The following is a 72,089-nucleotide window of genomic DNA, read 5'->3' as shown; positions in this document are numbered from 1 at the left end:
CACTTTTTAAAGATGCCCATCTGTTTGTTAGCACTTGTAATGAGTGCCAGCGAACAGGCAACATCTCGGCTCGGAATGCTATGCCCCTCAACAACATAGTTGTATGCGAAATTTTTGACATCTGGGGCATAGATTTTATGGGACCATTCCCTACATCCTTAGGAAATAAATACATCTTAGTGGTTGTAGATTATGTGAGCAAGTGGGTCGAAGCAATGGCTAGTCCCACCAATGACGCCCGTGTGGTAGTAAAATTCCTGAAAAGGCTGTTTGCCAGATTCGGTGTCCCACGAGCAATCATTAGTGACCAAGGAACCCACTTTTGCAATGCCAAATTCGAGAAGCTGATGGGAAAGCTTGGAGTCTCTCACAGAATTACCACACCTTACCATCCACAAACAAGTGGACAGGTAGAGATTTCCAATCATGAAATCAAAAGAATTTTAGAGAAAACTGTTGGCAATTCTAGGAGAGACTGGGCGAACAAGCTTGACGATGCTCTTTGGGCATATAGGACTGCCTATAAAACACCAATTGGAATGTCTCCGTTTAGATTATTATACGGAAAATCTTGTCACCTTCCTGTTGAAATGGAACACAGGGCCTTCTGGGCATTAACTTTCTTAAATTTTGAGCAACAGGCTGTTGGAGATCAGAGAAGACTTCAACTCTGTGACATGGAAGAATTCAGGTTGTTCTCATATGAGAATGCTGTGAATTACAAAAACAAGACTAAGCTGTGGCATAATAGAAAACTCGAGACAAAAACGTTCGAAGAAGGTCAGAGAGTCCTCCTGTACAACTCAAGACTCAGGTTGTTTCCTGGGAAGCTAAAGTCAAGATGGACGGGACCTTATATGGTGCACAAGGTGTTTAGTCATGGAGCAGTTGAGATTGGCAGGGAAGGTCAGGAACCTTTCAAAGTGAACGGGCAGAGATTAAAGCCATATTTAGAGAACGATCACACAAGGAAGATCGATACCGTTCATTTCCAGGACCCCCCGAGTCAGTAAAAGCACGAGAACAGGGTGTCCGCTACAAACACCAATTGTAGCACAAGTAACTTTGCATTTTAATTATGTTTTTTTTTAATTTTGTTAAAAAGTGTCAAATGTGTTGAATTTTGATTCTTGATGAGTATCTTCTGGCCAGGCACAATTGTAAAACCCAAAACTCCTTCCAAAGGGTGTGGTAGTACAATTGTACCTGTTTAGTAGGGAAGGATTTATCGTGGAAATTAGGGCGGTAGAAAAAAATTAAAAATCATTAAAAGTGGAAACGTCCACTCCTATACCCATAGGCACTCATACCGCCTGTTTTTCCTCGATAAGATTGAATGGCTAGGGGGAAATAAATTCTAAATTCAAATCATGACCGTTCATCGCCCCTCATTCCAATTTGAATATACGCACCTTTCTGCCAATCTGTCCAGGTGGCATACTCTGATTTGACCTAATAATGACAGATTGGCGAGAAGATGTATCTTCTCCCCTACTTAAAGAAGCTCTATCTCATGACGGTTCGTCATTCACCATACTTCCTTCTTTTCTTTGATATTTCTTTTCACAAAAGCAGTTCATGCTCTGTGCCCTGTACCACTGGGAAACCTTACTTAAAAAAGAGAACAAAATGAGAACCCGTGGTTCGGGCAAACACGTTAAAATTGAAGGATCCTCCAAGAAAGAAAAAGTGAAAGCAAAGATGGCTGAGCCGAGCACTGTAGCTTTTGTCCCAGACGAAAAGCTGGTCAAGAAACTCGCCCAGTTTAAAGACACAATTGTACAGGCTTACTATGAAGAGTTAGCGAAACTTTAGTTCAGACCCATCCGAACAGTTTGTTGGGAAACCCTAAGGTGACTGAAGCTCGAAGATCGTGTGCGCACTCTAATGAAGGCAGGACACTTTGAATGTTTCTTTGAAATTACGGAACCTGCCTATCGGGAACTGACACTCGAGTTCTTGGCCACTTTTAAGCACAACGTGGAGATCACCGATCCTGAGGAAGAGGGAAAGTTCAGTTTTCGACTCATGGGTCACTCCCAGCGGCCGTCGCTCAACCTATTCAATCAAATGTTAGGTGCTGCAGATGATGACGATCTAGAATCCGAGAGCTATAAAGAGGCATTCACCACAACGCCTAATGTTTTCGACCCTGTGGCTTTCTGGGACTCACTTTCGGGACAGAAACATTACGACGGTAGTTCATCCAAGGCTTCCAATATCGATGATTACGCCGTTCGGTATTTGCACAAGTTGATCTCAGGCACAATATTCGCTCGGGAAAACCAAGCCACCATGCCACATGCAAATCTCACCGCATTGTGGAGTATGGCAGTTGGACCGAGAATGAATTTGGGGTTCTGGTTCGGAGAATACATCAGCGCTTTTTGCAAGAAAAACTCGCCACTCATCTGTTGTGGGAGCATCGTCACCAGAATCGCGGAATCAATCGGGGTCTTTAAACCAGAAGACCACTCTCGTCTCACGATTGTGAATCACCCAGACCCGATTGACCTCAAGAGCCTCTAGAAGATGCTGTTCGGAAAAATGGTGAACGGAAAGTGGGTATGGATGTCTGACTTTGTTACATCTAGGCAGAATGAGAGCCGAAAAAGGAAAAGCGAGCCAACAGTGTCAGTATCCTCTGACTCTGAACAAGTCGAGAAGCCAAAGGACCTGGACTTTTATAAGAAGTGTGCAAAGCTTTCCAGCGAGGATATAATGGATCGATTCAACGCCCTGTTTGCCCAGAGTCTGGCAGACCGCGAGATGATATTCGCCCTGGAGCAAAAATATGCGTCTCAACAAGGCGAGATCGATATGCTCAAGACTATTTGTATTGAGGAGCATGGAAAGGAAAGTCCTTCTGATTTTTTTGAAAAAGTCCGGTAAGAAAAGTGCCTGAAACGCCTGCTAGTGCTCATGTTAATGCTAATGCTGGTACGCCCTCGAAAGAGGATGGCATTCCTGCCACTGTGGATAGAGAGGTTAACTCCTCTCTCTCCCATCACGCCTGATCTGTCAAAATTGTCGCTGTCCTAGCATTTGGTAACCTCTAATACCCTTATTCTATCATGTTTTGCTTTGCATGAATATCTATGCTTTCACTTGTCTACAATCTGCTGCCGTGTTCATAACATTGAGGACAATGTTTGGTTTTCATTTGGGGGTGGGGATTGTATATCACAATTTATGCGGGCATGACATGATAAATGCTTTGAATAATAAATGTTTTAAATTTTGCTTATGTATTTAGTAATTTGATGTAGAACAAATATCCCTTGAGAATCTCTGTTGCATATATCCTCAGTACTTATTGTGATAATTGTGTTCATTTTCTCTTCTGCCTATTTATTCACCTTCTAGTAAATTGTTTTGTGTTCGGCGGGAATCAAAGAACAGAATGTGCATGGTTTGATGTAGTAGTTTAGTATTACTTGCTTGTTTGCATTGTGTGTCCCTAAATCAGGAAGTTCCAAAAATTTTTAATTTTTAATTCCTCTGTCAAAATTAGTAACCATTGCCTTACTGCGTTTCCCTAAAAATAGTGAGAACTTGAGCCTAAGAAAGCATCTATGGTATGCATTCGTTCTTTTTTTTTTGAGTGGGCCAGCGCTCACTATCTTTAGGGAGAATTTGCCTTGGTGCCCTGTTGATATGGTGATTAGTTCTGACTTTCATAGGAGGAAAAATGCATTTAGTTATCCTCTCCGCTACATAAAAGGCACCTGTGCTATGCACTCCAATAATTAGGATAGCCAAGTCGAGCCATGACCTGCTCTTTCTTAAAAAAAAAAACACCACGAATGATAGCCCTCTCCCTTCACTTATAACTCTAAAACACCCTGAGTTCTGTCTTATGCTTCGAAAGGCCAATTGTTTAAAATAAAATCATGTGTTTAAGTCATGCGAAAATAAGCGATTGAGCAAACATTGCTTAGGAAAAGATTGAAAGGACTGGGGAATATAATGTGGGAGGGAGGAACCTGAATTACTGTTCAAAAATGATAAAAAGAGTACTGGGCCATGAGGAAACAGGTTGTGTAGATAAGCTAAATGAGGGAATAAAAGTAATCAATGTAGGCTGTGTAGGCTAAATAAATAGCAAAAAAGCAGAGTTCATACACTGAAATAGCCTTTCACTGTCAAACCTGAACCTAAGCCTTACATTACAACCGTTATAAAGTCCTTTGGACTATGTCTGGAGGAACTTTGACCCTTAGATTCGGGACCGATAGGCAAACTCGCACCCTAAGGGTGTGGTGTCTGAGCTGAGGAGTGAAATCGCATTCTTTTTCCTGTGGTAAGTAAATGCCATGCGAGAGTGAGTGAATTATTCCATTCCTTAGTGAGGCATGTCTGGCAAGTAGGTAGCTCTTTGTGAAGGAGGAAATCTAAATTTTAAGATTTAAGGAAAGTCTTGAGCAAAAAGGACACAATGTTTACAACAAGCGTTAATTCGTCAATGAAATCTGAGCGTGCATCTGTTCATTTCCTTATTACACAAAACAATCTTTGTTTTCCCTTCACTCTCTGAACAAATTTCATTCCTAACTCTTCTTCTGATTCCTTCTTACAATTTGTTGCTTGAGGACAAGCAAAGGTTCAATTTGGGGGTATTTGTTAGGCATGAAATTGACTAAGTTTAACATAGTATTTATAAGGGAATTTGGGTATTTTCTATGTCATTTGGTGAAGAATGAGGGCTAATTATTGTCTTTATGCAGATAAGCAAAGATAAATGCTAAACTCGCTGGAAACAGTTGTTTTGCTAATGCCAAAGAGGAGTGCAGCCTTTCTTGTATCCAGCGGTCAAACGCCGGATTATCCAATGACGGACAGCGACAGATCAGTGGTGGCAGAGGCAGAGGCAGAGCGGTATGTGAAAGTGTGTTGCGATGGGATTTCTAAAAGTAGAAAGATGACATGAAGTATCAACCCCTTGAGTGTTCAAGGGTCAATGGATTTTTAATCATTTCATTTTATTTCGGTTGTAGTGTTTAGTTGACTTATTTTGCTGGAAGGGTACGAAAGTTGTACCGATTTTGTCCCTGTCTTTCTCTTTAAGTAGGTTAAGCAAAGGAAAGATAGGGAGTTGTAGGTGCCGCGGCCTCGCCCGGGAGGACCGGGGGGTGGACACCGTTGACGACAGATGTTGTGATTGACGCCGAAAGCAACCAATCGCGGAATCAAGCTGCTCGGCAGGACCGGAGCCTGGAGTATGGAAGAGTCGCCACCCACGAATGGAAAATGAACATCGATCCCTTACGGGAGACCGGTGAGGATTCGGGAAACTTAGGTACGAACCGAGAAGGCTAGCTCCTTTCTGGAGAAAGGCTACTAGGCACCCCGACATCGCCCGGTTATGAACCACCCGCCTCCTACTTAGCATGTTAGGCTCTAACGGACTAATCGCATATTTCTTTAAGTTTAAAATTCATTTGAAACCTTTTCTTTCTCGCTTTGAAAACCGTTTTGAGCATGTTATTAAAAGCCATTTTAGTAAAGAATCACCCATTTTGCATAAATTTAAAATACATAGGAGAGAGAGGGGGAGAAGAAAGAATTGATTTATTCACAGTGTGATGTTATGCTTTAGGCTATACACTAACTCTAAGCTAATCTCATTCCCAAAAACGAGTTTATTTACATGGTTCGTACCTTAATCGCCGTTGGAACGATTTAGGTATGTTTCAAAACCCCGTTAATTTACATGACATCGACTTGAATCGCCGTTGGAACGACTCGAGCGTTTGAAAACGTGAGATAAGAAGCTTTAACAAAAAACGTGATTAAACATACAAGTTCATTTATTTTTGTACAAAATCATTTAGACAAGAAAACGATTCAAAACTCTATTATTTACAAATAGAAAACGATTTTAATTACAAGGTTCGCTTAATCCGCCATTGGAACGGATTAAGGTTTTAAAACGTGACGTTTTGAAAAACCACTTGGAACCAAAAAGAAGTCAAAAACTCTTATTTACATTTTTGAAAGTCTCCAAATGCCTTTAATTTACACAATTAAATTGAAGTCCTTTTGTAGCTTATTTTTCCCAATTTCACTCTCTTTACTATTCATAATCACCACAATTAACAAATCAAGGCCAAATTCACCCAACCAAATATATTTGAAATATATACATATATACGAAAATAGAGTGAAAATACATATATATATACATTTTTATCTAAAAATAAGGATATATCCATATATAAAAACAAGTAAAAGATACTATACGATATAATGAAGAAAGTGAAAACTACTAAATATAATACATTTTTATTCTAATTCAAAACATAAAAAAAAATGAACAAAGTTCATAAATATGAAGAATAACCTTTAATTCCAAATGATTTTAAGTAATAAATATATGGAAAATAACTTCCACCTTAAATAATAGCTAACATAACTTTAAATGAGCCAAAAACTATATATATATATATATATATATATATATATATATATATATATATATATATATATATATATATATAAATATTATATTTTACAAAACCAAATCAAAATGAATTAAGTTCCAAATATGAAATATATAGACATATAATACGTAATTAATAGTTATAGGACTCAAAAGTAATTTTTAAAAATATATTACATAGTTATATAAATATATATACAAGTAGAAATATCAAAAAGTTGAGAAAAGAGGGTTAAAAGAGGGATTTTCGGATTCCAGCAGATTACCGACAGAAAATTCATCGCTAATCTGCTGTTAGTGACAGAAAAGGCAGAATATCAACAGCAGTCCCTATACTTTCCAGATTTGTTCAAACACTTTAGATTAGATCTATTCTATCATTTTGGACCTCCGAACTACCCAAATTGGATCATAGTCTATAACGGAGACTCCTAAAACGATGTTTTCTTTTAAAACGTTCTTTAGAAATATTTTCCAAAACTTATAATTACAACGTTTTTTAATCCCGAACTACCTTTGAATCGGATCACGGTTCGTATTGGGATTTTAAACGAGGTTTTTATTTCAAAACAAATCCAAACGTTTATTTAATACGTGACGAAAAATTAAATAAATACGGAATGTTAAATAAAACGTAATAAATAAATAACTAGCTAAATAAATAAAACTATCACCTAAATAAATAAAACAAATAAAATGAATAAATAAAGGAAATAAATAAAACGAGTCTAGTCCTCGGATAATACCTCAAGATCGGTATTGACAGCTGAAGTCGGTTGATTCCACGAGTTACGATTTTTGTGTTTTTCGGTGTTTTTAGTAAAATTTTAACTTTTAGGAAGTTCGGATTTTTCAGGAAAAAAAATGTTTTTTCCCAAAAAAATAACTCTCTCTCTAAAAAATGTTTTAGAGTGAGAAGCTCCAAAAATCCCCTCTCCTCTTTGCATGGGGATCCGTGCCTTTTATAGGCATGGATCCCAAAATATTTTGGGCGTAGCCCGACGGGCGTCGGGCTACGCCCAAAAAATTTTGGGCTACGCCCAACATCAGTTGGGCGAACGCCCAACTTTTGTTGGGCATACGCCCAACTTCTGTTGGGCGTTCGCCCAGCGCCGTTGGGCGTCCGCCCAACGGATGTTGGGCATATGCCCAACGTAGGTTGGGCGCGCGTCCAACTGCCGTTGGACGCGCGCCGGCTGCCGCTAGGCGCTCGTCCAACGTCGCTGAGCACTCGCAACCCCTACGGACCCCCTCGTGATTTTTATTTTATTATTATTTTTTTAACTTATCGGAACCAACCGTTTCAACCGTCTTGTTATGGGTTTTCGTCACAGGTCCTCCGACTCGGTGTCTACAGTTGCCCCTACTTTCCTATTTTGATAGTGATGTGTGTGTTTTGAAAACATTTTTTCGCTAACGCAGCACATGCAATGGAAATATATTAAAGTAAGAGACACATATAGAGTATGAGGAAGAATACCTGATCTCTGCACCGCACGCTCCGGCCTTGTCTTCAGCCTTCATCTTTGGCTATCCCGCCCTTGCCTTTAAATCGGCTACCGGTGGATGCTTTCCTTGGGGACCCTCGTCTAAACCAACCGTGGGTAAACGGCTCTTTCTAGCGACCCTAGTCGTCGACCGCGGGTAAAAAAAAATGGCCCTCAATAGCAACCTCGATCATCGACCGTAGGTAAGATGGCTCAAAAGCAACCTCGGTCATCGGCCGTAGGTAAGATGGCTCAAAAGCAACCTCGGTCATCGACCGTAGGTAAGATGGCTCAAAAGCAACGTAGGTAAGATGGCTCAAAAGCAACCCCGGTCATCGACCGTAGGTAAGACGGCTCAAAAGCAACCTCGGTCATCGACCGTAGGTAGGATGGCTCAAAAGCAACCCCGGTCATCGACCGTAGGTAAGATGGCTCAAAAGCAACCTCGGTCATCGACCGTAGGTAAGATGGCTCAAAAGCAACCTCGGTCATCGACCGTAGGCAAGATGGCTCAAAAGCAACCCAGGTCATCGACCGTAGGTAAGATGGCTCAAAAGCAACCTCGGTCATCGACCGTAGGCAAGATGGCTCAAAAGCAACCTCGGTCATCGACCGTAGGCAAGATGGCTCAAAAGCAACCCCGGTCATCGACCGTAGGCAAGATGGCTCAAAAGCAACCTCGGTCATCGACCGTAGGTAAGATGGCTCAAAAGCAACCCCGGTCATCGACCGTGGGCAAGATGGCTCAAGAGCAAAAAGGCTCTCTTTAGCAATTTTGGATTTTAACATCGTTGTCTGTATTTTTACTGGAGCTATCGTCTCGGGTATTTGAGTTGTTGATAGGAACGTCCTTATCTCTTCGTCGGGAACATTTTAGACTAAAAATTATTTTTTCGTTGACTGTTGTATGTATTTTGACTGGCGCCACTATTTTGTAAAATTTCGGCTGTCGTCTAGAGTCATATCCTTAGGGTATTGGTCACTGCCTGGCAGAAACGTAGGCTGAAATGGACTGCAAATCGGAGGTTTGTGCACCTGGTAATTAATTATTTACTTTTTACCTTTATGTCACGTCGTACCTTTTTCGCTATTTACGGGAATGTCATTCCCTTCTTCTATATAAGGTGGTGGGGTTTCATTTCAACCCCACACCTTCTCTCTCTTCTCTCTCTCTAGCACTAAACTTAGAGCATTCTCGTGATGGGTTCGGATAGATACGATGGCACGAAGGGTATGGAGGCGGGTTTTGAAGACTTGACTATAGTGGCTCCTTTTCAGAATCCTGCTTCTCATCTGAGCTGGGCCAACATCAATCCGGTAAGTACCCCCTTATTCTTTATCCTTTGACAAGACTTCTAGGCTTTAGCAGCCCCACTTTGAACGTCATTTGCATGCTAACCTTTAAGTTGCTTAGAAGACTTTTAGTTAGAAAACGCGAATTTTTATGCATGTGAGCAACGCTTTATGCTTTTCGTTTGTTGAAAGAATATAAACTATATGCATGTGAATAGTAAAAATATGAACAACGCATGCCCATAGTAAAAACGTGAATAGTGCACGTGAATAGTAAAAACGTGAATAGTGCATGTGAATAGTAAAAACGTGAATAGTAGAAAACATGAATAATGCATGCTAACCGCAAAAAACGTGAATAGTGCACATGAATAGTAAAAACGTGAATAGTGCACGTGAATAGTAAAAAACGTAAATAATTAAATTAAACGCTTTTAACCCAAGTTAGAATTGGATTAAGTCCCTCGCAAGCACGCGGGAGAGTGGAACACCAAAGAATAATGAATTAATCAAATCCTGTACAAATGATCCTACGAATGAAATCTCAAAGAGTAACGATCCAAATCGAAAGGAACTTCCATGTTAGATTTAAACATAACCGAAAGAATAACTAGGTTAACAAAGTTCTTATTAGACATACGCATAGAAGTGAGGCTCTCGAGGAGTAATGACTTTAGTTTGGCCTCTTGCCTTTACCCGTACTGGTCCTTCCAGGTTATTGGCATTAGCGGGACTACCGTAGATATTCATATTTGGCATGCCATGCTTAGCCCGGCGGCTAAAGCCCGAGTTCGAGAGTTGGGCTTTGAGCCCTTCATCCTGGCGTTGCCTCGCGCCAACGGAGTGTGCGACCGGTTCGGCTTACGCGCCTTATGTGAGAGATGGGTAGACTCGACCCACACCTTCCACTTCTCATTTGGGGAGATGACGATCTCACCCCGCAACTTCTCACTGCTGACCGGATTGCGGGGTAGCGGCACCCCAGTCCCGCTTTGCTTTGACATGGTGCGTCCTCGGTTGACCGTGCCGAGATATCTGATCTGATCGGACCCGGAGTCTACACGGGTGTCAAGGCCACCCCGATGAAGTTTATTACTACCTTCGGGCTATTGAGCCGCAGGGATTTCTGTGACCGAGATGACACCGATCGGGCCACTCGCAGCTTCCTTCTGTATGCTTTAGGCGAGACGATCTTCCGCACCAAGAGCGGAACCATACATGCAGGTCTCATCCATGCTTTCTGTGATTTGGACGCCGTGTCGTCCTACGATTGGGCGGGAGCTGGCTTGGCCTTTCTATACAAGTTCCTGGACTTGACTTGCCGGAAGCGCAAGGATTTCGGTGGTTACACCTTTGCCCTCCTGGTACGTCCTCTATCCTTGGCTTGTCTCTTTATTCTTTTCACGATTTCTGCTTCTGACATCAGTTTCTACGAGCAGGTTTGGGCCTATGAGAGGCGGATTCTTCCGAGCGCCCGCAGGAGTAGGCCGCGCGCGGTTAGGCTTCCACTTATGGCGAGGTGGAGTGACTTTAATCTGCGCGACGAGAAGAGCCGGAGGGTGGCACGACTCCTATCATGGATCGACACGCGGAGCTTGGGACAGGTGAACGTCTCCTAACTATGCTGGATTTTCGTTTGATCTCGTCTGACTTTTCTTTTGTTTTTCAGATGGGACGACTTCGACTTTGGTCCCAATTATGCTTATGTCACCCGCATTCAGGGGCAGTAGTGTGTGCTCACTGGCCCGTGTGTGCGAGCATGGTATTTGGGCGACCGGAGCTTTACCGGGGTTAGCGCCACACATTGGACACCTGGCGAGATTCCTGTGTCCATGTTTACGGTGAGGATCATGTCCCTGCAGGAGATACGTAGTGAGCTGACTCGTCGATTTGCAGCTCGGGACATGTGGGACCACGCGGGGGGTCGTGCCCATTATTTATCAACATTGTTAACTCCGTTGGATCCCCCCGAGGTTGCGATGGACGTGGACCCTGCGGATGACGTGTTCTCGGCGGCGGCCGTTGCTGGAGTCTTTGGATTAGAAGAGGTTCCGGTGAGTGCCTGACTTATTTATTCTTTGTTTGTGAGATAGTTAGGTGTATTCATTTTGCCTTTATTTACAGGAGGGTTCCTTGAGGAGTGCTCGGACGTTGGACTTTTTCGATGGCACCCGAGCCCGGACATCCATGAGCGAGGCTTCTTATCATGCGGGCGAGTCCTCCGGCGCTGCCCGACCAGAGCAGCTCCGCCTTGGCACACCCTTCCCGATCCCAGAGAGAGATTTCTCAACGGTTCATTATAGCGAGGCGGGCGTAGCTTACTCCGGTGTTGAGACAACCCCTTCCGTTTTTACCTCGAGGATGTCGTTCAATCCTCCTGATGCCTTGCATACTTCGAGGGAGACGTGTACCGATTACATGGGATTGTCTGGTTATTTCAGAGAGCAACTCAACCTGCGTTGTGCCGGCCACCTGGTGAGCATTCTTATTCTGTTTTAGTGTAGTGAAATGTATGCGTGTGATGCACATATGTATGTATGACTTCTGTTGTTGTCTGTTTTGATGTTTTTTTTTCTCTTTTTTTTTTTTTTGCAGAGCGCTCTTCATGCGAACAAGCAGCGGTTCAGTGAGTCGCAGCGGGATGCCGATGCTAGGGTCGGGCATGTCTATCGAGAGAGAAATGCTCACTGGTCGGAGATGATGCGAGTGGAGACCGAGGGGCGTCTTGCCGCAGAGGAGATGACGCGAGTGGAGACCGTAGGGCGCCTTGCTGCCGAGGAGGGTCGTCGGGTTACCGAGGAGGCCTTATCTGCGGAGCGGGCTTCTCGTCTGAGGGACTTTGAGGACTTCTAGGATTTTCCTCCTTATTAGGCTCATTATTTGTAGTTCTCTCATTAGTATTACCCCGATGTATAGCTTGTATATAGGGAGAGGGGTGGATAGGACATAGGCTTTTTATGTGAAAGAGGTAGGAAATGTATAACTCATGATTCATAATACAATGCATTCAGTAGATTATAATGATTCCAATCATCCTCTTCAAATATATTCATGCCTTTATTTATTTACAACCAACAGAAATACTTAGCCGCTTATACATTATTTTCATAATTGCTCAAGATATAACCACTGTTACCAGGACCCGCCCTTTTTGGTTTTCAGATCCCAGCGATTTTTCAACTCTCCTTTTATTATCCCGGAATTTTCAAATGAGTGCCCTTTCGGGTTTTCACCCATTGGGATGTCCCTTATTGTTGCATAGGTCGCCCTTTGCGGGTTTTCAACCTATCGGGAATTTTCATTTCTTTCTCTTTTTTCTTTACGAAAAGTATTTCTTAAGCCTATCCAGATTGGTAGTTTCGGAGAACTCCATGCCATCCATAGTAGTTAGCTTCACCGCCCCTTTGCTTAGGATCTTCTTCACGAGGAATGGTCCTTCCCAGTTTGGCCTGAACTTTCCCCTAGGGTCAGTGTGCGTCATTCGGATCTGTTTCAGCACCATGTCCCCTTCTTTGATAGGGCTGGCCTTGACCTTTTTGTTGAAGGCTCGGGCCATCCTTCTCTGATATAACTGCATATGGTAAAGAGCCTCCATCCTTTTCTCATCCACCAATGCTAACTGCTCATATCGCTTCTTCACCCATTCCGTCTCGGGAATCTCTGCTTCTACTGCGATTCTCAACGATCGCTTTTCAATCTCAATCGGGAGAACGGCTTCGGCCCCATATACCAAGGAGAACGGTGTTGCCCCAGTTGACGTTCTAATCGTCGTGCGATAGGGCCATAAAGCGAGCGGAAGCTGCTCGTGCCAATTCCGATGCGATTCCACCGTCTTTACGAGAATCCTCTTAAGGTTTTTATTTGCAGCCTCCACTGCACCGTTAGCTTGCGGGCGATATGGAGAAGATCTATGATGCTCAATACTGTACTCTTGGACGAGACTTTTCATTTCCCCTTGAAACTGGACCCCATTATCCGTGATCATGTGATGAGGCACTCCGAACCTGGTGATCAAGTGCTTTTCAATGAACTTCCTCATCTGCTTAGACCCCAACTTGCTAAATGACTCTGCCTTTACCAACTTGGTGAAGTAATCAATGGCGACTGTGATGAATTTGTGTCCGTTTGACGCATTAGGCCTGACCTCCCCGATGATATCAATGCCCCAAGCTGCAAACGGCCAAATGGGTGCTAACACGTGCAGTTCCACAGCTGGCAAGTGATTATAATCTCCGTGGATTTGACAATCATGGCATTTCTTTGCATATTCGTTACAATCTCTTTCCAGGGTGAGCCAATAGAAGCCTTGCCTTACGATTTTCTTTGCCAATATTGCTCCTCCCATATGGGCTCCACAAATTCTCGAGTGTACTGACTCCATTGCCTCATGGGCTTCTCCCTCATCCAAGCACCTCAATTGTAAACCATCGACGTGTCTTTTGTAAAGCAAGTCATTGTGGATGACAAATTGCTGAGCTAACCTTCTGATCACAGCCTGATCCCTAAGTTCTGATTCTGCCGGGTATGTTCCACTTTTCATGAAGTTTACGATATCGAAATACCAAGGCTTTTCATCTGCTCCCAACAGCATTACGTCTTCATAGCACGGTTTGTGGGACCTCCTCAGTACCAAAGGCTTCGAGGCAAGATTCCGAGGGTTATCCCATACTGACACCAAAGTGGCCAAAGCATCCGCTGCTTGGTTCTATGCTCGAGGAATGTGATAAAAACGACACTCGATGAATCTCTGCGCCAATCCCTCCAACTGGTCTAGGTATGGACGCAACCTTTCTTCCCTTACTTTCCAGTTTCCCTGTGCTTGTTCGATAATCAGTTTTGAGTCGCCCCAAATTTCAACATATGATGCTCCCAGCGATGCTAATGACTCCAACCCGTAGATGCACGCTTCATACTCGGCCATATTATTGGTGAGAGGGAAGGATAACTTCTTTGCCATTGGGACCCTTTCTCCTTCTGGTGAGATAAGTAGCACTCCTACCCCGGCTCCATTTGAGTTAACCGCTCCATTGAAGAACATTTTCCACGGCATAACTTCTATTGCGTTCAAGTGCTCATCGGGGAAATCATAGTTTATCTCTTCCTCTTCCGCATTTAGAGGCTGATTGGCCAGAAATTCCGCTACGGCTCTCCCCTTAATAACCTTTTTCGTTACATATTCAATGTCAAATTCGAACAAGAGCAACAACCATCGGGCTAGCTTCCCTGTTAGAGATGGAGTTCGGTACAGATACTTCACGGGATCCATCCGGGAAATAATGATCACTTTGTAAGATTGAAAATAGTGCCGCAGTTTCTTTGTTAGCCATACTACTGCCACACACGTCTTTTCGATCATGTTATACTTAAGCTCGTATTCCAGGAACTTCTTACTCAGATAATACACCGCGTGCTCCACACCGGTGTCCCCTTCTTGGGCCAGCATTGCCCCAATAGATCGCTCCTCGATTGCTACATAGAGGAGAAGCGGTTTTCCAAGTTTAGGCGGTCTTAAAACCGGTGGATTAGACAAATAGTTCTGGACACTCTCTAATGCTTGTTGGCACTTATCATTCCAAACCGTGGGTTGATCTTTCCATAGCAGCTTAAAGATCGGCTTGCAGATCGCTGTGAGTCGTGCTATGAACCGACTGATATACTGAACCTGCCCAAGAAATCCTCTCACTTCTTTCTCATTTTTGGGTGCTGGCATTTCCTGTATGGCCTTTACCTTGTCGGGATCCACCTCAATCCCCTTGTTACTGATCACATAGCCTAAGATCTTCCCCGATGAAACGCCAAAGAAGCACTTCTTCGGGTTCAACCTTAGCTTGAATTCTGCGATTCGGGCCAAGAACTTCTCAAATACAGGGAAATGCCCCTCTCTCATCTCCGACTTGACCATCATGTCGTCCACATAAACTTCCACCTCTTTGTGTATCATATCATGGAACAGTGTCGTAGCCATCCGTTGATAAGTTGCCCCAGAATTTTTCAAACCAAACGGCATTACTCTATAGCAGTACGTTCCCCACTCAGTTGTGAACGAGGTCTTTGCCTTGTGCTTTTCTGCCATCTGAACTTGCATGTAGCCCATGAAGCCGTCAACATTCGTGTGCAAGACGCTCGATGCTGCACTGTCGATTAATACGTCGATGTGAGGCAATGCGAATTCATCTTTGGGGCAAGCCTTGTTGAGATCTCTATAATCGACGCACATTCTCACTTTATCGTCCTTCTTTGCGATTGGCACTACATTTGCGACCCAGGGGGGATAGTCGATTACTTCGATGAATCCTGCTTCTAACTGTTTCTTCACTTCCTCTCTGATCTTATCTGCCCATTATGGCCTCATGCGTCGGAGTTTCTATTTCACGGGCTTAGCATCGGGGTATGTTGGAATACGGTGAGTTACGATTGATTGATCGATTCCTGGCATATCTTCGTACGTCCAAGCAAACACTATTTCGTATTTTTTAATTATTCTCTCAAATTCTTTCCTCTCTTCAGTAGTTAATTCTTGAGCAATTTGTATAAGTTTAGGATTTTCATCCGTGCCAAGATTGAAAGTTGACATTTCTATTGTATTGATTTTAAATGTAGGCATGTTATATGAATGAGAATGCATGGAATGATCAGAATCAACATCAAGCAGGTAAGCAAAATCAGAATTCATTTCATTGATAGTATTGGCGAGTACATCATCGGATTCAAATAAAGCAGTAATACAATTTTCATCATCGGGGTTCTCGGGTTTCTCATAGGCCTTGGAGGTGTTGGGCTCATCCACCGCTCCCACAGTGGCTTCCATTGTGATGACCTGCTCCTCAGCATTCAGATCTAACATCATGATCTCCTCGATGAAGCAGCTTGCCTCTCCTTTGCCCCAGCTGGTGACATCGTTGAAAATCTCAAAGCTTGGCAGAATCTTTCCTTCGGTGCTAGTCCATGACTCGGGAGTCCCAGAATAAACCTTCCCGTGACCCTTATTCACAAAATACTTCTTTAGGCCCACCCTTCCTTCACTGCCTGTGTTGGACGGACCTCCTAGCTCATATCCCAAACCCCTCCGGGTTTTCTGACTCTTGAAGTTCGGAGATTCTGGCAACCCTTGATGGTGTGCTCCCAAGCCCATACCGGGGATGAAACCCCCTTTCATCATCTTCAACCCATCGGTGGTCATGCTAGACTCGTAGATCCCAGAAACCTGGAATCCGGAGAAAAGCTGAGGCTCAATTCCCAATGCAGCCACTGAACTCAACTTCTCAGCTCTAATCGTCACTATCTCCTCCCCGAAGGGGAATTTGATCATTTGGTGGAGCGTGGAGGGCACACCTCCTAGCTTATGGAACCATGGGCGGCCCAACAACACAGCAAAGGTCACTGGTATATCCAGCACAGTAAACTCAGTTTCTTCCTCGTACGGCCCTACTTTCAGCTTGGCCTTAAAGACTCCTTCAATGTGCCTATGGCTATCATCATAGGCCCTGATCACGGTTTCCGAGGCAGTCAAATCTCCTCTTTCTACTCCCAATTTGGACAAGAGTTTCAGCGGGCAAACATTAATGGCCGATCCATCATCAACCATTACACAGCTGGTTTTCTTCCCATTAATTTCAGCTTGGATGTATAAAGGCTTGTTGTGAGCCTTCCCCTCTTCCGGGAGATCTTCATCGGTGAAGGTGATTTCAGTTCTCTTTCGGGCCATGATTGCCCCTACTCGTGCCGTCGGCTCAGTATCGATAGAGATGACCAAATTTTGCAACTCTTTCATCAAATTCTCACGGTGGTACTTAGAATGGCATAAGACCTCCCACATAGTAGACTTGGCTTGTGTTTTCTTCAACTGCTCGAGGACTTGATCATCGGGCTTGGGAGCGGATCCTTCTCCCGCCTCAGTTTCCACCTTTGGTGCCTTCCTCTCGGCCACTCGACCTGATCTTGTCATAACGGCAATCTCCGGCTCATCATCAGATTCATCCCAAATATTGATAGGAATTCTCTGATCGGCATCCTCCTCCTCCGAGGAACTTTCCCAAATGTCCACCACCATCAGATCCATCACATGAGGGACGTTTGAATTCAAATACAAGGGATCCGCCGATCCATACATGGCCCAGCCTATCAACTCATCATAATCTCCGAGGGACGCTCTGTTCATCCTTCTTGCTGCCATCGGAATAGCGCCTCTCTGTATGCACATGAGTTGTACCTTATCACTCATCGTTTCTTGACACTGCTCGTAGTGGTACATCCACCTCTTAGCGTAATCCACAAATGGTTCCTCGGGGAATTGCCTGATCCTATCCAGATCTTCCAGGGATCCCGTCCATGGAACATACATCTCATACCTCGACACAAACGCATCCCGAAGAGGTATCCAATGACCCATTTCTTCCTCTGATAGGCCTTGGTGCCACAACAAGGCTTCTCCCATGAGAGTTTCCGAGAAGTGTTCATGTAACTCACATTGAGGGAACCCAGCGTTGTACATATGGTTGCGGAATAACTTTGCGTGTTCAGCAGGATCCCAGTATCCACCATACTTGGGCATTGCTAATACTGCTTCAGGCATCTCGTAAGAGGGCGAGTCGGGTGTTTGCTCCGCAAGCATCCACACCGTATATTCCTTAATAAACCTCTTGGTCATTGTGGCCCAATCGCACTTGATACGCATCGGGAGAGACATATACCACATCAATGGCTCCCCCATCAGTGAATTGCAAAACAGACTGGTGATCTCTTCTTCGTTAAAACCCAAAGGCCCCATGGCCGATAAGTAGAAGTGAAGATGTTCCATCGGATCCTTGTTGCCATTATACTTACTGACAGCTGGCAACGGACGCTTAATAGGCCCAATTTGGAGCGCAAAACACTATGCAGTCCTATCTTTAGCCTTCTTGTACTTTTCTAGGAATAGATCGGACAACTGTTCCCAATCATGCTTACAGGAGTCGGGCAATGAGTGGAACCACCTCAAAGGCTCGCCTATTAACGAATGGTGGAACCACCGAGCCACCTCGTCCACCCCAAAGGATTCAACAAACATATCATGCATGTACTCGCACAAGTGCACATCGGGATTCTCCCCTCCACTGAATAAACTCAACTCTGGCACAGTGGTTCGAGATGACCCTTCCCCGGTCTCTTCGGCACTATCTTCATCATACGGTGCTCCGCCGTCTATTCCTTCATCCATCGGTTCATCCTTCTGCTCCTCACCCAGAAAGGATACATATAAACCATTTCCCACATTACTCTGCTCATCGGAGTCCAACAACTCCTCTTCGCTTGCCCCGAAGGATTCCATCACCAAACTCTCTTCGAGCCCAGACCCGATCATGCTCGCCCTATGATTAGGCAATGGATTACGCCTAGTGGAAGGGTTCGCCGATGAAGGATCAGCTATCTTCTTCTCCTCAATCAAATCTTGGATCTCATGCTTCAACCTCTCACAGTTCTCAATATTGTGCCCATAATTACTGTGGAACTCGCAGTACCCCCTAGCCTGTATCTGCGGAGTGGGCGGTGCTTTGTTATAAGGAGTGAGGGCTTTCAACAATCCCTTCTTCTGCAACCGTTCGAAAACTTTTGCGTAGGTTGGATCAAATTTGGCGAACTGCCTCTTCTCGATAGCATTCAGTTCAAGCACTTTCACCGCAGCAGATTCTGTACTCGCGCTTGGCCCTCCGGCACTATATCCAGACTTCGTCCACTTGGTATAAGCTTTCTTCGGCTCACCATCCCCCTCTACTGTCAAAGCGCAACTATACATCTGATTGAAATCGGTAAAAGGCATATACCGCAGCTCATTCTTAATATACGGCAAAGTGTTGCCAATTACCATTCGGATCTGATCCTGCTCAAGCGGCTTCTGCTTCATAACTGCCGCCTTGGCTCTCCACCTCCTCACAAAATCGGACAAAGACTCCCCAGTCTGCTGCTTAGTACTCTCCAGCTCTTTCAGAGTAACCTCAAGCATAGTGTTGAAACTATATTGGGCGATAAATGACTTTGCCAACTCCTTCCAATCCCTCTTTGTTACCAACGGCAACGCATGAAACCACACGAGGACAGCCCCCTCTAGATAAGTATTGAACAGTCCAAGAACTTGTTCCTCAGTTAAGATTGTGTGTTTCATCACAGCAACATACTGATTCATGTGGGCAGTAGGATCCCCAGTTCCATCGAACTTCTTCATGTCGGGGAGCCGGAATTTCAAAGGCAAAGCAGTTGCCGACAAACAATTCTTCAAATTATAAAAGTCCTGACTTCTGGAGCTTCCCCCTCGCAGATCCTGCACCTCCTGAGTAATGTGCTGCTTCCATTCCTCTTCCTTAGCTTTCTCCTTCTCAAGCTGTTTCTGGATGTAATCCTGATAGTCATTCTCGTTCCCGAAGCGGGGACCAGTGTTCACCTCATTCTCAGCGCGCTTACTACCACTCTTGTTATCCTTCAACGCCAGCTCAGCGAGCTAGGCCAAAATTGCGGCTAACTGATCATTAATGTTGTTCACAGAGTTTTCCAATTCGGCCACCTTTTCGTTGGTCGCAGACATACTGGCAGAAGACTGAGTATACTCGGATGAAGATGATTCAGAAGCCACAACTGCCGATTCGGAACTGTCAATCTGTAGCTGATCAAACTGCCTGACTAGCCGGTTACTCTCGCGAAACCACAACCGCTTAATGATGAAGTCTGCGCGAACGACATGCATTAGTATATATGCATGATTTTATATGCATGATTCGTGGTGTGTGCGTTTATTTATTTACGGATATATAAGATAAGAAGAACAAACGTTAGTCTAATTACACGTATCACAACATCTCTCTTCCACCCTTATTCCTCCACACACTCGACGGTCCAAGTCTCTTTCCTAGGATTTTGGTTTGGGGCTCACATTGCGGTCCAGGGGACGCGTGATGCCGATGATTATTGCGGAAAAAGTAAATCATCCATCAGACAATACAGTTCGTTTTGACGTATCAACATCCAGTGACTAAGATATCGACCAAATGGATTGTCCTTTCGAATAACTCGTCCTTCGTTATTTTGTGAGATGCATCAGTTCCGGTTTTGACACCCTATGAACGCATCTCGGATTTTAGACGTGGTACGAGTTATTTTTCAATTCAATCGTTCATTGTTGACAATGACTCGTTCCCTTTTATTCGCGAGGGTTCGTGTCTCGATTTTGGATTACGACGAGATCTTTTGGATCTATCGAGAGACGTAACCACATGTTTATTTAGTGATGAAATCACTTTTTATTTTAGGGAACAGACTCATCGCGTAACGTGTTTGTTTTTAGCGTCAAGAATCCGTTTGCTTGTTTTGGCTACGTGAGAAGACGACGAGTCTTATTTGAGCGCACGGTAATCTTTCGGCTAGCAACAAGTTTTCATTTCTTCCAATCTACGTGATATATCACCCTAGCGTGGTTATAGAAAATCAACGTTTCGTTGAATCGCATGCTTATTTGAAGCAGGGACATTACCGTTCTTTTTTCATTTAGGCACGAGTCAAGCAAACACGCAGATCGGGCCATACTTCTTGTAGTTTTGGTAACGGTCGAAATGATCGAGCCATTAGTCAAACCCACAGTCTCGTCCATATGGCGCAATTATGCGGTTTAGCTTAATTCGGCGTTATGATTTTAAACGGCATACATACCGGCTTGAGGCACGTATTTAATGGCATTGGTTCATTTTCTTTAACTACTCTCGGGATGGATATATATCGTAGATACAGAATGATTTTGGTCATTTTTATCTTTTTATTTTCTTAGTCACTTTTGCGGATATATCCATTTCTCTTAAGAACAACGCAAGGCGTAACGTAAGAGTTCTTTTTTTTTATTCAGAAGGGACGGGCCACGTTTATGAAACTCTTTACGTTACAACGGGGTCGTTCAAAACAGAAATGTTCTTCGTTTTCGTTTTGTCATAATTTCGCTTTATCCCAACGTGTTTAAAGAATGTGAATAACGGCTATCGTTAATATAATCTTTTGAATCGAGATATAACTATCCTTAACATCAAAACGATTTGTACTAATAAGTGCTTACGTTTTAACGTATTTTCTGAACATGTGCCTTCTTCGGGACATGGAAAGGGACCAGACGGGTTGCACAAGTCCATTCATACGAGATGACTAAGTCGTCTTTAGTTCGTATTGTTTCGATGTTTTGGGGTAGTTTGTATATCGTTTTAAGAGTATATATTAACGCATCGCTTCATTTCCTTTACATATTTTAGGATTAGACACATATCATGGCAATTTGAAAACACAAACTGATTCATTTATCACATCAAAAATAGTAATGGGTAATCCTATGGCAACTTCTAAGGCTACTATATGCTGACACGGCTGATCGCGGGACCTCACAGGACCGCACAAATTCGCCCCTAACGAATGGATGGGGACCCTTTGGCGCCTTACTGTAAGGGGGAACTTACACTAGCCTCTTTCGAGCGACGAATGGACTCTCGCTAGAGGTTTCGCGGAAATTACCCAAAAGGTTTGCAATAATGCTTATGAATGCATACGAAAAGAAATAATACGATCCGTCCCCGTTAAGGGCTTAATACACGCCTTTCGGAATCAAATTTCTCGCTTTCCCAGTAGAGTCGCCACTTGTAGGTGCCGCGGCCTCGCCCGGGCGGACCGGGGGGTGGACACCGTTGACGACAAATACTGTGATTGGCGCCGAAAGCAACCAATCGCAGAATCAAGCTGCTCGGCAGGACCGGAGCCTAGAGTATGGAAGAGTCGCCACCCATGAATGGGAAATGAACACCGATCCCTTGCGGGAGACCGGTGAGGGTTCGGGAAACTTAGGTACGAGCCGAGAAGGCTAGCTCCTTTCCGGAGAAAGGCTACTAGGCACCTCGACATCGCCCGGTTATGAACCACCGGCCTCCTACTTAGCATGTTAGGCGCTAACGGACTAATCGCATATTTCTTTAAGTTTAAAATTCATTTGAAACCTTTTCTTTCTCGCTTTGAAAACCGTTTTGAGCATGTTATTAAAAGCCATTTTAGTAAAGAATCACCCATTTTGCATAAATTTAAAATACATAGGAGAGAGAGGGGGAGAAGAAAGAATTGATTTATTCACAGTGTGATGTTATGCTTTAGGCTATACACTAACTCTAAGCTAATCTCATTCCCAAAAACGAGTTTATTTACATGGTTCGTACCTTAATCACCGTTGGAACGATTTAGGTATGTTTCAAAATCCCGTTAATTTACATGACATCGACTGAATCGCCGTTGGAACGACTCGAGCGTTTGAAAACGTGAGAAAAGAAGCTTTAACAAAAAACGTGATTAAACATACAAGTTCATTTATTTTTATACAAAATCATTTAGACAAGAAAACGATTCAAAACTCTATTATTTACAAATAGAAAACGATTTTAATTACAAGGTTCGCTTAATCCGCCGTTGAAACGGATTAAGGTTTTAAAACGTGACGTTTTGGAAAACCACTTGGAACCAAAAAGAAGTCAAAAACTCTTATTTACATTTTTGAAAGTCTCTAAATGCCTTTAATTTACACAATTAAATTGAGGTCCTTTTGTAGCTTATTTTCCCCAATTTCACTCTCTTTAATATTCATAATCACCACAATTAACAAATCAAGGCCAAATTCACCCAACCAAATATATTTGAAATATATACATATATATGAAAATAGAGTGAAAATACATATATATATATATATATATACATTTTTATCTAAAAATAAGGATATATCCATATATAAAAACAAGTAAAAGATACTATATGATATAATGAAGAAAGTGAAAACTACTAAATATAATATATTTTTATTCTAATTCAAAACATAAAAAAAATGAACAAAGTTCATAAATATGAAGAATAACCTTTAATTCCAAATGGTTTTAAGTAATAAATATATGGAAAATAACTTCCACCCAATAATAGCTAACATAACTTTAAATGAGCCAAAAACTATATATATATATATATATATATATATATATATATATATATATATATATATATATATATATATATAAATATTATATTTTACAAAATCAAATCAAAATGAATTAAGTTCCAAATATGAAATATATAGACACATAATACGTAATTAATAGTTATAGGACTCAAAAGTAATTTTTAAAAATATATTACATAGTTATATAAATATATATACAAGTAGAAATATCAAAAAGTTGAGAAAAGAGGGTTAAAAGAGGGATTTTCGGATTCCAGCAGATTACCGACAGAAAATCCGTCGCTAATCTATTGTTACTGACAGAAAAGGCAGAATATCAACAGCAGTCCCTATACTTTCCAGATTTGTTCAAACACTTTAGATTAGATCTATTCTATCGTTTTGGACCTCCGAACTACCCAAATTGGATCATAGTCTATAACGGAGACTCCTAAAACGATGTTTTCTTTTAAAACGTTCTTTAGAAATATTTTCCAAAACTTATAATTACAACGTTTTTTAATCCCGAACTACCTTTGAATCGGATCACGGTTCGTATTGGGATTTTAAACGAGGTTTTTATTTCAAAACAAATCCAAACGTTTATTTAATACGTGACGAAAAATTAAATAAATACGGAATGTTAAATAAAACGTGATAAATAAATAACTAGCTAAATAAATAAAACTATCACCTAAATAAATAAAACAAATAAAATGAATAAATAAAGGAAATAAATAAAACGAGTCTAGTCCTCGGATAATACCTAAAGATCGGTATTGACAGCTGAAGTCGGTTGATTCTACGAGTTACGATTTTTGTGTTTTTCGGTGTTTTTAGTAAAATTTTAACTTTTAGGAAATTCGGATTTTTTAGGAAAAAAAATGTTTTTTCCCAAAAAAAATAACTTTCTCTCTCTAAAAAATGTTTTAGAGTGAGAAGCTCCAAAAATCCACTCTCCTCTTTGCATGGGGATCCGTGCCTTTTATAGGCACGGATCCCAAAATATTTTGGGCGTAGCCCGACGGGCGTCGGGCTACGCCCAAACAATTTTGGGCTACGCCCAAAATGGTTGGGCGGACGCCCAACATCAGTTGGGCGAACGCCCAACTTCTGTTGGGCGCGCGCCCAACAGACGTTGGGCGTTCGCCCAGCGCCGTTGGGCGTACGCCCAACGTAGGTTGGGCGTACGCCCAACGTAGGTTGGGCGCGCGCGCCCAGCTGCCGCGGGGCGTGCGTCCAACTGCCGTCGGACGCGCGTCGGCTGCCGCTAGGCGCTCGCCCAACGTCGCTGAGCACTCGCAACCCCTACGGACCTCCTCGTGGTTTTTATTTTATTATTATTTTTTTTAACTTATTGGAACCAACCGTTTCAATCGTCTTGTTATGGGTTTTCGTCACAGGTCCTCCGACTCGGTGTCTACAGGAGTTCGGAATTTTTAGTCGTTTTAGAAAAGTAGAATAGTTGTAGAAAGAAAGAAAGGAAGAGCTCCCATGGAGTCTCGAGCTATATCAAGAACTACCGACTGCTCACTGCTCGATATGAGTGAGTAGTCCATTTTGAATGGGCACGGCCAGGCCGACCCGGTTATGTAAGTTTTTACAATCGTTTTTAATGAATAGTTAGTATTTCGCCAATATTGTGATTAATGAGGATTTAACTTTCATGCCTAGGCATTTATTTATGTGTTAGATGAATGATAGGACACTGCTTTCATCTTCACTGATATCTCTATTAATCTCCCAACCTCGAAGCTGACAAGTTAGATGGTTGTGTCAAGGGTTTTCTTAACCAGAAATGCAGTTTTGTTCTTAATGCTAGAAAGAACGTATCTTTAGGACGCTAAAGGTGCTAGTAAGTCTTAGGAGTTTGAGAACACACGAAAGTTGACTCAAACTCACTTCAAAACTGATACTTTGGCTTCATTGGCATTATCTTCTATTTCATGTGAATGTTGTAAGACGAAGCACAACCTGTTCGGCCGGGTCGAGCCCGTTCTATTCTCTAAATCATTACAAAGCTATCTAATTTCTTACGCATCAGACCTCTTACATCTCACTAAACCAACATCACACAATCAACTTAAAAAGAAGAAAGCTTATTTGACACACACACGATGTTTACCAACAATTTCTGATATACATTTGAATCTCAATCCCTGTGGAGACGATATTTAACTTATCACTTTATTACTTGTATCTAGTGCATTTGCTAAAGTCTAATCTGAGGACAACACTACACAAGTTTGTTTCTTGCTACTCCAGGAAATCGCGCCATTTCCTAGCAAGAACACATAGCCTGACGTGGACTTTCTTTCATCCAAGTCTCCTGCCCAATCAGCATCCGTGTATCCTCTCATATTTAGGTCTTTACCTTGATAGCATAGAGAATAATCTGTTGTTCCTTTGAGGTACCTCAGTATCCTCTTCACAGCTGCCTAATGTGCTAGTCCTGGGTTGGACTGATATTTACTCACCATCCCAACGACATGACAGATATCAGGTCTTGTACACAACATGGCGTACATTAGACTACCTACGGCACTTGCATATGGAACTTTTTCCATCCTTTTCTTTTCGTTTGGATTCTTTGGACACATTTTGGTACTTAGGGTGATGTCCTTAGTCATCGGGCTATCTACAGGCCTACTTCCACGCATACCGAAATGATCAATGACTTTGTTAACATAAGTCTCTTGAGACAGTGCTAATAGTTTCTTTGATCGATCCCTTGAAATCTTAACCCCAAGTATGTATGTGGCTTCGCCCATATCTTTCATTTCAAAACTTGAGCTTAGCCAAGCTTTGATTTGGTTTACAAATTCTATGTCATTTCCTGCTATTAGTATGTCATCTACATACATAGATAAAATGACAAAATTTCTACCAGACCGTTTCGTGTAGACACAATAGTCCTCTTCAAGCATCTTGAAGCCATTCGAATGTGAAAATGAAGGTACCATTGCCTAGAGGACTGTTTAAGGCCATAAATTGACTTTTTCAATTTGCAGACCTTATGCTCAGAGCCTTTTACCATGAAGCCCTCTGGCTGTGACATATAGATCTCTTCGCTCAATTCTCCATTGAGAAAAGCAGTCTTAACATCCATCTGATGTAGCTCTAGGTCTAAACTTGCTACAATAGCTAAGATTAGTCTAATAGATGTAAACCTTACAACAGGTGAGAATGTCTCCTTGAAGTTTATTCCTTCCTATTGTGTATAGCCTTTAGCGACAAGGCGAGCTTTGTACCTTTCGATACTATTGTCAGCCCTTCGCTTCACTTTGAGAACCCATCTGCTCCCAACAGCTTTTCTACCCTTTGGCAGATCAACCAGTTCCCAAACATGGTTGGATCTCATAGAATCTAGTTCCTCTTGCATTGCCATAGTCCATTTGTCTTTTTTCCGGAGAAGTGAAAGCTTCTTTAGCATTTCTAGGTTCCGCGTCATCATTTGGAGTTACTAAAAGAGTTGTGCCTTCGATACCAAATCGTCGACTATCAACTCTTTGCCTTTTAGTATGGCGCGGTTCCGAGTTTTGATAAACTTCTCTCATGTATTCATCACAACCCGGAATCCTATCTCTTAGACTTTGTCCCAAATTCTCACAAGAATCAGGAATCAAACTCCCACTTAAATAAGGATCTATCACATTCGAAACGTTTTGAGGTTCGAAACTTTGACCTTGTTCTTGTTCCTGGTAGTGATCGGTATCATTACCTTGATCCTCAAAATTCCTCCCACTCGAATGGAGAGGTCCATTTGAATCTGATTCCTCAAACAGAGTGAGATCAGTGTCAACTTCTCCTAGCTTAGGAAACTCATTTTTTAAGAAGACGACGTCTCGTGATTCAAATTTTGTCACTCGGCCTTCACTATTTTCTCCCATTAGGACATATCCCTTTGATACGCCAGGGTATCTTATAAAGACACACTTTTTACCTCTTGGGCCTAATTTCCCAAATTTGCTTGAGGTATCATGGGCAAAAATAGTACACCCCAAGGTCTGAGCATACTCAAATCGGGTTTTCTACCAGTCCACAGCTCATAAGGAGTGGAAGTGACAGTCTTGGAAGGCACTCGGTTTAGAACATATGTAGCTGTGAGCAAAGCATCTCCCCAATAGGAAATAGGCAAGTTTGCTTCAACCATCATAGATTGAACCATATCAAGGAGAGTTCTATTTCTCCTCTCAACAACACCATTTTGTTGCGGAGTGTATGGGATAGACAACTGATGCTCTATCCCTTTCTCATCACACAAAGCTTTGAATTCATCTGAAAGATATTCTCGACCTCGGTCAGTTCTCAAAACTTTGATCTTCTTGTCTAGTTGATTTTCAACAAGGTTCATAAACTTTTTGAAACAACTCAAAGCTTCAGACTTGTGAGACATCAAGTAGATGTGACCATACCTTGTATAGTCATCTATGAAGGTGATGAAGTAGTAGGCCCCATGCCTAGCCCTCACATTCATTGGACCACAGACATCAGAATGAATTAATTGCAGAGGAAATTCTTCCCTAGTACCCTTCCCGAATGGTTTTCTATGCATTTTTCCTTTAAGACATGGTTCGCATAGAGGTAATTCAACTTTTCTTAAACTACCTAGTAAGCCCTCTTTGGCTAAACGATTCATGCGATCTTGGCCAATGTGATTTAACCTAGCATGCCATAAACTAACATCTTTATCCACAGAAGAAGAAGTAGTAACAAAAAAATTATTGGATTCATATAATCCAATATCCAAAACAGTCAAACCATTCAGTACATATCCTGAACCATAAAATTCATTATCCAAACTTAAATGCAAACTGTTATTAGCAAAAAGAAAGGCAAATCCAATTCTTAACAAAGAGTTCACAGAAATAAGGTTTCTCCGAATATTCGGAGCATAGAGAACATCTTGTAGGAGGAGAGTTTGACCACCACGTAGACTCAATCTACATGTGCCAATCCCTTCGACTGCAACTCTCGAGTTGTCTACCACATAGATCCATCTTGAATCGACTGGAATTCGTCGGAACTCGACAAAGGTCTCTCTTTCCTTCGTCACATGGTCCGTTGCACCTGAATCAACAACCCACAAAGGATCATGTTTAGCTATAAGAATAGTGCTAGATACATTTATTTCACTCACACATGAGTTAGTGTAGTGTACCTTAGGAACTTTGCAATCATTTGCATAGTGTCATTTTTCTTGGCAGTTGAAACATTTCACACGTGAAAGCTTCGATTTTTTTCTGTTCTTTGTTCTCTTTCCCTTTCTATTTTCTGTATTCACAGGCTCTTTGGCTTGCTCTTTGCCCTGGCCATAGAAGCGCTTACGCTTTTGCCTTGGAGGATTGGAACGCCTCCCACTTGAGTGGGCTCCCACATAATGGGCTTCAGCATTGATCTTAATCGATGCCAGGCGATCCTCCTCTAGCTCAAGGTGGCGACAAACAGTATCGAAGGTTTGAATTGCTTCGGTGTGGGTTAGGTGCACCTTCATGTGCTCCCAACTGTTTGGCAAAGAGCGGATAACAGCTTGCACTTTCTGCTCATTGGTCAACTGATGACCTGCTTCATTCAGCTCACTGATCATGTTGGACATTTCTCTTAAATGCTTTTTCATTGTATGATCAGGCCTCTTCTTGTAAGTGTCAAACTTAATTGTCAATGAGCGGAGCCTAGTCAGAGACACACCTCCGAATTTCTCCTTCAAGGCATCCCATAGGCCCTTGGCTGACTCAATCTTACAGAATTTCCTAGTGAACTCATCATCCATGGCACTCAGCATGATGATGCGGGCAGTGGAATCCTTTTTCTTCCATGCCGTATAATCTCGGCGAAGCTGAGCAGTTGCACCATCCTCAAGTTCGGTCATAAAGTGAGCAAGCACATCTTCCTCTTCAAGCACATACTTTATTTTTATTGACCAAACCTCATAGTTATCCCCATTTAATTTTAAGTCTTTATTGAGTTCAACAACTATAGACTTTCTAGCTGCTGCCATTGATGACTGATCTACAATGGTATTGTACGACTTAGTAAGAAGTTATTAAAGGTTTAATACACGCATTAATTCTCTAGACAACTTATATCTAATCAATCAAATTTTCATTCTAAATTTCGATTCGAAAATGAGACCGAAGTGGCTCAAATTACCCTTTACACTTTAGTATTAGATCCAACTAATTAGATACATTAATGCTTAGAGAATTTTGTTACTCACAAGTAACGATTTTGCAACTTATTATAAAAAATATGGTTGTTGTAAGGAATTAAGATGACTTTTGATTTATTATTTCGATCTTAATGTTGACTAATCTTAACTACTAAGGTCGAAGATAATCATTAAATCAATAATGGCCCTGTTTGATAAAGAGCGTTTTGGGATAAAAAGAGCGGTTTTGACCAATTTTAGAGGTTTGACCACTGAAATCGCTGATTGGAGTGTTTGGTGGAGAGAGGTTTGGGAGAGAGTTTTGGGATGAAAACGCTAATTTAGAAAAAGCTCTTAAAATGAGCTTTTTCAATTAGCGTTTTGGAATATTAAAATTAATGGACTTCTTTAACCCTAATAGATAGACTCCCTCTTCTCATGCGCCAAAATTAATGCCCTTATTCGTCTTTTTGCACAAACCGTTATTATCAATCAGCTAATTTTTACCAAACAGGTCTACACAAACAGCTAGTCAAATCAGCTAGTCAAATCAGCTAATGTAATCAGCTAACAGCTAACAGCTAATTCCCAAACAGGGCCAATAACTAATCACTGATTTAATAAATCGCAATTAAATTTTCACATAAAATTATTCAAGCTCATCAATTCCAATCCAACATACCAAAAATTATCCAATCAAAATCGAATAATAATTAAATTAGGATCCCAATGGTTATCCAAACATATTTGAATAATCACACCATAAATTATCCAAACATATTTGGAAATTTTTTTTATTAAAAATCCATTAGAAAACAAAAAATTCCAATAGAAATCCTAACAAAAATTATAACACTCGAATAATAAACCCCAAAGAAAAAATTTGTTCCAAAAATTAAATCTACAACTACACCAAAAACAAAAATGGTTCATTTAACCAACATAAAAATCTCCCATCTCTTCCATGTAGGGAATTTCTCCTACACGGAACGGGCGAGGGAAGGAACGAATCACAGATCTCCTTAAATCTGATTTAAAATCATTTATAACACATAAACAATTTTATAAAATATTTTTAGAGAGTTTATAAAACATTTATAACACATTTAAAATATTTAATATACCCTAATTAAAAGAGATTGTATAAACTGCTCATCCAAAAATTTTGAAAAAAACCCCCCAAAAATCAGAAAAATTCAGAAATGCGTTTCTGTAAAAAAACGGAAAAAAAATTGGTCACGGGAAGCGCCCACACGCGCCTGGCACGTGTGGAGGGGCCTCTGCCACGTGGCGCACGCTGGTTGGTCCAGCTGGCGCCAGTGCGGCACCGGCTGGCCAACCAGCGCCTGCCGCGTGGCGGGCTGGGGGGAGACACACGTTTTCTCCCCCCCAGGTGGCGCGTGAAGGCCACGCGCCGCCTTCCCGGCCGATTCCGGCGATGAAAAATATATGGAACTTAGGGTTTTCGGGGTCTCTGGACTCGATGGTGTGGTCGGTTTTTCGATTTGACGAACGGAATAAAAATCAGAAGGTAACAGAAACCTAAAACGGGTTTAATTGAGTAAAAAACGTTTAAATCGAACCCTAATTCAATTTAATCACGCAATCAATCAATTCCAGTGTATAATCATAAAAAAAATAATAACAATGAATTATTTTTAATCTTTTAAAAAAGATTCAAACGTAAACGGATTCACGGTAAAGACAGAATACTAGATCCAATGGCTCTGATACCAATGTAGGGAAAACATATATTCACAACATATATATTTATCCGAATAAGTAAACGTGTTTACGGGTACCTCTTGTAGCGCGGATCCCGTTCTTGATTTGCAGCGGAAGGATTCGGATCAATCATAGTATCACTGGTCAAGCCTTCAACCATGCCAATAGAATTGGAAGAGGAAGATAATTGGTTCACGAACTAAAGCGACGACGAATCTCAAAGAGAAAGAGGGGGCGGCGGCCAAAAGGAGGAAGCAGGAGAGAAAAATTCTCTTTTCTGTGTTTTTGAGATACTATATCTCTAAAATCTAATTCCTTATTCTCTTAGAATTAGTATTGGTTAGGGTTTCTATTTATACTGAATAAATAGATAACCTAACCCTAATTTTTATTGGGTTTGGGCCCGTTCCATTTCGGGCGGGCCTGATTGGATCCATATCCAATTAATTCCAACATTTACAAAAAGTTCAAACCATAAAAAAACATTTGTACCTTTATCCTATCAATAATATATTTGATAACGGTTTCGATCTCTGTAAAATGTTTTAAAAGTTTGAACTTTATTTGGTTGTTTTTTATCCTCTCGATAATTAATTAAATGTAAATTTGTCAATATATATATATGAAAGTTAAGTCAAGAAACAATTATTAAAATTTTGAAAGTTGAATTTTAAAATGAGAAGTATTTATTTATAGCAAAAGTGTTGTTAAAAATGATATTCTCTTCCTTCTTTTATATAGATCATTCTAGTAAATAGTTTTTTTCTAAATATAAATCTATTTTAGGATTCCAATAATTTTTAGTTTAGTTTTTTTTTTTTTTTGTCAAATATTAAATTTTTTTATATTACTATATGTGTTTTTTAATATTTTAAAACTCATTTTTAAAAAAAAATTAGTTAACCAATATATTCGTTAGTAATAGAAAGAGAATGTATAGTTAACTAAGAAAGGTAATTAATGATTAGAACCAATAAGTAAGCAAAGTGTGAATATGAGTCACATCTTTTTTACATTTCCATATTCACCCTTTTATATGGAAACAAATCATTAGAAAATTCGTCAAACTAGCCGTTACCTTTTTAAAACCCAAAATCCCCCTAACTAACAACGCTCCTCTCTTCTTCAACATTCTCTCTGCTCCTTTTCGCTTTTCCTCCTGTACAGCTCGCTCGCTCACTCGATTCTCCTTCTTCCTCGACGGAAAAATGTTCACCGATGGTCTAGATGAAAGCGCCATCAACTGGATCAAGCAGGTCTTTTTCTTCTTACTTCGTTTTTCAGATTATATCTTTAGCTGGTTTAATTTCTAGTACAATTCAGCTAATTTCTCTATAGATAGCTTAATTCATATTTCCTATGTTATGACCTCAGGGATCAGATATACAGGAACCCCGCGTTCGATCTCCTTTATCTCCGTTGACGGGGAAGCTATCTCCTAATGAGCCATTTCCCAAATCTCCGATAAATTCACTTCTGAAATCTCCACGTTTATACAATTCTAACAATTTCAGTTCTTCTCATTTGTTGCCTCCACTCAAATTCAGTTCTGGGTTACTTAAACCTCACAGTTTAGTGGTTCCTTGTCTAGACGATGACGATAGTGAGAGCGTGGCCTCAGTTTCGGACTACGTGGGTGGAAACTACTCCGAGGAGGAGGAAGCGGATGTCGGTTTAACTGATTTTGATTACTTGGAGAAGCCAGTTATGCAATGCTATGAAGAGGAGGACATATTTGAGAATAGGCCTACGACAAAGTTGAACAAAGGGTTGCTGAAAGAAGATTTGAAAATTGAAGTTCCCGGAAACTTAAGAAGGTTCACCATGGATGGTGGACCGGAAGTTCGAAACATTTCCTTCAAGATCTCCACTCCTGCTAGTTGTCCGCTTCGTGATAGAGTCCAGCTACGCAATACTCATGCCGCATTCAATGTAAGTTAAATTTTGGAAAATAAAAGGAGGTGCTACTATTTTGTTTTAGCATTTAATGTGATTCTGCTCATTTTACTCTGGATGTTGATGTCGGCTGTAATTGTAGGGTACTTCTAGTAATGAAAGAAGCAGGTTTAAAGAGGTAGAAGATTTGGGGACTCCAAGTGCACCTCCAATTATGGAAACCGGGAGAGGAGGAAATAGTTTTGTACATGAACCTGAAGTTGAGCAAACTTCAGCTGAGGTTTTAGAGTCTAGAGAAACTGAAAGTTTTGACGGAAACAAAGACTGTTCAACAGACAAAATATCGCACTCAATGCCTAGTACTGAATTCGTAGAAAGGTAATGCATTCTTAGCCCATTAGGAAGTTTTACTCTTCACTATCTTTGGTAGAAATTAGTTTCATAGCTTGCTAAAATTTTCTCAGATTAAACAAGGCCGCTGCTGCAGAAGAAGAAAAGATACCTTATTGGCAGACTGGCTCACTGGACCATTCATCTTATAACACTAGGTATAATTCAATTTAATAAGGAAGATCCGATTCAATAGTGATTATATCCCTGTGCCAATTTCACGGATCATTCCTTTAGTAGTCTGAATAGAAGAAAGAGGGCTCTGTTTTTATATCATTTCGAAAACTTTAGTTTGTACACTGAATGCTGCTTCTTGTTTTCTAGCCATTCAGACTCAGGTGTTGTGAATGTTTTGAAGAAATATGACCAGACACCCTTTGATCTGCTTTTTAGTATTATGAAGTTTCAAATGTCTATGTTCATATCCTTCTCATGGCTTGTCAATTCAATCTTTGCAGTGGTCAATATGCTTGGCAAACTCTAATAGCTTATGATGCATGTATCCGCTTATGTCTTTACGCATGGGCTAGGGGTTGTACTGAAGCTCCTCAGTTTCTGCAAGATGAGTGTCTGGTCCTTCGAAGTGCCTTTGGGTTGGTTTGCTATTTATCTTTCTACTTATAACTTCTATAATAGCCACCAAAGAAATTTAAAACTCTCTGAAATTGAATTCTGAAGAGTGTCTCCTGTTGCATGATATAGATTGCATAAATTTCTGTTGCAACCGAGAGGTGTACAAGCAAGAGAAGTCACCACTACCAGGAATGCCGAACAATTATACCCTTTGAAGGTAAAGAAGGTTGTTGGGAAGATAAGGGTGGAAGGTAAAAGTTTTTTTGCACATGACAGTTAGTATAATAAGTCAGGAGTTGTATTTGATGGTTATATGTGCATTCCAACCTTTTTTTAACTTAAAAATTTTCTCCAACTGTTTGGTCATGTTTGTTCTTCATTTCATTGTATTAAGTTATATTGATATATGTTTATGCTTAAGTATGGAAGTGATTATGGACAAAGAAAAGTGTATTCTTAATTAACATAACCTCTGGATTAAAATTGACTTGAAATTATAGCTTTTTTCCAGTAATTTAACCAAGTTTGTTTACATTGGCAGTGAGGAAACTTCGAATTATACCTAGGAGGGAACTTAAGAGCACATACTCTCAGCGCAGCGCAATCTACATGCAAGTAGGGAAACAATATGTCCGGCATGTTTCATCACTGGTGAAAACTGGCATCACTTCTCTTAAATTAGCTTCATTTTCCATAACAGCAGAAGGTTCGTTTTCCTCACACCACACATTTAATTTGTTGGTTTACTCTAAGATAATAATAGTATATCTGTCTCATGTCAATCATGAGTATTGACTTGCAAGTTTTTTTTTTTTTCATTGTGGAACTTGTGAGAAGTTTTCTGCCACATTCTTTCTCTGAAACATTAATTTACCATTATCATGTTTTCAGAGCAACTGTCATGCTTGTTCCAACTGAAGAGCACTGGTGAAGATTGTGCTCAAGTTGAAGCTGGTTCCACAATTTGTTTACACCCTGGAAGCGGGGAGTATCATGTCTTGTGAGTTCCTGTATCCTGTATTCTGTTTTAGTATTTTCCTGGTACTTAATTTTTTCAGCTAGCAGAGTTTTTCATTTGAAATGATCTTTACTATATGAGATGATGGTTTCTATGGACCCACATCTCGAAAGGATCTGGATAAGACCATATTTGCAATATTTTTTTGATGAATTCTAGATTGATTGGTTAAACATGGCAGTTGATAGAATCATGTATGACTAAGATACATTTAAGTATGCTCATACGCTCACTTGATTTTTATACTCCATGCTGTATCATGTGATTTACAAAATCAAAACATAATGGAGTCTACTTATATCTTTGATAAGCCTGTAATTATCATGCCGTGGATGGATGGGGAGAATCTTATATTCAAACATTATTTAGTTTCCCAGAGAGTGAAGGAGATGCTCTTTTAGTGGAAGTCCAGAATGCAAAAAAGTCAGTCCAAGGTCGAGCCACAATCCAAATTTCATCATTGAATGATAATCCTGTACGTACATTTTCTTTCATCTTCCAATATCAAGAGATTATAGGAAATATTGTGCCTTTCTGATAACAGCTGTCTGTTGTTTGATGTATTATGCAGAGTGACAGAATTCGGTGGTGGCCATTATACCATAATGATCAAGAGTGTGTTGGGAAGATACAGCTCTCAATTGGCAGTACAATTACATCTGATGAGACTAATAATATAAAGGTTTTTTTCCTAGTCACCGACCTAGTTTGAGCTTTCTTTCCCTTCAAAAAAAAAAAAAAAATTAGACAAGGAAAGCTATTTTAAGTTGAAAAGAGATTGAATGATAGGTAGCTAAATTGGTATCAGTACTTGAGTCCAATTTTATGATATTTACTTTTCTTTTTCTTTTTCTCAAGCCATCTTGAAGTTGTTGTGATGAGACATGTATAGTTGTTAAAATTTATGAGCACCAATTCAGCTATTTACTCTGTCAAATGATAGTTTATTCTTGGGGATAAGGTAATAAAATAGGCCTATGGTTTTTGGGGAAGTATGCTTCACATACAAAATAGCACCAATATAGGTTTAACAAAAGTAATATCAGTGACGTGTCTCGTTCCGTTATCGATGCCTAAATTGGTACATTTTTAAAAGTTAAGCCTATATTGGTGCTATTTTGTACATTGACCCTAAATTGATACTTCCCCAAAAAACCATAGACCTATTTTGGTACCTTATCCCTTCATTCTTTGGTGCTAATATCAGAACATGGGATCATGAAACAAAATTTGAGCTGCAACTAGGCTGGTGTTAGGCTCATAACTACTATTTTCTATTATTAGTTACGATTTATTGATGTCTTATCGAAGTTACTGATATCATTTAGCTATGCTGTGTGATTGAAGGTACTAACCGAAGTTTCTTTTGTCTCATTTTCATTGTACAGGGTGGACCTGTCGTAGAAACTCTAGCTTATGATTTACTGTTGGAGGCTGCTATGCGTGCACAACATTTTGATTCTCGTAGTTTGAGATTAAATGGAACTTGGAAATGGCTATTGACTGAATTTGCAGAATATTATGGTGTTTCCGATTCATATACAAAATTGAGGTAAATGAATCTGATTCACTCAATTAGCGTGTTTGTTTGACACCCTTTCTATTTCCTTGAAACTGACCTTTGATTCTCTTAATATTTTTATAGATATCTTTCACATGTCATGAATGTGGCGACTCCAACAAAAGGCTGCTTAGAGCTTGTAAACGAGTTACTTGTACCTATTATAAAGGCTAGGGGAGAGAGAAGTTTGACAAGACAAGAGGTAGGTCCTCAAAATTCCATATGTTACTTTCCACTAAATCTATTAAACAAAATATGTGTGCCTTTTACTCTGAGGCCACAGCGACAAATGAGATATGATATTTAACAAACCAACTGGTGAACATAAACCCAAGTACCAACCAAGTCACCTTTTATCGTAATGTTTAGTACCGTCATCTGCTACGTTCTTCTCATATAACTTTTGGCTGGAAATATTAACATTTAACCTTCTGCAGGTTCAACATTATATTTCTGATGTAGTGATTAACAATAGTCTTAAGTAATTCCATGCCTTTCTTAACATAAACATGTCCAAGTCAAAGTTTGACCATACTTTGATGTGATGTCTGCAGCACACTCTTTTTATATGTGGTAGCAGCGGTCATCAATTATGTTCCAGTTCTTAGTGTTCTTGCCACCAATTTCTTACAATTTTTGTCTCATTCTTTTGCAGAAAAGTTTACTATTAGATTGTGAAACCCAAATTGAAAGTCTCTTGGCAAACGTGTTCGAGAATTATAAGTCTCTGGACGATAACTCCCTCACAGGGTTGGTAGATCTCTTTGGTCCGGTGCAGGAATCTGCAGCACCAGCTTTAGCTCCTGCCGTCGAAGTCTTTATCCTTCTTCATGACATACTATCTCAAGATGCACAGACTATGCTGAGAAATTATTTGCAGGTAAGCAGAATCTGAGAATACAACTCTCAATGACTATCATCTCTTTTCACCTTCCACTTGGTGTAAATTATGAAATCTTCAAACGCATTGATCAGCCAAATGACATATCTAGAACATCCATGTAGGGATATCAATATTACTAGTTAATTATCTAACACATTTCAATCAACAGTTCACCAGGAAGTGTCTTCAACAATATTTTTTAACTGTAGTTTTTATTTTCTCAATGTGCAAGATAGCAGTCTGCTAGGTTTTTCTATTTTATAACAACCAATCCAAATCAAATGGTAATTTTTTTTACAGATAGCAGCTAAGAAGAGGTGTCGAAAGCACATGATCGAGACTGATGAGTTCGTATCAAGCAACTCTGAAGGTTTTCTTACAGATACCATTACCATCTCAACAGCTTATCTGAAAATGAAGAATCTCTGCATAAGCATTGGCAAAGAGATTCAGGCAGACATCAAGATCCACAACCAACACGTATTTCCAAGGTATTGGCATCTTTCATAAGCAAATATCTTCAAAAATTTGTGCCCCAAAGATGATATAGTGGAGAAATTGGCGTTTCAATATTTAGCTTGTGAGGCATGATGCACTTCAATACAAAACACGGAACATTCAAGTATTATAATAAGCTCCTTTTGCATGACCAGTCATCCTAAAGCACAAAGTTTTCAGATTCAGAACTTCATATTTGCATAGTGTCAATTTGCCATTTTTGAATCCATACTAACAAATGTAGTTAATGAACAGATATTACTTGCTTTAAATTAATGAATTTATCACTTCATCCATCTCCTGAGTTCTGATACATGTTTGTCTATTTTCAGCTCAATAGACTTGTCAAACATTACAGCTGCTGTCTACAGCAGTGAGTTGTGTAACAGGCTAAGAAGTTTCCTTTCTGCCTGGCCCCCATCCAGCCCACAACCGCACGTGAACGAACTTCTAACATCAATTGCTGATTTAGAAAGGGATCTTGAGTTATGGGGGATCAGGTTTGTGATATAACAAAATTGAGACCCTTCGCATGTATGCATACAAACTTTACCTCCTGTACACCAATTTAAGCATTCTGACATACCATATGCTATCTGTTTCAGTCCAGTGCAGGGTGGTGTAGACTCAAGAGGCCTGTTTCACGATTACATTATGGTCTGGGTGCAGGAAATGCAGCTTAATTTGCTTGAGCTCTGCAAAGCAGAAAAGGTACACTTTTTCTGTCTCCTGTTGAAACTGCTCTTCCCTTTCTTGGCAAACAGTAAATTTCTTGGAGGATGTGAATCTTTCTTACTGTACTTTTGATGATTTGTTTTCTCTAATTAGTAACTACCTATTGCAGGTCCCATGGGCTGGAGTAACAACAAATCATTCTACCTCTCCATTCGCTGAGCAAATGTATGAGAATATAAGGAATTCCCTTGTAGAATATGAAGTGGTGATCAACCGGTGGCCTCAGTACTCAATGATTTTGGAGAGTGTAAGTTTCTCTCATGGTTAAGTTTGAGTGAAGATTATAGTTTTATATTTTGGCCATGTAAGACGAAGAGCGCTTGATACGCCGGTTAGGAGGACTGAAGAGTGGCAAAGGGTGATATGAGTTTATTGGGGATTGAGGAAAATATGGTAGTGGATAGGAGGGAGTGGAGGTAGAGAATTTATGTCGCCGACACGACTTGATTTCATAGTTTTATATGATGGTTCATGTTAGCCGACCCCGAATCATTTCGGGGCTAAGGCTTTGTTGTTGTTGTTGTAGTATCATCTTACATTTTTGGTTATATCATATCACATTCTGATGATGATTTTGTGACAATCTGAAAACACTATTATGGTCTTCTTGAAGGCTGTTGCTGATGCAGAAAGAGCGATCATCAAGGCATTAGAGAAGCAATACAATGACATCTTAACTCCTCTGAAAGATAGTATTCCAAAGAGGCTGAATATGCAAGTCCAGAAACTGACTAGAAGACAATCGACAGCACTTTATTTTGTACCTAATCAAGTCAGTGCACTCTGCTTGTGTATTGGAATTGCACTCCTCATATCCTAATATCTATCTAACTATGAGCTTATTGTGGCAGTTGGGGATTTTTCTAAATACCATCAAGAGAATTCTAGATGTCTTACATATTAGAGTGGATGAAATCTTGAAGTCATGGGCATCCTATCTACCTGCTATGGGAGATAGAAAGTCACTCTTTGGGGAACAGATGAATGGAATCACAGTTCTATTGAGAACAAAATACAAAAATTATTTACAGGCATCAGTTGAGAAGCTTGTTAACAATGTAAGTTCAATCATAAATCAGTTCCCTTGGTATCATTACCAATACAGGTCGTCGCAAAAGTCAGCTTTTCTTGTTAATAACATACTGATAATACATTCAACAAAAAACAGAACAATCTTAAGAAAATGTTCATCAATCAATTGTATCACAGTACAGGCTGCCAAGCTAAATGAGAATAAGAAAAAATATGAAGAAACAATTGTGTTTTAACCAAGGTTGGCCTCTTAGATTCCATGTACATTTGTTGCCTTCCTTTGGATAATATTGTGGTTAATGCTGCAAAAGAGGTCATAATCTTAGATCTGAATAATCATTGTATCAGTTGCAAGCTAATCGGAATACGCGGCTGAAAAGAATTTTGGAGGAAATAAAGGAAGAAGATGGAGAGGCTGAAGTCCGCGAAAGAATGCAGATGTTGAGCTCTCAGTTAATCGACTCAATAACCAATTTGCATGAAGTCTTTAGCAGTCGGATATTTGTTGCAGCCTGCCGTGGATTTTGGGATAGGATGGGACAGGTACTAACATATCTTGTCTACAAACTTCAGATTTGTTTGCAGAGGTTTCTGTGTAATTTTGACTGTACTATACTTTTGGTCCTGTATTCTAGATTGTTTTGAAGTTCCTTGAAGGGAGGAAGGAAAACAGGGTGTGGTACAATGGCTCTTGTTTTGCTCTTGGGGTAACATTCTTGGACTGTACTGTAGCTTTAATATCAGATACAGACATATGTAGTTCGTCGCTTGATTTCCTTTGTTGCTTTTACAGATATTGGACGACACATTTGCTTCACAAATGCAACGACTACTGGGAAATTCACTGCAGGAGAAGGATTTAGAGCCCCCACGTTCGGTAATCGAAGCTCGATCTATTCTTTGCAGAGACTCAGCAAATGCAGCCGACACATCCACCTACTTCTATGCATAGAATAAGGAGCAAAGATACCAATGGGAGTAACGTGATCCCAAGCTTACCATATAATTTCAGTATAGGTTACACTTTTCAGCAATTTTTATTCTTTTTGTATATGATAGATAATACCATATGAATCCGTGTAATATGAAAATTATTATCCTTTTCAATAATATATATAAAAGAGATGTCGAACGTTGTATATGTGTTAAGTCATTCATCATATTTTGTTATGGTAAGAAAGAATACTATGCTGAGACCAATGGAAACCAATGGGAACAAAATATATAATATTTTCTCGCATTCTGCAAAAGACTCGCAGGATCCCACTTTTGTAAATTCAGTCACGAGTACAGAACTAGCAACTAACGTTTAAAACCTAACAGCCTATTCTGTGTCATTCTCACACGAATAACCAAATTTAGCCTGATCCATCTACAGGTCGATGGATGAAAATCGATATGTATAAAGTTGGGCATGGATCAGGTTCCTTTTCCTTGTTGAATCTGCTGAAGAAGAGCAGCTGCCAACTGTAATGTTGCTTGGAGTCGTTTTTGCGGATCTCCATCCGCTTCTTCTTGCGTACTTGAGGTGGTTTGCATCTGAGGATTCCCTGAAGTGCCCTGATGCTCTCTTTGCACCGGGACATTAGATCCCTGATGTTGCTGATGTTGCTGCTGCTGCAACTGACCAAACATGGATGTTGGTATTTCGGAGCCTACCTGATTATTCTGTAAACCATGTGATTGTGCTGTTCTAAACTGATGCTCCAACTGACTTGTGTTTGTCTGCATAATATCTTCTGCAACAGAGAATTTTGGATTGCTCCCTTGCCCTTGCTGCCCAAGAAGAGAAGATGCTAATTGTGCAAGTTGTTGTGGTTGCAAGCCGGAAATAGGCAGAGAGGGAGGAGCTGAAGGTTTATTTTCTTGAAGGAATGGCTTCCGACTTCCGGATACTGGGTTACTTGATATATTTTCTGTATAATGAGCAGAGTCATCACGTGACACCATCATCCTCTGTGGATTGGAGTGATGCTCCTGCATAATTGGATCAACTCCAATATTGGGTGCTTGAGACAGTGTATTCCTGGATATATTCTGTGGATGGTGAGGTGACCAACTGGATCCGGGTATGGGGTTCCGCTGCTGGTGTGGATAGTTGTGCCTATTATCATTGTAAGAATCAGAAATTCTTCCACCTGCATGGGCAGAACCCGAATATGCTGTAGGTGGACCTGATGAACCACCCCCTGATCTACCTAAATTTGCAAAAGGTTCCATTGCAGAGAAATGACCTAAAGGTGTGGATGGCTTTATGTTCGGTGCATCCCCATGAAAGGACATTAAATTCGTATCCCTTTTTTCGTTCAGATGGTGAAGTGGCCCAAAATTTGAATTGGGAAGTTCTAACCTTAAGATAACACCAGAAATACAGAGTTTGCCCGGTACTCTCAAAACTTTCTCCGAGAAATCAGAAGGGGGTACAAGAAATAAGGTGGTCTTATCATCCAATTTAGCAACTGCAGCACGCTGCTTCTCCTCGAGATAATGCATGAATTCATTGTAGTATCCAATGTCAGCATCACTAGCAGGGGCAAAGAAAACAACCCAAGCAGAAGCTGCTTGATAATAGTGCTTTGCAAGCATGTCTAAACCAGTCCTTGCAGTGCAATCCAGAAATTCCGGCCTGGAGCATAAATATTGGTGTTAAACGGAGATATCAGAGTGCAAGTCCACTTACAAGAAGGAACAAATAATCAAAATTCAAACACTAGGTGAATTGAAAACATCAATGCATATTTATCTATAAAAGTGTTTTGCGGGACATCATCTTTGCAAATGACAAATGGTTAGATGCCCAAGGTTATACTTCTATAATGATAAATCCACTATAGATCTTCATAAGTAAACTACAGTCTCAAAGAACGCAATTACTTGGAAAAAACCATAAACGAATTAAACTGAAGGCGTCCAAATTTATATTTTACTGACTAATCAAAAGTCGAAAGAATTCAGTACTTGAACCAAACTTGAGTTATAAAAATGTTTGGTAGATCAACAGCAAAACAGCAAAACATTACTGAAAGGGAAGACAATTTATGGATAAGAACTCATAATGATCTTCAATGCAACTCATGAATAGTATCAGCTCAAATGCCAAAGTCAAGAGAGCAATACACAAATAACCTCCTGAACTTGTCCAAATGTTGCAACTGCCCCCTACAACTTTCAATTGTAACAACTTACCCTTCAAACTTGTCCAATTGTAAAACATAACCCCTCAAACTTGTCCAATTGTAAAACAGAACTCCAAATTGCTGACATGGACTGCAATTGAAGAAACGTGTGAAATACAAAAGCTGCAACACTCGTGAAATGTGATAATCAGATCTTTGGACCCAAATAAATCAGTATTTATGTAACCAAATCCTCAATTCTTCAACTTATTCCTCTTCTTTTTGTCATTCCTATTCGTTTTTTAGTGATTTCTTGATTCAAAGTTTTGGGATATTATGGGGTGAAAATGTGTTTATGTGAAGAAATAGCTCCATTGAAGATTTCATGGCGTGATATGAATCCGAGGAAACATTTTTACGCTTGCTTCAAGTACGGGGTAAAAAAAATCCCAATTTGGGATTATGTTTTACCACTGGACAAGTTTGAGGGGTTATGTTTTACAATTGGACAAGTTTGAAGGGTAAGTTGTTACAATTGAAAGTTGGAGGGGGAAGTTGCAACATTTGGACAAGTTCAGGGGGTTATTTGTGTATTAGACCTTTCCATAATAACAGTCTCACCTTATTAATGTGTCTTTTCGTGGACCAAAAGACACACGAGAAAGAAAAGTAAAGCATTGATGTAAAAGAAAGCAGCGAGTCAGAATAAGAACTTAATTATCACACAATAAGCAGTGAGCAAGAGGGATGTTAACACAGACTATGAATAATCAAAAGCCAAAAGAAGAGATTACATTACTTACAGCATCATATCTAAGGCTTTCCCTACAGGAAAGGCATGAGCATGACAGACAGGAGCTCCTCCTTTTGCTATAGTGCCTTCCCATTTCCATAGCTTGAAAGAGGATTGTTCTGGCTCAGGAGTGAATCTTTTCCTCTCAACAGGATTTGGAAGCATAGAACCAGAGCCACTCTGGTAATTATCATAAGATGCTTTCAAGTGGTCACTCCTGTCCGTATGCGAAAGAGTGTTTGGCTGGTCAGGTTGAGGTGTATATCCATAATTCTTATCAAAGGCCCCAGGTGGTGAAAAATCAGAAAAAGCTCGTGGAAACGAACGTTTTTCTTGCTCTAGGTCAGATAAATTATATTCTGGGAGCTCGTTTTCAGGAGGAAAGGAGCCAGTCTTCAATTTCTTTGCTCCATGGAGATAGGAATCTTCTGCCAAGTCCCATGGTTCTTCAAAATATGAAGCCTTTCTAGGAATTTTTTGTGGAAAGTCATCAAAATGGGGGGGCCTTTCTCTTGGAGGACTGCCGCGACGTTCATACGCATCTGGTGGTGGCCCTAATTCTTCCCCAAATCTCCAGTTATCAAATGTGTTGCTTCCACCAGGATATAATGCACCTTTTCTATTGAAGCCATAAACGTCAGAATCTGAATCCAAATTGGACATAAAATGAGGAGATCTGATGCTGGATTCTTTGGCTGCGCCTCCAAAATTTCTATCATGTCGAAAGTTCTCGGGAGCTCCCAAGTGACCATTTGACCTCAGATGTGGAGAGAGAGGGGACCTTCCACTACTGGATGAGCCACCTTCACTCCTGGCAAAACAAATATGCACACGAGGATTTCCAAATAATTTCCCCTGAAGGGTTTCTTTTGCCCTGCAAGCTGAAATAATATTCCTAAACCGAACAAAAGCATAACTACGACCAGGAAATACAGTTATTTTTTCGATTTCACCAAATGGTGAAAACGCCTTTTTTAAGATCATTTCATCCACCTTCAGTAAAGCTGGAAAACCTATCCATAACACTTCGCTAGGTTCTGCATTTCTGTCACTTATCTTGGATTTCTCACCATAAAAAGGTTCAGGACTGGCATTACGTACTCTGGAGTCCTTCTGTGAGAAAGGAGATCCTCTTAATGCAGCGCGTTGGTCATCTCGACGTTGCAAGTAATCTTCATCACGTGAAGTTACTGTTGCCTTCTCCTGAGATAAGAATTCTCAACTAGATGAGAGAAGACCAACCTCATTTTGAGTACTTATTATTAATTTATTATTATTCCAATCTCCAATGTTTTATTTTTATGCTGAAAAAGGGAGAGAGAAAAATACAAAGCAAACAGATAATTAAAAGCTTTATTTTACGAGAACTGCCATTCAGATAGGCAATAAAGCACAACTATTATCTGACAACTGTTTCACAAAATACAGAAAATGCTTTACAGAATGTCTCCGCTCAAAATATATTAGTAAAATGTAATCATGGATGCAAAGTGTGGATAACATTTTTTTTCTGAAAGACAAAATAGGAAACTTGTTCAATTGCTTTTGCAGAAAATACTAAAAATATAACCTGACCAACATAAAGCACCAACTTCCAAGTATTAGCAATTGCTATTTGTTTAGATGATCAAGATCTCTACAACATCATAACTTACAAATGATAGGCAGGGAAGCACTTTACTTATTAGTCAACCCCACAGGTATAAGTTTCATCAGATTAGGAATTGGGGGTATAAGTCAAGCGACTAAGCCTAAGAAAAGGTATTATAACAGTAGCATTTGGAGATGGACACCTAGAGATTGGCACTAACAACTATCGTTAAGTTGCTGCAGTTTCAGTTGCTTCTGATGAGAATTGGTTACTTATGGATTGGTTGAGAAACTATAAGAGTTAAAACACCACAAATAAATGCTATTTTTAAATCATAGTATGGTATATTCCTACATCTACGCTTAGCATGCTCATTATTGATAGATTTTACTAAGGTGCTTAGAAACAGATAATGTCAGAGCTATCTGCATGTCTCCCTCTATTTTTCATCTTAGCATTCAGTTAAGAATAATGATAAACGTTGCTTGATGTGAGGGGTAATTGAACTTGAGACAAGTCAGCATATCAAGTGCTTGAAATCTTCACTTCATTAGGTAATTTGAGGCTTCAACAACTTAAGCTTTATGTTTCTTGGTCAAACTTGACTGAAAACAATACTCAACTCTGGAGTAACCTCAATTGCCATTTGAAATCCATATTTGACTTCACATAATCTCATTTTAAGACTCAAATAAACTCAACCTCTCTCATGTATCACAAGCTATTGTTCAAATATGATGCATAATATAAAAAGCACTTAGAAAATATATAAAAATCAATAACCCAATTAAGCTCACAAGCAACACAAGCCGAACACTGAAATACACATGCCCTCTGCATTTTATCTCCTCAAGGTACAGTTTAACTAAACTAAAAACTTAAGTTGAATTCAGATATTTTCTGAGTTAAACTATAAATTCAAGTAGACAATGAGTAGTTTAAATCATTCACATTCCAAGTTGTGCACCATGAGTAGCTTAAGTTATTCATTCCAAGTAGTGCATGTTGAGGATCTCCATCTACATGTTTACGACCTTGTAAAGGATGATCAAAAGACATCTAAATCAAAATTTTAAAAATATAATTTCTGCTGTCAAGCACAGTTAACATATTCTTCTTTAGTTGTCATTAAGTTTTACAGGTCATGGAAACTAACTATTGCACTGTAGTAATTGTTGCATTTAAATTTTCAATCTGATGAGGACAAATGGACTATGATTTTTGCAGTCACCTGCCAGTTAAATTCTCCCAATGGTGTCTATGACTATGAACAAGAAGATTAGAAAGTTAAAGATCAGATAGCACGGTATATAACAGTTAATTTGATAATTTGACAAAATACAGGTGCTCGTTTTAGGAGATTTTTGCTCCCTTCCTGATCCTATTTACTGGTGTATTGTATTCTTTTGTCTAGAGCACAGTCACTCAAACAGCTGTGACAAAAATCTGGAAGGAAAGAGATTTGAGGAACAGACCCTTGTAAACTATTTTATATGCATCTAATATATATCTTCCTCTATGCCCCAGTTGCTTCAAATTCTAGTTCCATTGTCTTTGGCAAATGTAATTGGAAAATTATGCTCATATTATCTGCATGCTAAGAACCCTCCTGGTGTTTGATTGTTGATTTGGTCTAACTGCTTGCTAGATTTGCAAGCAGTCAGATTCAATGGTGGAAAATGAAAGAGTATCATATGCCTATTAGTATATAATGAAACTGATAATGCATTATAAAAGCTTGGTTATGCTTATTCACAAGCCTACTTTTTATTGAATACTCTGCTGAGAAAATGGACAAGGGTGAAATTAGTGAATAATCTTTAACAGTCCACAATTTTCTTTTTTCCAGTTTACTTTTAGTTGTTGTTTTTTTCATCAATCCAAAAATATCTGCAGAATAACTCTGAGATGCAATATTAACAGTCAGACAGTGGCATATAACTTAATTGCTAGTTCACTGCAGCCAAAGGTTCTACAAAGATTTTGTATGATCACAAAATTGGACATAAGAGATTAAAACAAAGTAGAATTCAATATCAGTACAACAAATTGGCAAACAATTAATATTTCAACATACAACGCGCATTAGTTTTCATGTCCTTGGGCAGATCAGTATTGAATATGCTGATTTTTGCAGTGAAAAAGAGTCTTAACAAGTAAATACCATTCACTTGGAATTCCCTGACATTATTTTACTTTATTAATTGGGCAATCTCTTAAATGTCTGGCCATTATAACGGCAATATGAATTTTTCTGATAGGAGACAATTCATTTTTTATTATTCTTTGGACTGTTACTTGTTTGTATCATTTTCTGTATTGTTCAATTGAATTGTTTACATCAAATCGCATCACTTTTTCTGTATTGAGCAAGCATTCAAGAGTTCTGCAAAGGAGACATAATCCATTTTCATTATTCTTTAGATTGCTGTATCATTTTTTCTGTATTGTTCAATTAAATTGTTTGCAGCAAATTGTTTCACTTTTCCAGTATTGTACAAGCATTCAAGAGTGAAATGGCAAGCCTGGAAACTGCAATTTTCTTATCCACGACTGCTTTATTCTTGAAGGGGTATTATACCAGTAACCACATCAAGCCTCAGAAAAGAAATAGAAACCGGCCAAGAACCTGAAACTATTAATGGATCAAACCCAGAAGGCCAGAATGAATAAATTGGTGTGGCTACGGAATGCTGTCGATATGTTCATCAGTAACGGCGTGACAGTGAGAATTGACTGATAGTGGATAAAATATGAGAATAGTCTTAGCTGCAGTCACATAAGAACTCCTTACAAGTTCTGGCCATCAATAATCAGAATGGAATTTCGAAATCCAATGGCATTATCAAATTGAGTCATGTAACTGATTGGTTAAGGAATTAAAGTTTGTATTCAAGTTAATTACATAGATCAGTCTTTTATCTGATAATGAAGGTTAAGTTCAAGTTCTCCAGTCTGGGCACAATAACATTATGCTGCAATTATCGCTAAGAAACAATCAATTGAATTAAACTCATGGAACAAATACAAAGTTATGGACACATATACAATAAATATCACAGTAGAAGAGGCAAAAGAATCAAAACTAACCGCCTTAGCATACTCAATCCTAAGCGGGTTGCCAGCGAGTGGAAAACCCTGGAGGGCCTTCAAGGCGGCAATTGCATCATCATCGTTTTTAAAATTAAGAAACGCATAGCTTCGGCCTGGCTGGAAAGCCACGCTATCCAAATCCCCGAACTGCAAAAACTGATCGGTCAAATCGTGTTCCCCAAGGCTGTGAGACAAATTGCCCACCCATAGATGCCTTGACGGAGGATTACTACCCCGCTTACTACTACTCATGCTACTATCTTCGAACCGAGAAGACCCTATATCTCTTCGCAATCGGTCTCTGCCCAGTACTCCGCGGCTAGACTAAAAATCAGATAGAAACAAAGGGGTTAGAATAGAAGTGCATCAGTGAGTAACAAAGGCTGAATTTTCATATTCGGCAGGTAAGATATGAGGAAGAAACTGACCATGGCGGCGGTTTCCGATGACGATGGTGGCAAAGGAGTGAAATTTGCTCGGTGCGAGAAGAGACGAGAATTATGGAATGTTTGTGAAAGAGCAGAGAAAGAAGGTAGATAAGCGTTTGGAATGGTGGAAACTGGAACGAAGGACTTGAACAGATTTTACAATTTTATTTTAGGGTTCAGAATTTGCGACTGTGTAATTAATTACATCAGCGGCCATCGAACTTCCTACTTTGCTAAATGACTGATGTGGCACTCTATCTTTTAGCCATTGTTTGAGAGGAGGTTAATGAATGGAAGTAATGGAAGGTTAACTATTAATTTAATCTTGTTTGGAAGTTATTTTTTGAGAGTAAATGGAGGTTAATTGGGTTAAATGTTTACTTTCTCTAATCTCCAAATTGAGGGTTAATGGGAGTAACGTAAACTTTTTTAAAATTTCTTGTCTCTGCAGAGTAAATTTAACCTTCCTTTCCCTTCATATTTAAACTCCCAAACAAGGTTAAACATTTAACTTCATTTACATCCTATAAACTTCCAAACAAGATTAATTTTTAACTTTCTTTTCCATCACTTCCCTTACCTTTCCATTACCTCATTTAACTTCCACCTCCATTAACCTCCAAACTCCCAAATAAAGGCTTAAGCAATATAATGGTTGACAACAAGGATTGCAACTAGGATCCCTTTTCAATACAAAGGCAGTGTTTTGAAAACCGGACTGGCCGGTTGGATCTCAAACTGGTTAGAACTCTGATTCGGTTAAATTGGATTGAATTGTTTGAATCGGCTGATAAACCATGAATCGTTCTACAATTAGTTTTTTATTCTATGTTTAATTTTTTTGAAAAGAAAAAACCATCCATTAAATATAATCAGAATATAAGACTTGAACAATGAAATCTGAATGGTTAATATGTCACTTCATCAGTCGAATATGATGTTTTTGCAAATTCATGGGCAACAGTATTCATAGAACGACTAGCAAAAATGATACTAACATCATTAAACGAATGAATCAACATATTACAATCATCAAGAACAATGTCGTAATAAGACCTGAAGACAGATTGATTAAGATCTAAAACCACCACATCTGCATCGGTTTCAATAAGACAGTTGTCCATACAGCACCAATGGAGGTTAGAAGACGAAGACAACCTCCTTAGAAGATTCCAATAATCAACCCGCTTTGAACTTTCAGGAAAACCATAGTAGCTTGTAAATCTTCATGTTTGACTCACACAAAGATGTATCTCTGCATCAATAAAATCGTGGCTGGAATCTCTAATATCCACCATCATGTCTTCAAGCCAAATAAGGGCCAGGCTCCCACTTATACCAACACAGCCCAAACACAATCTACCAGCATAGCCCAACTTCCTTTTAATTACATCTAAATGACACGTAGTTAAAAGAGTCATTGAGAGAAAAATTATACTTGGTTTGTTTGCTTGGACAAAATCCAAGAGAACCCGAACTGAATGTGGGTTGCCCAACCCACGACAGTTCCAAGCCATGATACTCATGATGATGGATGGGTCTGTCCAGCAGAACCCGCATGTGATCCATTTTTTGAGCCCACTGCATTTTCCATTAAAACTTCCGAAACTACCCCTCCTTCATTATTGTCCTTCATTCTTCTACGTTTAGAGTCAACAATAACCACCCCATCAGTGGAAACATAATCAGATGACTTTCCTTTTTCACCTTCCTTAGCATTTTCAAAATTCCCTCCACTTTCAATGGCAACTACCATATTAGTAATCTCACTAATTATTCCTTGATTACCATAATTCATCCATCATTGTTATTTCCTAATTTTGGAATCACCGATTGGCTGATCGGAGAATTCATTATCATTGGCTAGATTCTGTCACCGCTTCTTCCACCAGTATCATTAACCAACTAGGGAGCATCCTACGCTAATTGTTTCCTACCGGTTTGAACAATCATTCTGATACCACCACTTTATAATTCAATTTAATTAATATTCTAATCATATTATACTTACATAATTAAATAGAAAATATAATTATGAATTATATTTATATATGTATTAGATATAGATACAATAGAATTAGTAATTATATTCCTATTAAATGAGTTAACTTAATGTGATTAGAATACTAATTAAATTATAAACTTAAAAGAAGCATGAATTCTTTTTTTTTTCTGGTAAGAAAGGAAAGAAAAAAACAAAACCAACAAAAAACCTACATCGGGATCAGTTTAGGAAGGCTGACTCCAATCCTATCATCTAGGAGAGAAGGCAAAAGAAAAAGAAGCATGAATTCTAATATGGTTAGAAGTAGAATTATTAATTATATTTTCTTACCAAAAAAATTAATTATATTTATATATATATATATATATTAGATATATAGTTAGAATAGAATTAGTAATTCTTTTTCCTATTAAACTAGTTAATCTAATGACATTAGAAGATTAATTAATTAAATAAACTTAATTGGATTAGGAGTATAATTAACAAAATAAAAACCTATAAATAGAAGGGGTTTGGCCAACCATAAGTATTTTGGGGCGAATTCTCTCTAATTTCCAACACAAATAATTACCTCGTTCGATCATTTGTTTCTTAGTTCGTGTGGATACTATTAGAGACAATCTATATGTGATTGCTATACAAAATTGATCAAAGTATCTTCAAGCTTCCCCGGCAACGGTACCAAAAACTTCGTGTGTAATATGGACGCTAGCAAGTGTACTAGGTCAGATGTAGTTTGGGTAAAACCAAGTATTGTTTCTACGGGGATTGAGGAATGAACTAAGTGAAATGTAACATTAACAGCTAGAGATCATTAATACTATAAAGGTGTTTGAATCAGAATTACGAAGGAACATGCCTAGCACAGACCAGAATAAGCAATTGCTTCACACAGTTGTTCACATAATATAAGCATGTTCAGAAATCATGGTTCAAGTATCTTTCTTCCTAGGTCACTAAGGTCTGATCTCCCTTATTCCAAAGATACTATGAACATAAACAACCAAATCTCCTTGCATCATTTACACCCAAGCATTACGTTTTGGAAAGCATCTCACAAATGAGAACCCTGATGCGTGGCTATTCGCGTCTCCATCCCTAGCAACACATGCAAATAGGTGTTTCCACAACTTAAGAGAACTCTCATGTCATCTCTTGTTGCTATCACATAGATTGATCAATTCTAATGCATTTAAGAACCCTATTCACAACCATTCTTAGAAAACATACTTCATTAATGAACAAAAGCACTTACAATCACCATTTAAGGCTGGCTAGACCTATTAGATGAACTACTCACTCATTGACATGAGCGAACATCCCTTTGGCAAGACAAAATATACTCCACAAAGGTAGGAGCTTTAACTTCTGTAATTACTTTGGTGGCTAAAAGATTATATGCCTTTCACCAACCACAAAATATCCTTTAAATACTAAAACAAAAAGTAACCTAATTACAGTCAAACAATTGTTTAGTACACAAAATGATTAAATCTTGGCCATTCAATCTTGCAAGTGGAGATTTGTTGTCATCCACATCATTATCTCTCTCTCTCTCCCTCTCTGCCCGTGACCCGCGTGTTAATCCACAAACCCGCCTAAGAGACCAGTTTCTACCAAAATCAAGTTGTTCTGCCCTTATTTGTAGTTGTTCAAGAGGAATACTTGATGAACTGGCATTTCAAGACTGTTTCTTCCGTTAAAGGATGCAAACTTAGACTTTTAAGGAGCTTTTCCATGAATGTTCTGCCTCACAATCTCGTCCATTTTGTTCGTATCAATAGGTAGTTTATGTCACATCCAACCCAAAACGACATTGGGTATGAACAAAGGATAGGATAACAAATAAAATATGTTTTTACATCCTAATTTAGTACTTCTAAACTCCAATTCATAAATCATAGACTCTAGACAATATATCCTATATCCCTAATTTGTAAACTCCAAATCGTAAAATAAATTAAAAGTAACGATTTTATTAATTTGACATAATTCACAATTAGGACTAGACATAATTGTAGATGGTTTTTCAAATTTGAATTTGTATGTAAATTTCTCAGGGTTTCCTACATAAATATCATAATTAACTATAAAATTACAACTAAATCAGATTATCAAACTTAATTTTGAATATGTCATTATTTGCTATATATAACAAATAAAATATGATTTTACACCCAAATTTAAAATTTTCAAATTCCAATTCATAAATCATAAACCCTAGACAATATATTCTAGATTCCTAAGTTATAAACTCTAGTTCTTAAAATAGATTAAAAATAGTGAATTTATTAGTTTAACATAATACAAAATTATGACTTGATATAGTTGTAAATAGTTGTTAAAAGGTGAATTTCTGTGTAATTTTCCCAATAATGGCCTATCCCAAACTGCTTAAGGGCAAAAGCACCTCCTGATTCCAGCTGATTATATATAGGGAACCATGATTTAATAGAGCTCACGAAACCATGCGATAGCCACAAAGCGAACTATTTTTTTTGCCTTTTACTAAAGAATACCACGTGCTTTAGTGGTATACACTTATCTTTGGAAGTTTCACTCTTAATGAGTGGGACCTTTTCAAATCTAATTTTAAGCATTCCGGTACATAGACAATGATCATGTTTGTTACTTTTTTTTTTTATTAGCTGATTGTAAAATTGTTTAGTCAAATTTAACTGATTGTTAATAACGGTTTGTGTAAAATGATAAATAATGAGATGATAAAACCTTTATTTGAAGTTAAATGGTAATAATTAGATGTAAAAATGTCATTCAAAAGAGATGGAACAATAAGCTAATTGAAAAAGCTCATTAAACCAGATTTTTCAAAATTAACTTTTCGGATCTAATAAGCTCTTTCAAACATCTCTTTATCAAACACCGCTATTAGAGGTTTTACTAGTCAAAACCTCTCAAATGACTCAAACCTCTTATTTTACCCCAAAAGTTCTTACCAAACAAGGCCTATAGCTGGTCATAGTAGTCAACCAATATATATCGTGTTGAGTTTCACGCCGGTGTGTAAAGAATCCACTGATTGCTACATGTAACAGTATAACAAGTTGCAGTGTTCATTTTTATAAGGCTTCTCTTTCATTTTTTTCTTCAAAACCATCCATTAATTAGGTTTTGAGTTGTCTTTCGATTTTATTTTCAGCCTCCAGAATGAAGGGAGACGTGACTGCGGAAAAACTTATCAATACCTTTTGTGTAGATGAAAGAGTGGGACAGGATCTGGCGGACTGTTTTTCACAGGTGATGCATTCAGAGTGCTTTCAGTACGGAAATGGGCAGAATCATCATGTCGACAAGCAGCCGCAGCACCGTATAGGAAGAAGAGATACAAGATGCTAGAAAAACACTTCCTATTTACTTTTCCATTCATCATCATCTTTTGGTGACATACTTCTACATTTCATTTTTTTTTTTTTTTTACTTTCAGGATTGATCTTACAACCTAATAGGCAAAGCTAAGCTTTATACATTAATATGGGAGATGCACAAACTTCATCCCCATTTGGCAAATCAAGTGCACTATTCCTAATATTTGCAGATAATGAAAAGCATCTTCTGCAGAAACACCTCATCAAACTGTCCGCCCTTATATGATAAATTTCTGCAGGGCGCTCTTCTACAAATCCAGGCATTTGATGTTCCAGTGTCTTCAAGCTCAGGCATTCCTTCATTTTACTTATCCCTTAACTTTCGGATGATCCGCTGCAGAATCACATGCATATATGCTTTTAGAAATGCAACTTCACAGTGGAAGGAAAAAAGATGCATAACCCAAAAATTGACAGGAACTGGTTGGCAGATAGTGAGCTTGCTGAAACTACATGAAACAGTAAACTGAGTGATTACCTATTGAAGCCGGGTCCATATGTACGAAGAAACTTGCAGCGACAATTAGGTAGCAGAAGATCAGCATTAGTCCTTTAAAGTAATTAGAAGTTCCGTCCTGCAAGCTCAGTTCAAACATGTGTAAGGAACATGGCATGAAATACAATCATTTACTTGCAGAAAAATACAAGGTAAAATAGATTGTAAGAACAGTCATCGAATTTACAAAGGATGTGGGTTTAAAGCATTTTAAAGTTCCTTAGCATTATTTTTATTTATTTATTTATCACATCGAGCCCCCATCTTTTATTTTTATACATGTTACTACCCCTTCATCATTTATAAACCTGCCCTCATCTTCTAATTCATCCTTTTAAGGTTTCAATTTGTAGGTTTCTAAATGATCAGCAACTCAATGTCTAGATTTATAAATGATGCAAGACTCAGTGGGAAAATAATGAAATGACTAATTTTTGATTCAGCATACCTGCAACATAAACGATACCACCAAAACAGTTATAAAAAGTGTTGCTGTCTCAAATAGTTGAAAATTTAAGTCCATAGGTTTCCCCATGATCCACCCAACAATCACAAGAAAGGGTATCTGCAGAATCATGATAATTGAGTTAGAAAGTCATCCAAAAAGCAGCTGCAGGCACAGAATTTGAAGTATGAGAAATATTGAAATGAAGAAAGAAGAATTTCAGCAACCACGAGAAATTTTAACATAAAAAGACTGGTAATTCCTGAAGAGTTAAACACTTGAACCGTAAGAACTAATATCTTCAATTGTTTCCTTTCCATACCTATCTACTATCTAGATAAACTGTGTCAGGTCCATATCCTAAACGGCAGAAATAACTGTAGAAATGTTGTTATAAAAGGGAAATACTGCAACAGAAACAAAAATATTCACAGGAAAAACGGCATTCACAGGATTCACATTATTGTAAAAATTATGTAGATCAATTCTGATTTTTTTTTTTTTTCCGTTATTCCCTGATTCAATTCAAGGCACAAGCACCACCACATGATATGAAATAATGATAGGATAAAAATGATGACAAGAAACTGTTGCAGATAGAATCAATGACATGCTGGATACTCACCCCAAACATAGATATCTGTGTTGATGAACCAATTGCCACCCCCAAAGAGATATCCTGTGCCAGATTGATAGGGGGTATTAGAGTTTTTTTTTTTTCAGATTGGCCATGTTTATAAAACATGCTAGAAGAGGAAGCACTTACAAGCTTGTCTTTCATGGCGAACATAATAGCACCTGCATGTTCTGCTGCATTTCCAACAATTGGGAGCAGAATAACACTTATAAATGCAATAGGTATTTTCCAATCTCTTGACGCTCCCTAAAAACACATTTTGGTTGTTAGAATATGCAGAAAAAGATTCAAGACAAAAAACAATATTGTGTGCGTAAATCTTTGTGAACCTAATTTGTGTCTTCAAACATGAGGGTAAATGGTAATAATGCACATAAACATTGCTAAGAGTTCTTGAGGTTTACTGTTAAAAACAAAAAACTCCAAAGTGCTTTAGATTTAGAGAAGAATTTAGATGAGAGAAGAACAGAAAGAGAGAGGAGAAGAATTTAGGAAGAAGAAGATGATTTCAGTAATTTTCAGAATCAGATCCTTCTTACAATGCATGGCCTTTAAATAGAGAGGAGGTCAGAAACGGTTACAGAGTAAGAGCTGTAATTCTGTACAGCTGGATAACTAAGAACATCTCCAACAACCTCTTAGTTGAGCTCTTAAGATAAAATTTGAGGAGAGAAAGTTAAAAACCAACTCCAACAGTCCCTTAGTGACTCCTCAAATCACTAAGAGACCCTTCATCCTCTCTATTATTGAGGAGCTCCTAATGCCTCCTTATTTCATTTTTTATTCATAATTTATTATTGAGTAGTCTCTCTCCTCTCACTATTGGTAAATATAACAATACTTACTAATTTTAATGATAAAATAATAAGGAGTGAATATGAGGAGTATTGTTGGAGATGATATGTATTAGTCACTTGGTCAATTGTTTATATTATTTTGGGGTAAAGTACCAAAATAGGCCTAACGTTTTTGCAAAAGTATCAATATGGACTTCACGTACAAAATAGCACTAATTTAGGCTTAACGTTTAAAAAAGAGTACCAATTTAGGCTCGATAACAAAATGTGACACGCCATTCATATTACTCCGTTAAGTTCTTATTTCTCTCTCCTACGTACAATTGGCAGAACTTAACAGAGTAATATGAATGACGTGTCATATTCAGTTATCGATGCCTAAATTGGTACTCTTGTTTAAATGTTAAGCCTATATTGGTGCTATTTTGTATGTGGAGCCTAAATTGATACTTCCCCAAAAATATAGACCTATTTTGGTACCTTATCCCTATTAGAAATTATTTCTAGAGAGTGGACTAAGAGTCTCTTGGAGATGCTCTAACTCACTAGAGTCCATATTAGCTAACAACCTAGCTAATAGTTGTTATAGCTTTAGGGAAGGAAATAGCACAGAATAACAGAATGTAAATTACTATTGAATAATAAGTAACCTGAATTACACATTCAGTCCTACTTTTTTCATCCGCTGATATGTGACAATACCCCTCCTTTACTACATTCTTGTCCCAAGAATGATAGAACTCAGGAAATTGAGCTGCAAAGATACATAGTTATTAAAGGCGCATGGCGCACTAAGGCGCTAGGAGTCCTGGAGCCTTGGCGCACGGCGATGGCGCGCCATAGCGAGACAAGATGCACTTAAGAAAACAAAAATTATAAAACTATAAAACTGACATAAAAATGCAATGAATACTAAATCATGCCAATATTAAGCATAAATAAATTATAAAATGAAAAATAAACCCCATGTTAGAAAGCTAAAGTTGAATACTAAATCCTAAGTTGTACTCCTCATCAAAACTCTCCAAATTAATCACTCATGTTGAATTTGAATTCCCTTGGCTGCTTTGTTTCTGTTTGAATTCGTCTTCTTTGTTTTGTTCTACTAAACTTCTTCCTCTTATAATAAGATTTTGTCGTTGCCTCTTCTAATTAATTCAAATGTATAATCTCTCTCTTCTTTTTTATATTTGTATTTTTTTTTCTCATTTTGGACCCTTCAGAACACTTGTTCCATATATGTAACTGTCAAAAAAGTCATAAAACCTACCCCTAACTCACCAAGGCGCGCCTTAGTGCGCCTTTGGCAATTGCCCCTTGGCGCAAAATGGCACACCAGGCGCGCGCCATGGCGGTTGCGCCACGCCATGGGGGTGTCATGGTGCTAAGGCCTGCACCATGCGCCATAGGCGCGCCTTTAATAACTATGCAAAGGTAGCTTGATTCTCCCTAGTAGCATCAATAGTAGGGATGCCCCCCCCACTAAATGAGTAATTGTGGAACCACCCTTCCTTCAATTATGGCATTGCGAGAATTCTCCACTTTAGCTTGTTGGATGAAAAATTCACGAGTTGAAACAGGGGTAATGTGGTGAGAGGTGGGGATGCTGGATTAGGCTTCCATTTAAGTAGTGAGATGTGGAAAACATCATGTATGCGATAGTTGGGAGGAAGTTGTAATTGATATGCAACTTTGCCAATACAAGCAATGATCTGTGTCAGATATTAATATGGAGTGGACCTCTAACTATCAACTTGAGCTTTTAGTTCAATCGGTTCCATGACATGGTATCAGAGCCAGTGTGACCAAGTGGTCCAGGGTTCGATTCCTGGCAGCCCCATTTGTTGATTTAATTAAAGGACATGGTAATATGGGCCTGTGTTGTGCATGCTTCAAGCCTAGTGGGCATTTCTAGGATAAGCATTCTTTGAGGAAGGTGTTCATTTTCCCTCTCTCAAGTCTTAAACTGCAGCTACATTGGAGGATTGGAAGCCGAGGAACTACTCCATATAGAGCTTGGAAAGGAGACATCTTAATTGCACTATGAATGGTTGAATTGTACCAATTCTCAACCAGGCTCAACCATTTAGACCATTGCTTAGGTACTAGAAAATACATACTACACAAATAATTTTCCAAACACTAATTGAGTCTCTTAGATTGCCCATCTGTTTGTGGGTGATAAGCACTACTAAAGGGAAGTTGAGCGCCCAACAATCTGAGTAACTCCTTCCAAAATATGCTAGTATAGATTTTGGCCCTGTCAGATACAATGGGAAGTGGTTGGAGTAACCCATGATACACAGAATGGTATGCTTTTCATCTTTGATACGTGTGACACTGTGCTACCCAAGTAATTACTGATTGAGAGAGGTTTGGCCAATATAAATGTTGTTGTATACGAGATAGAGTACCCTTCATGCCAAAATGGCCTCCCATTGGAGAGCTATTACATACTTCTGTAATTTTGTTTTCTAAAGTTTGTAGATGAGCCAGTATAAGGTCTAGAGTTATACCTGAGAAGGCCATTAAAGTAGGAATAAGAGTGTGAACTGGATTGTACCATCAATTGGAGAATCCATTTAGAGACCATTTCATCCGTCTCATAAGACTGGTGTATATCATCCATCCATGTAGGAAGAATCATGGTAAGAGCTTGCAGTTTAGAAGTTCTCATCTCCAAGCCTTCTTATTGTCTAGAGAGAGCATCAACTACCTTGTTCACACCGCCTCTTTTGTATTGGATGGTGTAATCCAATCTTAAAAGCTTTGAGATGATTTTATGCTGTAAATATGTATGTAGCCTCTGTTCTAGGAGATGTTTGATGCTTTTATGATCTTTTTGGTAATAAATATATGGTTCTCCAAGTAATGCCTCCAAGTTGAACAAGCCTGCAAGATTGCTAGAAGTTCCCTCTGATAGGCGGATATAGCCTTTGATTCCTAGGACTAAAGGACTTAGATAAATAACAGATAGGTCTTCATTGCTGCATTAAAACTGCTCCAACTCTAGTACCACTACCATCACATTTTAATGTGAAAGGTTGACCAAAACCAGGTAATGTTAGTACATGTGCTTGGGTCATTATACTCTTGAGTTGCTCAAAGGCCACTTGCTCTTCTCGAGACCATATTTCTTTAACAAGACAGTGAGAGGCTTGCTGAGGGAGCGATAACCCTTAATAGATCTTCTGTAATACCTAGTGAGGCCCAAAAATCCTTAAAGCCCTTTAAGTGAAGTAGGAATGGGCAAATTCATAGCTGCAAACTGCAATCTTCTCATCTCAGGATCTATTGCTAAACCTGCAGAAATGATGTGGCCCAAGTATGCTTACATGTAGCACTCCAAAACTAGATTTGGATGCCTTGGCATAAAGTTGATGGGAGGACACTACTTGAAATACTAATCTAAGATGCTGTAAATGTTCTTCAGAAGAGCTATCGATGAGAATATCATCAAAAAAACACCAAGACAAATTTCCTCAAATATGGCTCAACTATAGTATTCATAAGTGATTGAAAGGTAGCAGAGGCATTAGTAAGGCCAAATGGCATAATTAAGAATTCATAGTGGCAGGCAGTTTTAGGAATGTCCTCAGGTTTCATCCTTATCTGGAAATAACCTTCTCTAAGATCAATCTTTGAAAATATTCTAGCTCCTTTCAACTCATCAATCAATTCTTATATTATTGGTCTAGAAAATTTGTTTTTGACAGTAGCTTTATTAAGCTCTCAATGGTCTACATAGAATCTTCAAGTGCCCTCTTTCTTCTTTACTAACAAGACATGGATCTATAAGGACTACGACTTAATTGTATCACCCCATTAGCTAACATTTTATAACCAACCTCTCAATCTCATTTTTTTGGTAATGTGAAGGCCTTACATTAGTGGGTTTGTGGCATTTTTGAGGGTGATGGCATGGTCATGAGACCTTGAAAGTGGTAGTGTGGTCGGGGGTAGAAACAAGTGCTAGTATTGGTCAATGATGGGATTGGTAATAGGTTGAGACTTGAGGAATTTGGTCTGTAGTAGGTGGTGTGTTTGTGAGTTCAGTTACAGACATTAAAAAACAACCTAGTGGTGACCCCTTCCATCCCTTAGATACCATTTGATTTATGTTTTTGAGAGGCATAATTTTGAGTTTAGTCTCATTAGTCTGAACCTAGCTCTAATACTCTTAGAGTGAATTGAAACTTTGAGTTATGCATGGACCAATGAAAGTCATCACACTTAGGGGTGTTTGGTTTGGCCTATTTATAATAGGGAATGGAAATCACAATAATCAATTACCTTTGTCAAGGTTTGGTTTTACAATTTTAATATAGGAATGGGAATCACATTTACCCCACTATGGGAATCAATCATTCCCACCTTCTTCCTCCTTAATCAAATGTGATTCCCATTCCCCTATCAAATTTAATAAAATAAAAAATAAAAAAACTAGAATCCACCCACGATTTTTCAACTGCCTCATACACCGAGAATAAATAAATAAAAAGGTAACTACCCCATGTATGTATATTATACATGTATACTATAGTATGTATAATATAATATAGTACATTTTTTTTTTGAAATAGTAATATACGTAATACATTATAGTCCTTTAAATAATTTATATATACTATATATTTATATTTATTTATATATTAATTTGATTTATGAAATATTTTTATAATTAATTTTTTTCTATAGCTTATAATTAATGGTTTTCATATTTTATTTATTAAAATTTAAGAAATTTTAATTTTTTTTTAATTTCGATTTTGATTCCAATTCTAGAATTTGAACCAAACACTCTTAAATAATTGGATTCCAATTCCGGATTAAACCAAACAAAATAAATAAATAGTCATTCCGATTCTGATTCCGTAACACTCCGATTCCAATTCCGATTCCGAAGTTTGAACCAAACACCCCCTTAGTACTTACAATGAGTTGCCTCCCATCTGCTACTGCAACAGCCATAGGTTTCATTTGCATTAAGGGCAATTTGATTTCCATGGCTATCTTCTGGTCCACGAAGCTGTGTGTGCTTCTACTGTCAATGAGGATCATAATGACCTTGTTTAATATTCCCTTCAATCTCAGTGTGTTTTGGTTAACACCACCATTCAAGGCATTAACAGATAAGGAGATGGGTTCAACATTCTCATTCAGCAATACTTCATTCGAGTTTGCTTCAAGTTCTTCAACTATGTCTCCCTCCCCTTCATTTTCCTCTTTTATGTTGAGCATATTGAGTCTTTTGGTTGTACATCGGTGACCTGGAAAGTATCTTCACCACACTTCCAACAGGATCCTAGGGCTTTCTTATAATTTTAAGGCCCGACTTGGGGTTTTGGATCAGGTGCTTTAGGTACTAGGGCAGTGGATGTATTGGATTGAGGGTTTGGTTTAATAACTAAGATTACGGCTTGACTGGCTATATCATATCCTTAACATGGCTCTTTTGGAGCTTGGCCTTCTTAATGGCAGAACAAACTGGAGGTCTGCAGATCTTAGTTATGGTTTTAATCTAGAGATGAAACTAGATACATACAAAACTTCAGTTATAGAAGGATTTGAGTTGAGCCATCTGCTCTCAATATCTTGGAACCTCTTGATGATTTCTTCAGTGAACTCATGCCACTTAGCTGCAGTGTTTGCCTCGATCCAACGCTTGAACCATTTATCAGCTCTTTCTTGCAAGTAGATGCCCACCAGATCTAGCTTCCTCTCGTCTGCAACTTCGAAAAGTTGGAAGTATTTAATGCATTTGCTCCATTTGGAGCTTTCATGGAACCGGCTCAAGCTGATACTTAAAGGGCCACTTCATATTAATCTGTGACACACCCCACACGCAAATGCCCACTGGGCTTGAAGTGTGCATGGCACAGTCCCATATTACCATATCCTGAAATTAAATCAACAAATGGGCTGCCACGAATCGAACCCTAGAGTAACACTTGGCCAATCAGGCTCCGATACCATGTCATGAAACCAATTGAACTAAAAGTTTAAGCTGATAGTTAAATGTCCAGAGCTGATTTTGATCTTGAATGAGAGTTTCAATATGTTGGTTCTGGGCAGTTTGTACATCCTGGAAGTGAGCTTTCACGGAGTTAATTTGCATGGCTGTGATTTCCACTTGCTCCTTCATCTGCGTGTTCAGTGCCTTGATTTGTTGTTCAAGAGTATCCATGATCTTCTTTGTTGTTCTGGTTCGTTTTGCGGCGTTATTGACCATACACGTCAAGAATGGCCAAAGGACAAGTGTCTCTGGTACCAATGTCAAAGCCTAAGTTATGGCATTAGACTTAGAGAAGAATTTAGATGATAGAAGAAGAGAAAGCGAGAGAAGAGAAGAATTTAGGAAGAAGAAGAAGATGATTTCATTAATTTCCAGAATCAGATCCGTCCTACAATAGATGACCTCTGAATAGAGAGGAGGTCAGAAAAGGTTACATGGTAAGAGCTGTAATTCTATATAGGTGGATAACTAACTGACTGAAGTCCAAATTAGCTAACGACCTAGCTAATAGCTTAGAACTTTAGGGAATGAAATAGCACAGAATAACTAAATAACATAATGTCAGTTACTATTGAATAATAAGGAACCTGAATTACACATCCAGTCCTTCTACTTTCTTCTTCCTGTGATATGTGACATGCTTGTGTCGGGAAAAAGAAGTTATAGTGTATTCTTTAGCAGGGAAAAAATATATTGGCTTTTGATTTTCTCAAATTGCTTTTATCATTGTTTTACGAAACATAATGGATGGTGTTAATGAATACGAAATGTGCCTAAAGTGTTATAAAAGAAATTCATAAATGGAATAAGTAAAATCACCTCTATGGCACCAACCAAATACTCCGAGAGGATAGAAATCCATACAGTCAAAAGAGTTAACCATATGATTGATTCCCATTTTGAGATTTCAGGAGTTTCATCATCATCAGCGCTCCAATTTTCCATGTCCTGTTGATCTCAAGCCATTATTCATTGAATCCTTAATACCATATCCAAAAAACATAGCAAAACTACAAATTTCAAATGTTCATGCTTCAAACCTAGTGGAAGAAAAATTAAGTTCAAGAGAGACAAGATCATTAATAATAATGCCTTTGTATGCATCTAAAATGATGACTAAAGTCATTCGATTATTATTAAATATTAACTCAATTTGATTTGTCGAGATTTGGTTGAGATTTAAAAATGTGTCACAGAACAGCCATTTTGTTATGTTCTCCAAAAAAATGAAGACTAACCTCATTTACAGGGACATAAATATTCTTTGTGCTCTTCAGCTGAAAATAGAGAAATGAAGCATATCCAATGAGCATGATACAACTACTGAACCTTGAAAGAGCCAATTCGGACTTCCCGAAATGTAATTCTGTTCGTGTAGAGTGGAGAACAGCAGGGAATAGCAGGCCCATGACTGCCACTAACAGCAAATTGGAACTCACTGTAGCAGTAGCCTAGAAAATGAGATTCAAACAGTTTGAAAATCTTCAGCAACAAAGCTACAAAAGATTTTGGAGAAAAGAATGAATAAAGAAATCCCTTTATACCTTATGAAATACTTGTTCCCTGTTGGTGACGACAAGTCCACCGCTGAAGAATGCACAACCAAGCACTAGCAGCATGTTTGACAAGATTGATCCAAGTAATGATTGCTGAACTACGCGTATCATGCCATTTCTCAATGCATAAATTGATATTATCAATTCGGTTGCATTTCCAAAAGTTGCATTTAAGAGACCGCCAACTGCAGGTTCAAGTGAGGAAATTGTCAATTAAGGGTGTATAAATCACGGAAAAAGAACATTAGATGAAAAGATTAACATAACAAGTTGATTGGTCTTAATTATAGCTATTAGTGACATATCTGATGTTTTCTTGGCAAACTCTATGGTATAATAAAATTTGAAGAAGCACAAACAGAAAAGGGAATAATGATATACCTGTAGGACCAGTGAAAAAAGCCAGCTGCCTGGATTGAGAAATCAAACAAATGCTGAATTAGGAACTTATCAATCATATGAAAAAGCTACAACTATCTAGTGTCATGAATTTGCATCCCAGATATTCATTTCGCTTAATCCTCGTAAGTTTAGACTGTCTGTAAATTAAGTTAAATCATTGGATTATCATGTGAAGTATCTATTTACATTTAATTTTTAGAACATCTCAAGTATTCACCTCCCTAATTTGCTCAAAGTGAACTGGGTATCAATTTAGTCCATAGCTTGTCATTTTTTGTCAAATGAATCCAAAAGCAACACATGTTTGCAGAATCATTGACCCTATGTCTAGAGGAAAGTATATATGGAAGAATCATCGATTTTAGAGAACAATGGAATGCTTGACTACTTGAATGGAACCTTACTCTGTAGCAAATCCAAGACGCTCTGCCATAGGTATAATGCCCAACAAACTGAAAAGGAAGACAAAACCCTGAAACACACACACAAAAAAAAAATATCAGAAATCCAACATGCAATTAGGCAAAACAGAACAACACAAAAAGAGGGCAACTTACATGATTGCCCGTAACTCTATCAACCAAGATAGCCAAAGGACCAAAAGGCATAAGCAAGTTGATTTTGGCAGAAAATACCACAATCTTTATGCTACCAAATACACTATTTTTTGAGCCAAGAAGATTATTGCCTCCCACATCACTCGAAGATAAAGATCTTGGTCCAGAACTATCAAATGACTTCTTATCAATCATGATTGCATCTTTTATAGGTATGGTTTCATCAGTGGGGTCAAATGCATTTTTATCCTCCATAGAAGTCATCTATTGGAGAAAGAACATTTCAATAATAAAAGCTTAGACATGCGAATTGAAATATATAACAGAAAAAAGACGAACATACCTCAAGATTGGAATGTATAGGAATTAATGGCGGAGCATTGACGGACTTTTGGGTATCCATGGAAGGATATTGTAAGTTATAAGCAAGAAAAGCACCAAAATGTCTATGCAGACATAAGTGCTTTTCAAAGCTAGGAATACCCAAAACGTCTGCGCAATTATGTAAAAACGCAGGCCAAAAGGAAGACTTTTCTCGGGAAAAGGAAATTACCGAGAAAGTGAAGAAAGTAGAAGGAAGTCAATGTTTAATATTTTGGAGAAAAAGGAGAAAAAGACGGGGTTGTAAATGACAACCATCAAAGAGCGGCATTATAGGCGAAATTCCTCATTTTTACAATCGCACAGAGAAAACGGCGGGAAGAGGGATAAAACTGAAATAATTAAAAAAAAAAAAAAAAAAAAAAAGAGTATACATACCAGCACCATTAACAACTTATTTCAGTTCTACTATTTATACAACAGCTTACAGTGGCAAAACAAATGTTGTTGAAGAGCTACCGGATTATTTTTCCCAGTTTTTTTTTTTTTTTTTGGAAATAAATTTGATTAAATTGATCTTATAATTTAATTTTGATCCATTTACGTCGTCTTTGATTTTTGTAAAATTTCTCTCTTAACGGATTTCAAAATATAATATAATAGAGTATAATTAAAGGGGTAAATTATATACGTGGTCTACAACCGTTATCTATTTTCACATTTTAGTGTACAACTTTCAATTTTGCACACTAAAATGTACAATCTTTTGGCGACCTTCCACTAAAGTGTACAGTAGGTAATTGTGACCGGTCAACCCAAAATCAACACACCACCTCAGCAATTTAACTTTTCTAAAAATAAAAAATTAACCCAAAAAATATAACATTACTTTTATATCCTTTATAAAATCATGTTTTTTAACCTCCACCCTTATTTTCTTTTTACTCCATTTTCAAAAATTATTTCTCTCTCTAACTCTCATCTCTTTCATTCTCTCTCTAACTCTCATCTCTCTCATCACTTCTCTCTAACTCTTCCGTCTCTCTCAAAACTCATCAGGCAGTTGATTGATTATTTACATTCAGTACAACTAGTTACTGCTTCCCAGCCTTACTAATCATGAATTAAACCTTATTAGTAGAAGGTAATAGAAAGATGAGCAAGATTTGATTCTTGATATAATCATATTGTTTGTTAATTCGCAAGGTTTAAAACCAGTGAACTTTATTGGATTTGTTGTAAATTTATAATATATTCACCATTATATACCTATAGACGCTATGTATTGACACTTACTGATTATATTACCAACGCTGGTATTAAATAATTTAAATGAAATTGGCTTATATTGTGGGGCCTGAGTGGTTGAATTAGCAAGAAGCTTTGTGCACCAAATTGGAGGGACTGAGTCCAAATTCGATTTCGAGCGATGGAAAGAGAGAAGGAGGGAAAGGAAAGGGAAAGAAAAGAGAAAACGGAAATACAAAAATAGAAAGAGGAAAATAAGAAGATGATGTCTGATTAATTTCCTAACTAGCTTATAAGATTAGAGAGAGATGGAAGAGTTAGAGAGAGAAGTGATGAGAGAGAAAATAAGAGAGAGATGAGAGTTAGAGAGAGAATGAGAGAGATGAGAGTTAGAGAGAGAAATAATTTTAAAAAATGGAGTATAAAGAAAACAAGTACCAAGGTTGAAGAGAGAGAAATAATTTTTGAAAATTGAGTAGAAAGAAAATAAGGGTGGAGGTTGAAGAAGATGATTTTATAAAGGGTATAAAAGTAATGTTATATTTATTGAGTTAATTTTTTATTTTTTGAAAAGTTAAATTGCTGAGGTGGCGCGTTGACTTTGGGTTGACCGGTCACAATTACCTGTTGTACACTTTAGTGAGAGGTTACTAAAAGGTTGTACATTTTAGTGTGCAAAATTGAAGGTTGTACACCAAAATGTGAAAATAGGTAAAAGTTGTACACCACGTATGTAATTTACCCATAATTAAAGTATAGCCGTTTTTTTTAAATATACCTAAAACGGTTGCAAATGGTGTAGAAATGAAAACTGGCCTAAGATTGGTGGTTGGGTAGGGATAAATTCCACCTCTTCTGAACAATTGCTAAATACATTATATATATATATATATATATATATATATTTTTTTTTTTTTTTTGCATTTAGATATTGGTTGGGGATAATATTTTGGTGGCTTTTGATTTGATTTTCTTTAGTATTAGGTTATTCATTTGTAGTTTTGGAGAGTTTGTTTGGAATAGTTTATAGTTGAAAAGGTGAATTTAATTACTCCCTAACTTATAAGTTAATTTTTCTTTTATATATAGGGCTAACTGCACCATTAGTCACTGAATTTATATGGTTATCTCAAAATGGTCACTCAACTTCAATTTGTCTCAATAAAACCACTCAACTTTGAGTTTTGTCTCAATTAGGTCATTCTGGCGATTTCAATGATTAAAAAGCATCTAAATGATGACATAGGTGACACATCAACATGAGTCAACTCAGATTTATGACCAAAAAGACATATGACATCCACGTATGTACCACCTGGCTATCACGTGTCAGTTATTTTTATGGAAAAAAAATATTTAGTTTTTTTTCTAAAAATAATCGACACGTGGCTGACACATTTCATTTCGGTCACAAATATGAGTTGGTTCATATTAACGTGTCACTCATGTCATTATTTTGATGCATTTTAACCATTGAAATCGGCGAAGTGATCTAGTTAAGACAAAACTCAAAGTTGAATGATTTTGATGCATTTAACCCTTTAAATATAAGTTGTTCTAATTAACTTTTATCTTTTATGTTGGTCAATATATTTTTAAACATTACAAAGTTTATTCTCTAATCATTCCAATTTTTTTAGTTAACCATTTCTTTTAAGTTGTAATTCCTTCGTTATATCCATTAAATTGAACCTTTGATTTATGTGTTTAAATTTGGTATACAAATGGAACTCGCAGATCTTAAAGAAATCTTCAAGTTCAAAGGTGACACATTTTTTAATTTTCTTAGTGTTGAGATGCACAACTCGTCTTTACTTTTCTTGTTTTTGTTTCACTGCCCTTAAATGACTGAAATCTTTTAATTATTTTTTCTTTCATCTACGTCATATTTGACAACATTTAAAAAATAATAATCCAATATCAAGCAACTCCAAAAGTACTATCAATCATTATTTTATATATAATTTATTTTAATCATAAATATTATCATAAAACTACACGAATAGTAAGTAATTTTATCATTTCTTATATTAAAATGGTAAGATTGTCACCGGGCTGCTAAAAAAATGGTAAAATTACCATAAAAAACTAAGCAACACTTGACACTACAATGTTAGACACTCTTTCAAGCACTCTCAATTGGAGATGCTCTAAATATAACATATAGAGTTGTTATGAAACATTTTCTATTGTTTGAACATGTTATATTTGCAGGATGATAATGATGAATACAAACCAATGAAAATCATTCTTCCCATTCCTTAGAATTAGATTGTGTTATTGACGGATTGATTTTCTTTCACTTTATTTTATTAGAGATATTTATTAGTATTTACTGTTATAGCATTTATTGTACTTATCTACACAACAGTTAGACAGAATTAGAGTTTCACTGAAACGTGAAATATTTTATATGAATTTATTGTAAGCTTAAAACAATATGTTTATAGACTTGTAGTCTTATAGACTATGTTAAATTTAAATTTGTTTGAAACTTCTATAATCTTGTAATTTCGTGTAAATCATATGTTATATTGTTTAAATATGGTGTTTCCTTCGATAGAAGACTGAATTTTGAGAATAAAATGTTAAATTAGGTATAATTGAATAAATTAAAACTGAGTTGTTTGCAAACTGATTCGAGTCAAATCGAGCCTATTTCAAGCTCGAATCGAGCCTAAAATTATTTTAGGCTTGAGCCGAGCTTAGAAATTCTAGGTTCAACGAGCTTCGAGCCTACAAGTTTAGGCTCCATGAGCTTCAAGCGCGTGCCGAATCTATTTCGAGCCAAGCTTAGAAATTCTAGGTTCGACGAGCATCGAGTTCAAACTCTTTCATTCTCAAGCCGAGCCGAGCCGAGCATGCCTAGGTTTAGTCTCGGTCCAGCTTGTTTACACCCCTAATCCTATCCAATGGAGATCCTTATCTCCACCGTGTCTTTATAGAAATTCTAGATATTTTTGAAATAATATATTTATATGAAATTTTAAATATTTATTTTTATATTTGAATGATGTTTATTAGAGGTGGTAACGAATCAGGAAATGAAGCTAATATTTTTCTGCTTTAATTATGTCTATGTGTGTCTTATTACAAATTGTATTATGATACCCTTATATGTTTCCATCTTCTTTAAGTCACCTGAACAACAACCAACTATATGTAAGCAATCAATTTGCAATTTGTGACATCTACTTACAGTACACTCTAGAAAATGTTCAGCGATGAGGTCTTGACACAATTGTCCCCAATAGTAACTCTCGTCCTCACCCACGTTGAGGTTTTAAAAAAAAATTCCCACCCACACCTTTATTTCTAAATATTTCGGTGATTTAATTAGTGGATTGCTATTCGTCGCCTCCTATTTGACATTTTTGCCCTTTTCATTTTTCATTCAAAAAAGTGAAATTCTCTCAACTGCGAAGAACAAAACGAAGAAAAATCATGCCTCCAAAACAAGGAAAAATAATTGAACATCTAAGTTTCGTATTTACCAATAATCTGAAATTTAACGAATTTAACTTGAAACGAATTTTTTTTCCGTTGAATTTGCTCTAAACGGGTAGCCCATACAGTCCGGTCCATGGACCGGTAGGATGAACTACCCGTTTCTACCTAGGCAAAACGGGTAGCCTACCCGTTTCTACCTAGGCAAAACGGGTAGGTTTCTGAGAATCTCCATCTTGATGCCACCCCCTGACTTTTATATTTGATATATTGATATCTTACTTATGAATTACGACTAATGAATTTTTTTTTTTAAATCATTATATCATTTTCCCTTTCACATAACATAAGATATATATTAGATATTTGTTTTCGTGTCATCTGAATGTTTTTTAGGACACTATTTTGAATTTCTGTCATCAAAAAGCTCAAGTGCAAACAACCTCAAATTACATGTGACGTTACAATGACATATGTCTGTCATCCAAAAAAAATACGATTTTAATCGAAAATGCACATAATCATCAGATGACAGAACGTATATATAACTCTCGTTGTTGTTTGAAAACAAAAAAAGCGGTAAAAGAAATAAGTTATGCAGCCGATCAAAACTTATTCCAAATTTAACGCGCTCAAACGTTTTACATTTTAGCTCATCACCTGGAGTCATATATAATGAGTCTCTTTGCAAGGAATTTAGTAGACACATGCGAACTTAGTTTGAGATGTCCATGATAGGAGAACTCAACTTCTTTCTTGGATTTCAAATCAAGCAAGGAAAGAATGGAATCTTTATTAGCCAAACAAAACATGCAAAGGAGATATTAAAAAAGTATGACATGGAGAATTGTATGTCAATATCAACCCCTATGGGTACTGACACTATCCTCTCAGCTGATGAACATGGTAAGTCAGTAGACAGTAAGTTTTACAGAGGTATGATTGGCTCTCTAATCTATCTTACGGCAAGTAGGCCAAATATTCAGTTCTTAGTGTGCTACTGTGCTAGATATCAAGCTAACCCTAAGGAATCTCATTACCTAGTTGTAAAAAAAATCGTTTGATATTTCCAAGGCTCGGTGAATGTAGATCTATGATATCCTAACACTACTAAGTTCACACTCCTTGGATACACTGATGCTGACTATGGACGAGACAAGCTGGAACGAAAGAGTACCTCAGTAGGATGTCACTTTCTTGGGAACAGTCTTGTGTCTTGGTATCAAGAAGCAGTCATGTCTAGGGGTGTGCATCGGTTCGGTTTAAACCGCATATCGAACCGAACCGAATGAATTCGGTTTTTCGGTTCGGTTTTTTTTTAAACAATTCGGTTCGGCATCGGTTTAAATTTTAAGTGTATTTTGGTATTCAGTTCGGTTTGACAGAAAATGTAAAAAAAAACCGAACCGCACCGAATTACACATATTATAGATATATATATATACACACATATATTTGATTATATAAATTTACTTTTTTTATTATTGTTGAGATAATAACTCAATATAGATATATTTTGGAAATATTTCAATTTTTGTTATTGTTGAGGTAAATTTAATGAGAAAATATAGTGATATTTATTTGTTATTTGTTATTTTTAACTTAATTCGGTATGTTCGGTTTAAACCGAACCGAACCGCATATTTCGGTTTTACCTATATTTGGTTCGGTGTCGGTTTGAATTATTTTGATCATTTCGGTATTCGGTTTTTTCGGTTTCGTTCAAATCGGTTTTGTACCGATGCACACCCCTAGTCTTGTCAACCACTGAAGCTGAGTACATTGCTACTGGAAGCTGTGTTGCTCAAGTCCTCTGGATTAAGCAACATCTGGATGACTATGGAGTAAAGACAAAAACCATTGAGGTCAAGTGTGACAACAAGAGCGCTATTGACCTATCCAAAAATCCAATTCAGCACAGCAGGATGAAGCATGTCAGCATAAGACATCACTTCATTAGAGATCATGTACTTAGGGTGAGATCAAGATGACCTACGTTCCAACTGACACTACACCATAGAATGTCTATTGCAACGATGTTGATTCGTTACGTTAGACACTAAAAATGGTTGCAATATGGCCAAAAATGTGCTAAGGCAACGATT

At 38.3% G+C, this 72,089-nt stretch overlaps 3 protein-coding genes and 1 non-coding gene across 4 annotated transcripts; 2 read left to right on the top strand and 2 right to left on the bottom strand.

Annotated features, from left to right (window-relative positions):
• Positions 1 to 32,150: 32,150 nt before the first annotated feature.
• On the top strand, positions 32,151 to 40,791 carry LOC136231241 (uncharacterized). Its single transcript, XM_066020559.1, has 22 exons — positions 32,151 to 32,320; positions 32,439 to 32,996; positions 33,103 to 33,338; positions 33,425 to 33,508; positions 33,809 to 33,943; positions 34,053 to 34,174; positions 34,465 to 34,629; positions 34,815 to 34,923; positions 35,311 to 35,416; positions 35,513 to 35,623; positions 36,330 to 36,493; positions 36,587 to 36,704; positions 37,158 to 37,382; positions 37,686 to 37,876; positions 38,216 to 38,383; positions 38,489 to 38,594; positions 38,728 to 38,865; positions 39,232 to 39,390; positions 39,470 to 39,676; positions 39,999 to 40,193; positions 40,286 to 40,357; positions 40,444 to 40,791. The coding sequence occupies exons 1-22, from the start codon at positions 32,273 to 32,275 to the stop codon at positions 40,600 to 40,602; spliced, it is 3,576 nt and encodes a 1,191-aa protein (XP_065876631.1). The 5' UTR covers positions 32,151 to 32,272; the 3' UTR covers positions 40,603 to 40,791.
• Positions 40,792 to 40,852: 61 nt separating this feature from the next.
• LOC136231242 (flowering time control protein FPA) lies at positions 40,853 to 48,914 on the bottom strand. The gene is made up of 4 exons (XM_066020560.1): positions 48,672 to 48,914; positions 48,241 to 48,567; positions 43,570 to 44,762; positions 40,853 to 42,276 (listed from the first exon to the last, which is right to left on the bottom strand). The coding sequence occupies exons 1-4, from the start codon at positions 48,672 to 48,674 to the stop codon at positions 41,070 to 41,072; spliced, it is 2,730 nt and encodes a 909-aa protein (XP_065876632.1). The 5' UTR covers positions 48,675 to 48,914; the 3' UTR covers positions 40,853 to 41,069.
• A 4,226-nt stretch (positions 48,915 to 53,140) lies between these two features.
• LOC136231394 (U5 spliceosomal RNA) lies at positions 53,141 to 53,251 on the top strand. Its single transcript, XR_010689788.1, has one exon. It is a non-coding gene; the product is annotated as a U5 spliceosomal RNA (small nuclear RNA).
• Positions 53,252 to 54,027: 776 nt separating this feature from the next.
• LOC136229103 (vacuolar cation/proton exchanger 3-like) lies at positions 54,028 to 65,593 on the bottom strand. Its single transcript, XM_066017673.1, has 12 exons — positions 65,312 to 65,593; positions 64,969 to 65,232; positions 64,816 to 64,883; positions 64,391 to 64,419; positions 63,998 to 64,194; positions 63,692 to 63,904; positions 63,273 to 63,401; positions 55,770 to 55,886; positions 55,629 to 55,682; positions 55,007 to 55,123; positions 54,541 to 54,637; positions 54,028 to 54,396 (listed from the first exon to the last, which is right to left on the bottom strand). The coding sequence occupies exons 1-12, from the start codon at positions 65,369 to 65,371 to the stop codon at positions 54,371 to 54,373; spliced, it is 1,371 nt and encodes a 456-aa protein (XP_065873745.1). The 5' UTR covers positions 65,372 to 65,593; the 3' UTR covers positions 54,028 to 54,370.
• Positions 65,594 to 72,089: the final 6,496 nt, after the last annotated feature.

Source organism: Euphorbia lathyris, chromosome 5 (genome assembly GCF_963576675.1).
Source record: "Euphorbia lathyris chromosome 5, ddEupLath1.1, whole genome shotgun sequence".
In the NCBI taxonomy this organism is placed as follows: domain Eukaryota; kingdom Viridiplantae; phylum Streptophyta; class Magnoliopsida; order Malpighiales; family Euphorbiaceae; genus Euphorbia; species Euphorbia lathyris.
The sequence above is the reverse complement of the archived record's forward strand: the minus strand, read 5'-3'. Positions and strand labels throughout refer to the sequence as shown.

Coding starts and splice junctions, on each gene's coding strand:
- LOC136231241 (XM_066020559.1), top strand. CDS start 32,273: ATGTTCACCGATGGTCTAGATGAAAGCGCCATCAACTGGATCAAGCAG. Junction 33,944..34,052: donor GTCCTTCGAAGTGCCTTTGG/GTTGGTTTGCTA, acceptor TGCATGATATAG/ATTGCATAAATTTCTGTTGC. Junction 38,384..38,488: donor CTTGAGTTATGGGGGATCAG/GTTTGTGATATA, acceptor TATCTGTTTCAG/TCCAGTGCAGGGTGGTGTAG.
- LOC136231242 (XM_066020560.1), bottom strand. Junction 44,763..48,240: donor GGATTGAGTATGCTAAGGCG/GTTAGTTTTGAT, acceptor TTCTTATCTCAG/GAGAAGGCAACAGTAACTTC. Junction 42,277..43,569: donor AAAGCCTTAGATATGATGCT/GTAAGTAATGTA, acceptor TTTATGCTCCAG/GCCGGAATTTCTGGATTGCA.
- LOC136229103 (XM_066017673.1), bottom strand. CDS start 65,371: ATGGATACCCAAAAGTCCGTCAATGCTCCGCCATTAATTCCTATACAT. Junction 55,124..55,628: donor CACAGATATCTATGTTTGGG/GTGAGTATCCAG, acceptor ATGATTCTGCAG/ATACCCTTTCTTGTGATTGT. Junction 54,397..54,540: donor TATGGACCCGGCTTCAATAG/GTAATCACTCAG, acceptor GTGATTCTGCAG/CGGATCATCCGAAAGTTAAG.